The following is a 63,717-nucleotide window of genomic DNA, read 5'->3' as shown; positions in this document are numbered from 1 at the left end:
AAATGTTATGTTGCACATTTTAATTGTCAAATTTGTAATTGGTCATTGATATATGTAAGAGAGATAGAGTGGGTGAAGGAATGAGATAGATAGAGAAAGGGAGAGGGAAGAGAGGAGAATTTTTAAATTTTGAAAGTAAAGATTTGATTTCAATTGCAATTTTGAAGTGACATGTGGCACATTTTGGTTGTAAAATTAGTAATAGATAATAGAAATGGATATCTTCCCTTTGCTATGTGCTTAATTGTTGCTTGTTTTAGTGCACCTCGGCATGTGACACAACAAATTGCAGTGTAAAACCCAAAGACTAGATAGCCTGAGACATTGGGGGAGAAACAAAATGGTTGAGATCTTGCCCATATTTAGCAGCCGTATATAGGCTATGGATCAAACAACCATGGTGGCTTATCATAGTTAATATCTGTTTGTAGCTCATATACATTAATGTTTTTCCCCCCTGAACGTGCTTATTTGATTTTACAGGGCTGCTTCAACCAGGTGATGATGACAAAGTCTAGGTCACCTAACTTCTAAGCGGGCTTTCTTTCACTGCTTGGGTGTAATCGAGCAGCAACTTAAGCTCACTCGCTGATATATACTCCCTCTGAATCTACATAATATTGATACTAGATTAAGTTTTATATTCAAACTAGCGGATGAAGTAATATATTGTAAATAAAGTTTTCTCTTGAAGCTCATGTATTGGTGCAGCCAAGAGCCTATCGTATTCCAGATGTATGTAATTCGTGTCTTAACATAGTATGTTTTACGTAGGTTGTCATTATGGGTCGCTTTCTTCTAATGTATGAGCTGGATGATCACCATCTTACTATGAAATATCTGGAAATGAATTTTTGCAATTCAATAGGCAATTTTTGCAAACGCTTTAAAAGAAAACGTAACATAAAACGTTTTACAAAATTATTTTTTGTAAACATCGTTGTTTTGTCATGCAAAAAGGAGGCAAAAAAAAAAAAAAGAAAAGAAGATTTTACTGTCTTTCTATTTTCATTCTTATATTCAGTATTTTATTTTTTTAAGATTGTGACTAAACGAGAGTAAATAGAAAAAAAATATCTTTCTATATATTTTCTCATTAAATTCTGGAAATAAAAATTTCAAAATAAAAACAATACATAAAATTGAAAATTAAACATTTTAAAATAAAATTAGTTAGGTGAAATTTTATACAAGTGTTGATAAAATTAAAATTGTTTTTTTATATATTTTTGGTAATATTTTTTATTTTTTAAATTAAAAAATGTTGCTAAATAGTAAGAGACGTTACTTTAATTTTAATACTTTTTAAGACAATATAGTTAGAGATGGACAGATGGTAATATTATTCGAACTTGTGGATATCTATCTCGCTTCTACTTGTTTGGGGCGGGTTTTTAGTGGGACAGAATCCTGGGCGGAGTGGGACGAAGTCGGGTTTAGGACTTTAGGTTATACCTACTCTGGTATATATATAATTTTAATGTATAATATATATGATATATGTAAAATAATTAGTAAAAATAATTAATATTATATTATATTTTAGTTTTTACTTTAATTTATGGTATGTATGTGATGATGATTATATAAAATTTGAAAATTAATTTTAGAAAAAAGGACAAATAGGTCCTTAAACTTTTAATTTGTGGACATTTTACTCCCTTGGAACTGTAAAATACAAAACGATCCCTGACCACTTAAAACGCCGTACAAATGGGTCCCTCCGTTCAATTTGCTTCGTCACATGTTACGGATTCATATTACGTGGCGCTTATGTGGCATAGGAGTGGGTACGTGTCTCCAAGATGCTGTGAACGGGGCTGACGTGGTTCGTTGTAGAAAGTTATGGGACATATTGGTCCTTGTGCACTAAGACGACGTTGTTTCGAAAAACGTTGTGCAACGGTTCTTATGAGATATGCCAATGAGCCCATATCAGTCACAGACAATTATAGGAAGCCCTAGCACTTACGTTTTTCCTCCAAAAAATACAACGTTTCGTCTCCATGTTGTCATCATTATTGTTCCATGAAGCAGTTCCATTGAAACTTCATTGTTCTACCTGCGTCCGCCATGGAGATTAGTAAGTACATTGTTGTTGAAACTTGTTTTGCTTATGTCCTTTATTTGTGATACATGTTGTAGGATGAGATTTATGGGGACTATAAATGAGGGTAGTAGCTAATTAGTTGTGGGGTTAGTCATTTTTCGGGTATTGTTTAGTGAGGTTTCGGATATTTTGTTAATAATGTTTGGTTTTGTGTTGTGTTGTGTATTGAAAAATATTACAGATGTATGATGTATTATGTGTTCTTGTGTTCCATCATGGGGCTACTTTTCAAAGGCACCTACCGGTGAGTTAGTCTATCTGCATGGTTAAGTTGAGAGGTTTTCACCAATGGACTTGGATTCTGTCAATTTCGGAGATCTGGTCACGCTGTTCAAAGGACTGGGGTATCAATTGTATAAGGAGGCTTACTAGTATGATCCGAAAAGCAAAGATATAGAATCAGAGTTGCATGTACTGAGGGGGGATGCAGGGATCAACTAAATGCGACAGACTAAGTTGAGGAACAAAGACACGAATGAGTTTTACATTTTTTTTATCATCCCGTTGATCAACCTCAGATGGCAGATGGTGCTTGTGAGAAAAATGATGAGATTGAGGAAGAAGTCGATCCAAATGAGTTGGAGAAGTTGGATGACTCATTTGCTAATGATGATAGTGATGACAGTGAGAAAGATGAGCTGTATAAACTACCACCTCCTGGTTATGAAAGTGGGAGTGAGAGTGGTGAAGATGATGATGAGGGCAGAAGGGTTAGAGCTGCCAAAGGGAAGAGGAAACAAGTGTCTCCATCAACCCAAGGAAAAGCCAAAAAAAAAAGCCACAAATATGTCTAAAACATAGAGATTTAAAGCAAGAAGGGTGACTCAGTTGGAGAAGGTTCTTCAAAGTTCATTGGGCCTGCTAAACAGCCCAACACAAGTGGGCCAACAAGACAGCCCAATAGAGTTAGGCCTGCTAAGGAACCCAATATGAGGCCAGCCATTGCAGAGTATGTCAATGATATAGACACAAAGGATGAGGACATTGTGTATGAGTATGAATCTGAGGAGCTGCATACCTCTGTCTCATCGGAGGATGAAGGGAACAAACCACATTGGCTTGAGTTTGATGAACAGTATGGCTTCGGAGAAAGCAGATTTGAGCTTGGCACAAGATGAAGAAAGTTAATCAGGATACCTGGTCATACCTGATGAAATTTGATCCTATAACATGGGTAAGAGCCTACTTCATCCATGGTTCGAAAGTTGACAACCTGACTAACAACATATGCGAGTCTTTCAATTCTAAGATTGTCAAGTACAGGTGCAAGCCTATACTCACAATGTGCGAGGAATTGCGATGCTATCTCATGAGGCGTATAGTTCAACACAAGAAACTAATAGAGTGCCATCACGGAAAGCTTGTACTAGTTAAAGAGAAAAGGTTGAAGCGGCTTGTCAAGCCAAGTAACAAAAAGACTGCAGAATGGATTGGTGATAACGAGCGCAAGCATTTTGAGGTCACCTACAAGGAATCTAAATTAGATGTGGATCTGATAAAGCATACATGCACATATAATAGGTGGCAACTAACCGGTCAGTGTGAATTTCTATTTTCTTTAGTGGAAATTGTATTTCTATCCTTGTTTTTGCTGTCTTTGCCTTACTGCTGGTATTATTATTGCTTGAATTTATTTTTGCTGTCTTTGCCTTGCTGCTCGTATTATCATTGCATGAGTTTGTATTTTTCTGTTATTGTTACTTGCATTGCTGTTACCTTGTTGTTGGGTTTTCTAGAAAAGGAATGCCATGCACTCATGCCGTAGCTGCAATTAGGAAAAGATATGATAACATGGAAGATTATGTGCATCCATGGTTATACATGGAATCTCTAAAGAAGACTTACGAACACTTCATCCAGCGTGTAACTAGTGAAGAGTTCTGGATACGGACGGATCAAACTAGGCCTGATGCACCTATCATTAAAAGGCTAATCGGTTGTCCAAAGGTTCATAATAGGTAGAAAGACCCAGCAGAAACTGTAATTGAAGGTGAAAAATTGAAGAGGAGTTTCTATGTGACATGTAGCAAGTTTGGTCAGACATGGCACAACTATAAGACCTGCAAGAGTGTGCCATCAAACCCAAATTGAAAACTTAAGACTAAGAAATCAAAGAAGGCCACTAACAACCTTTCACTTGTGGTTCTACCACTGTCACAATCAGTCCTCAGGTAGAGGTACTTAACAAGGTGAAGGATCTTTATGTCCCCCTAATAAAAAATTGAAGGATTTAGTTGTCCATTTTAAAAGTTCTAAGAGACCTACTTGTATCTTTTAAATTTGCTTGATGACTTTAGTGTCTCTCTTCATTTATGATATGAACATAACATGGTGTTTCAGGGTGAAAAGGAAAATTTAGCTGAGGCAACCAACCAGAACTATTCTAATCCGAACTCCACTGTCCAATCTTCTATTGGGATAAGACGTGAAAAATGCCTATCGATTTGAAGAAATTGTCTTGAACTTATCTCGAACTTATCTTGAAGTTACAGCCTAGCACAACTCCAAATATGATTCAACAATAAGCTGCTCCAGAAGCTCCATCTGTGCCTGTTTCTATCCCTGCAAGGCAAGGCCAAGTACCATTCAAACATCCAACCAAAGTTTCAGCAAGGTCATCTAATAGAACTTTGAGACCAAAATAACCAATTAGAAGAAAGGCTGTTGGCAAACAACATGTTCAACCACCACAGCAACCAACTACAGAAGTAAGTAGAGGACCATCTGATGAGACTTTGGCTGCAGCAAGCACTGGAACTAAAAGAATGTTTAGGTTCATCCCTACCCCAGGAGTCAACAATTCCAAGAAATGATATTATTTTAGAAAGTTAGTCGTAGTTATATGAAACTTGACATTAAGCTTTTTTTTGGCGTGTTATGCATTCTAGTATCATTTTGGCAAACTTATGGTGCTCAGGTGGTAACCTGTTATGAGACTGCTTATGATATTCTGTTAGGATTTTAATCCTTCAAACTTATCTTATAGTTCAATGTTTAATGAACCAAATTATTTAATGAATTTTACATACTTAGACCATCAACATGATATTATATATAGCCATTTAAACACATGATATTACAGTAACAAAATATTATCACTCATCAAAGGATAAACATAACTACATTTTATCAACTCTAGCCATTGTTCCTCAAAACAACAATGCACAACATCTAATAACACCTAATAACAACAACAGCAGCACAAATTACTACCAAACATACAACAATAACTAACAAATTAGATTTTTTTCTTCCTCTCTAGATAAGTAAGCTTTTTCTCCAAGTTAACCAGTCTCTGTTCTACTTTATTCTTGCACATGTACTACTCCAGGTTGTCAACCTCGTTGTCACAAATTGACTTATCTGTACCCTCAATTTTTGCAACATGATCATCAAGCCAGACAAAGAACTTGTAGTAGGATGGATTTTTCAACTACAACATCAAAAATAAAATCAAAATTCAATTAAACACATGAACCTGCTTCAAACTTCATAGAACCATGTTACCTTAAAGAAGGAGCACCCAAGAAACAACCAGTTGGAGTTAGTTGGCATCCTGGACTTGTACAGTATAGCATACACGCCACACTTGCACATCGGAGCAATGTCGTCCTTCTCGCCTCCAAACTCCACGCAACGAATGTGAGACGGCAATCGGACTCGTTGGGTGCTCGAGGAACCTCCTTCACTTGCCATAGAATGGAGCCCTAGACACAACAATCCTCTAACTATACAACTCCGATGGTGTCTGGAATCAATTTGGAGAGTTAGGGCACCTCCTAAAACATCATCGTTTTGGACGCAGAAGGACCTTCTTGTCCTCCAAATGAATGTCAACATCTCATTCTAAACCGTAGCAAACACATCACTCTGTTATCGCCACATGGACGCCACATCAGCCTTGTCTGTTTGACATTAGAGAGCAGATTGAATGGAAGGACCCATTCGTATGGTGTTTTGAGTGGTCAGGGATCATTTTGTATTTTCCAGTCCTGAGGGAGTAAATTGTCCATGAATTAAAAGCTCAGGGACCTATTGCTCTTTTTCTCTTAATTTTATTTGTTGAATTTTAATAATTATATGAGCAGGTAGAAGCAGAGTGGGGTACCTACAGGAGCAGGTTAGGATTCAACATTTAACTACATGCAAATAGGAGTGAGATGGGTTTTAAGCGGGTTATTGTAGAGCGAAACGGAATTGGGTAACACGAAAATCTGTCCCTACCCGCCTTATTACCACCCCCTAATTATAGTTACTATAACCACCATAACATAAATATCATAGCATGCATCACTTAGTTATTATGAAGTTGTGATTTCAAAAGCTTTTGTAACATGGAACTTTGATTAAAAATATCTAAAATTATAGTATTTATTGAAGTTGAGATAAAATGGTAAATGCTAATGTGCTTCTTATACTGTAAAGTATAAATATTAAATTCGAAACCTTAAATCTTAAACTCTAAAATCTAAGCTTTAAAATTATGAACTTTAAATACTAAAACCTAAACTCTAAAATTAGTTAGGTGAAGTCTTATACAAGTATTGATAAAATTAAAATTATATATTTTTTATATATTTTTGGTAATATTTTTTATTTTGTGAATTAAAAAATATTGGTAAATAGTAAGAGACATTACTTTAATTTTAACAACACTTTTTAAGATATATAGTTAGAGATGGCAACATTATCCGAATTCGCGGGTATCCATCTCGCCCTTACCTGTTCGGAGCGGGTTTTTAGCAGGACGTGAGCAGCCGCCAGGAGAGGGGGTGGATGGGTGACGACCTAGGTAATACTTGCCTGAGTATATATATGATGTATATAAATATATAATATACGTAAAATAATTAGTAAAATAATTAATGATATTATATTATATTTAAGTTTCTACTTTATACTATGTATATGATGATGGTTGTATAAAATTTGAAATTTAATTTTATTTGTTAGATTTTAACAACTATAAGAACGGATAAGAGCAGAGCGGAGTATCCATAGGAGCGGGTTATGGTTCAATCATTAACTATCTACAGATAGGAATATGGCAGTTTAGGGTTATTGTAGAATAAAGTAAAATCGAATAAGACAAAATTTTTTTCCTATTTGCCCATTGCCACCCCTAATTATAGTTACTATAACTACCATAATATAGATATCATAGCATAGCATGCATCACTTAGTTATTTTGAAGTTCTGTTTTCAAAAACTTTTGTAACATGAAATTTTGATTAAAAATGTCTAAAATTATAGTATTTATTAAAGTTGAGATAAAGTGGTGAATGCTAATGTGCTCCTTATACAGTAAGGTATATATTTTAAATTCTAAACATGGTTCCCAGAAAGGGCAATGATATATTTTAAAATAATAATAAAATTAAAAATAATTAAAAATGTTTAATATAAGATTAAAGAAATATTTTTTTATTTATTAGAATTATGCATAAAGATAAAAAAATATTTTAAAAATAAATTTTTAAATTTGTTTTAAATTAAATAAGATTGAGAAAATAAATAAATTTAATATATGAATAACTAATTTGTAAACAATGTTAGTAAATTTTTATCTTAATTTTATTATAGATAATAATAATAGTATAATTTTTTTTTACTTTTCTCAATTTAAATTTAATTATTTTATATTTTTTACATATATTAAATAATTTAAAATATTTTATTTTTAATTATCGATATTAAATTTATAATTTTAAAAATAAAAATATAGAAATATTTTTTTAACTCAATAAAAAAGTGGCTGAAAAAATTAAATTAAAAATATTATAAATTAATAGATGACATTCAAAATTTTTAAAGAAATACAATAGAAGCATTATCATTTTGAAAATACTCTTTCTATATTTAAGTATAATTGAGAATACAAATCTACTCTATCAAATATTTCACCTCATATATTATCTAGGATTTTAAACTATAACAATTTTATATTACCTCTTTATTGTGTGCTTTTATAATTTAATATTTTAAAGATTTTTTATAGTAATTTTAATTTTAACAAAATATGATATAAATAAGATCACGTTAATATTAAAATAAAAAAATACTTATCAAATAAATTTAAAAAATATATAATATATTAACAAAAAAATAAAATTAATTTCTTAAAAATAATAAAAAAGCGGCTGAATCGTGCTTGTTGAGTTGCTAGTTATGCATAATTCTAATAGATAAAAAAATTATTTCTTTAATCTTATATTAAACATCTTTAACTATTTTTAATTTTTTTATTATTTTAAAACTATTAATTTTTATTTTTATTATATCCATTTTTTCTTATCATTCTTTTTACATGTATAATAACTATTATTGTCTCATCGTCACTATTATGTTGCCTTGTTTTATTTTCTTTTCTTGTTTTCTTCTTTCATTAACCCCAACCGCAATCAATTACCACTATATCATTATGATATCTCTCATTTTTGTTCATCACTTTGATCCATAACTATCTATTGTGTTAACTTTTGAATTGTTAAAAATTTGGTAAAAAAATTATTTTCTTGTTTAATTTAGATATCTAGATGTATAACTATTATATAAATATTTATTTTTCATACTTTATTATTTTAAGAAAATATTTAAGATATCAAGCATTAAAAATTTTTGTATAGAATAAATAAATAAAAAAATAAAAAAATCTATAAGTTATTTAATTTTTTAATATATAGAATAATTAAATTTAAATTAATTTAGGCATAATACTAAAATCATTAAGTTGTTATTATGTGTAACAATGTAAATAAAAATTTATAAATATTTATAAATTTATTTATTTCTCAATTTTATTTAATCTAAAGTAGATATAAAAATTTATATTTAAATCACTATTTTCTTTCGCATAATTTTAATGGTTAAAAATTTTTTATTTCTAATAATTTTATATTCAACATTTTAAATTATCTTTAATTTTATTATTCTTTTAGAATTTTTAATTTTTGTTTTCATTATTCTTTTTTCTTACCATTATCTATCTACATATTTATCGTTGGCTCACAGCCACTATTATATTAGCTCGTTCTCCCTTCTTCTCCTTCTACCTTCTCTTCAATCGCAATTAGTTATGACCGTATATCAATTGGTAATTATTACACTCAAAAGTGAATACTACTTTAAAAATAAAATAAAAAAAAGTCTTGTAACATTTGTGTGAATCATTTACACTCCTATAAATACAACCAAGGAGTAAACTTAACTTTGACTGTTATGAATATTTTTTTAATTATTTAATACACACAAAGTCATAATTTTGAACATAATTTTGAACCCCTATACTCACAAGCCCCTCATCACCAAACACTCTCATATGACCCTAATTCTTAGCCACCATACCAACAACCATATGAGCCATATGAACCACATATAGAACCACCACCATTCCAACCTCAACACCTACAAGAACCACCCCCTCCATACTATTACCAAGATGGACCACCTCCAATGTATGCAAATTTTCAACCACAAGATGAGTGCTACTTTTCACCACAACCCTCCATGGAAGAATATTCATGTTCATTGATCCAAGAGCAAGATGATCTTACTTATACTTGCAACGCGCTCAAGGAAACAATGGACCGGCTTCAAGCAACCATCTGTCAATGGGATTCATGCCCCAAGCAAAACATGTTCAAGGATGAACGTGGAGGAGCAACCGTGGAGTGTGTTGTGTATCAAGTGGAAACATTGGAGAGTGTTGAACCGCCACAACTCTACCAAGAAGAACCACCTTTCTATTATGACCCCTTCCTCAAAAGGTGCTGGGTTGGAATCCCATTTTAACTAAGGATTCTTGTGGTTCCGGAGGATCCAGCTACAGGAGAATCGGGAACGGAGAGCCCCCCTTTCCGCCCGACTCTTTGGTCTTAAGAATGCTGGTTTTAAGAATGAGTGATTGCCCTTCTCCGACTCTTACTACCCAACCTGAGAGCGGATAACTAATGCGTTCCACTTTTTGAACAGGGTTCTATGGTCGGTCCGCGACCCCTGGATGCCGAAACAGCTTAAACTTTAAGGCATACCAACATAGGAAGATCAAAAGGAAAAAAGACGAAATAGCAAAAGATATCAATAAAGAAGAGAATGGAATGAGACATTTAGACACAGATTGTTTAAACTTTACAGTTTTGACTATTATGAGGGGCAAAATCTTAAATGACTCAAAAGGGAAGTACACTATCCTATGAAATACTTGAAATGGAGATTGAATTCTGTTTTGTTTTTCTTTTTCTTTTTCACAATATAATAATGTAATCTCTGTACTATTCACAAGCCAGTTTTGTATCAAAGCTAGTCAAGCATATGGCAAATGCCTGAAATGCTGATAGAGGGTACCGGTAGTCCATTGTGAACATATCCTTGCCGACCTTGCCAAACTGAAGAATGATCTTGTCAGGGTCAGACTGCGACGGCTGAGATGTTGGTGGTCCTGTTCCTGCAGGAGGAGGAGGAGCAGCAGGTTGTGAATTTGCAGCAATCAGCTGGAAATTCTTGACCGAGGCGACGGTCACCCTTCCCCTGAAGTTGAGGCACCAACACTGCAGCTGTTCATGCCACCGTGGAGGCTTGTTCTTAAGGACTAGTGGTCTCTCCTTTCCCTCCACGTCCTCATTGCCCGCGCCCAGTATGTCAGAGAACCTGGAGCTGCTAAATTCAGTTGAATGGCCTATCGACTTTGAGAAGGAGATACTCCGGAAAGAATCCTCAAGGGAGGGGGGAAGGAGCTCTGGCTGACCTGGAACCGAGCCGCCGGGCTCAAGGCATGATGTGGGGATTGAATACATGGTGCAATGCATCCTTCTTGGGCCCCTAGTACCAAGCACATTCAACTCGTAGTTGACCTGGGCGATATTGTAGCTGCCACTAGGGAGCTTCGGAGAGACCTTTTTCGAATAAAACCTGCGGCTCTGGCCCGGTGGAGACAGCTGAGCGTTGTTATAGGGAGGCTGTGTATCATAAATTATAAATTTGGTGCCAAGAAAATTTGACCTGAAACAAGTGGCAATTAATACAAGTACATATATATTCTCCAACACTTAACTAGCACTTTGCAAAATGAGGCTAAAGCTACTATTTCCTTTCCGCAGATTTCTACACTTATTCTTAGATAATTTCAAAAACCATGACTAGTAAGTAGTACTAAGTGAATGTCATACAAAAAAAAAACTAGTGTACCAGGGAGGAAATATCAGCACCTCAGTTTTCCAATGTAAGTGCTACTAGATCTTGATACGTTATCTGCATCCATTGATATAATATATTCTGTGCAAGTTGTCCTTCTGGTTCTTTTTGCAGCAAGAAGAAACTTCCCATTTTCAACAAGCAAAGCTGCAAGAGAACAGCTATGAATTCAGAACAAGTTCCGGAAACAACAGCATCCAGGGCGAGAATTGCTATTTGCTAATTGCATATTATAAAATTCCAATTAAGGAAACAATTGAAACAAAACTCTCTAATCAATAACAATTGTTAAAGCAGAAACAAGTAGTGTACCAGGACTAAGGCAAAGGAAGAGATGGTATGTCAGCTTAGACTTGTCTCTCTTGATGAAACACTGGATGGGTCCATCCCTATGCCCAGGCTGTAAAACATAAACATTGGGGATCTTATATTCAAACAATCATATCTTTTCTCTTACATCATGCGAATTATTCAAAAATAGTTTTAAGAACTAAGATACAAGAACAATAATATCATACCTGCTTCAGGGAAACAGGGAAAGTAATCTTCCCACAGTATTCAGGACTGCTCACAATTTCTTTGCACATTTCTCTCCAGGTTTTGCACACAGCTGCGCATGCAACCACATGCTTACGACCGGGCCAGGTACTCTCACTAGCCTCCAACCTCTTAATAACATCGCGAAGAAGCTCAGGTGGAAGACTAGCCCACCGGCTGTTCTGTATAACCGGAGGCTGATCATGCAACTCGTGGACAGAGCTACGAGACTTGCCCCTGTGATGGCCAGAAAGCCTCAAGTCAAAACTCCGCCTCGATAAGCTTCCAAATCCATCCCTTACATCGCGAACTATACTACGGAAGGACATCTGTTCAAACAGAGTGACAGCCCCAAGAATCTAATGTGTCATAAAATCCACTTTGAAATTCCACTCTAGTTACTTGGCAGATGTCACAAGTCTTAGCAGTGTTTGAAGAGGAGCTGCAAATTAAACCAAACTTTAATTTAAATTCCATCTTCAATACTTAATGATCAAGAAATAAAAGAGAAGGAAGACATATAGGGTAAAGCACAAAGTGGAAAAGAAGTAGATTCTCATATATATAAAAAGAAAGCCCCACATGAACCTAAAAGCTAAAGCAGCCTGAAATTCCAGACTTTTGTCAGAAACAATTTAAGGGTTTTTGAATAAAACCTTCAACCTCCTAAATCTAACTTCTCATAAGAGCAACCAAATCCAAATAAAAGTTCTATCAAAGCATTAGAATTAGCATCACAATCACACCCTTTCCACCACAAGGACAAACAGAAAAAGTGGCAAACACCTCTATTTTTGTATATGTGAATGTAGAAGCGAATCTAATTGCTCAAATTTCAGTTAATCATCTCTCTCTCTCTCTTAGCTTTTGAAGTTACAAGGTGAGGAATCAAATGAAATGTCTATCACACGAGCACACAAGCAGAGAATAATCGAAGACATAAAGGTGCAATTGATATATACAAAACAACACTTAAACACCAAACTTCAACTATAAATTAGATGCTGAAATCATAAAAACACATTAGATCCACAAAGCTCAAAACAGGTCATACCTCATCACTACAAACCATAAAACATAAATTTTCTCTTTTTTTTATTTCATTTTATTCTAAAATCTTCTTTTAAATGATACATATGATTAAAAGAAAATGAAAATACACAATAATTTACCCAGCATGAGAATGATATAACCAAAGGTCAAGCAGGAATGGAAACTTCCGGAAGTTAAAAGAGAACCCAGAAGAGAAAACCTCAATAACAATAAAAAACAGTGTCCGGAAGTTTCCCAAATCACAATCACATGATAAACAGATAGAGAGAAAAAAACAATCAAATAGTTGAAGGGAGATTCAGTCAGATTAAGAAGGGTGAAGAAGTAGAAGCTAACCATCAAATTTGCATAAAAAGTCTTCTTCTAATCTCAGATAACACGCTTTAGATCCTATTCAACAAATCACAATTTACACACACACTCTCTCTCTCTCTCAATCTCTCTCTAAAATGTGACAAACGAAGAGGCTGACTCTGGAGGAGACACGGACTATGCTTTCATTAAATCCAACCCAGAAACTGACACACTATGTTACTTAATTTAATTAATATTATTTTATTTATTTATACTAATGGAAAACGGATACACACTATGATATTGATGATGATTGCATAGAATATTCGTAGTAATATTAGGTAGCTGTACATATCTTACATTTGTTGCGAAGAAACAAGATTAGGGTAACTAATTTTTGTAGGTAAGTAGGTAACTAAATCTCATTGCTCAGAAAGAGATTTTCCTTGTAAGGTAGTACTATTATTTTCAATTATCATTCTTTAAGTTTAGTAAACGCCTAAATGACATTTGTTTAATATGATGATAACGATGAGTGTAATAATAATGTAATATATGATGGTGATATGATACTAGGCAACCACTTTAGGAGTTAAACTAAAATAAAATGCAATTTCTTGTCATATTCCCGGGGGTGGTGAAATGACGGTTATGTCCTTGGCGGTTGACCTGTTCGAAAGGGTGGGACTTGGAGCGTGAGTGAGTGCGTGGGTGTGTTCACACAGAACACGTAATGGGTTGGGTGGGGATCGCGTGCGGAGTGGTGCAGGGTGCATTTACAGAATGCGGGTTAACCGTTACCGGTCGTGAGAGGACGACACCACGCTCAAACTTGGTGGGATGTATTTGACGGTTGCAATTCACGTGATTTCTACTTTTATCATTCCTTCTTTTTCAGTAATTTTCAGAGTAGTATATTGGAAAAGAGTTTTCTATATGTATTTATTGCGTATCGCTATATTAGATAAATTAATAATTTTTTACAAGTGAATGATTATCCAAATATTAGATAATTGCGTAAAATAATTTAATACATTAAAACCAACTTTTTTTTGTCAGTAATAACATAAGTTTCATATAGTTTATAAGAATATAAAGTTAAAATTTTAATTTAAGCTCGTCTAATAAAATTATAGGAAGATTTTAAATTGTTTCAATAATATTGGTATTTTTAATGATTTTAATTATTAATATTAATTATATATATTATATAGTAAAAATCAAAGTTTAATATCACTAGGTGTTGAAGTTAGTATAAATCTAAGAGCTAGAACTATTTAAATTCACTAAAAGAATTTTTTTATGAGTTTTCAAATTTTTTTAAATGATATTGAAAACAGGTTTTCTAAAGAAGATCTGGTGGCTAAAAGTACTAAGAAAATGAAAATAGACGGAATAAAAGACCAAGAACAGATAGAGAAAATAATGGAGATGTCATTAATAACACTATAGGGATAGAAACCAATCATCTCTCCAGTCCAATGGAGGCTTAATAAGAGAATATTAGTGGAGGAAACATGAACCAAAATATATCTTACAGAGATATGGTGGTTGGCAATGATTTTAAAAATCTCGGTCCAAAAGACATAGTTGAAATAGTTGTAAAGGAGTACATGTCGAATCAAGACTTTTTGGAGGCTAGGAAAGATTTGGAGACTCCCTTCAATTCCAAACCAAGCATTGAAGTCACTTTGGAGGAGTATGAAGATTGGTGCAGGCTATGGAAGCTATCACTGATAGTGAAATTCCTTAGTAAAAGCCTCTATATATCTCCAAGTTATGGAGAGATGAGTTCTCATAAATGGGCTAGAAAAAGATGTGGTCCGAGTCATGGATCTTGAGGAGAACTTCTTCTTGATTCGTTTCTCTAACCAAGAAGACTACTTGTATGCCATCTTCGAGGGACCTTGGATGATAGCGGATCACTACCTCTTAGTATAGCGTTGGAAACCCCTCTTCATGCCACAAGATATAGATATACACAAGTAACTGTCTGGGTCAAAATTCTAAACCTTTCAGCGGAACTCTACAATAAATACTTTCTCTGGAAGGTAGAAAAAGCCTTAGAAACAATGTTAAAGATTGATGAGCTTACATCGATACATTCTAGAGAAAAATTTGCTCGCATATGTGTGGAAATTGATCTAAGGAAGCAGATTGTACCCTTTTTCACGGCTCTAGTGAAAGCATTCAAACTCGAATACGAAGGGCTCCATCAAGTATGTTTTAGGTGTGGCCAATATGGACATATGATGGAAAACTGCCCAAAATTTGTGGGAGAAATGCTCAAACAAGTGTTTCAAACATCCATGGACGGTGGCTGGATGTCAAAACACGAAGGAAAAGACAAAAATAATGGTAACCTGATAGGATCACTAGAAAAGGAAACCCCCTAATGAGAGTGAGGTTATTATTGTGCAAAATCAGGGATTACAAGTTGAGGCACAAGAGTCAGCAGTAGAGGAAGGGAATAATCCTACTATTAATGTGGAAGAAAAAAATAATAAACTCACAATTAATGAGAATTCTTTTGAACCGTGAATACAAATTAAATGCAATCCTAGAAGGAGTAAAATTAGAATGGAAGAATATGCGAGAGTAAAAAAGAAAAATTTTTTATGGTTACAAATTCCAAGTCTTATCAAAGAAAATTCTTGATGGCAATAATGAGAGCATGCAAGAAAATATCGCAAATAGAAATGGGCACAATTAGAATCCAATCAAGGCAAAAGTACAAGATCAAGAAAAATATGGCAACAATACTTACAAATATAACCATAAATTGCAAGTCCAAAAGAGTCATCCAAAAAGTAAGGCATCCACTTTAAACTTGAGGGAGAAAGTCCTGGACATAGAAAAGAAAAAAAAGTCCCAACCAAAATCAATACCAGAACAAACCAAGTATCACTCAAAATCATAAAAAGCCAAATAATCAAAACCAATTAAAGATATCATGGAGCATACACATAATAAAGAGAAACAAAAAAACAGCCACCAAAATTACTAGAGAAGCTTTAGTTTACTCCAAAGGGAATTAGCCAAAAAACACAACAATGGAAGACACATCTCTGGTATCATGGACCACACCACCATATCAATCATATCGAGAGTCATGGGAGGACAGGTACAAAACACGGAGGCAGCAGTGCAGCCAATAACCCAATTAATTCTGGAGACAAACAACAAACCTCTGGGTCGGAAGATATGCTCATCAAAGATCGGTATGAGGATAGGGATGAATCTCCCTCAAGCCCAAATCCTATGGAGGCTTGATTACGTGCTCCATCAAGAAAACTCTGAACTTTTTTTTAATGAATTTTATTATTTAAAATTATAGAGGAACTGCCTCTAGAGGGTTCTCCATTATTATTAAAGATATGACTTATAGATACAATGCTAATTTCTATGTGCTTTTGAAAACTCATGTATCAAGAAACAAGGCTGAAAATATTAATTAAAGACAAGGCTTTGACTATTGGTGCATCAGTGAAGCTGTCGAATTTGTTCGTGATATTTGGTGTCTTTGGAATAAAGCTTTTGGGAATGTTGAACTCATCTCTATTCAAGATCAGCTTATACACATGAGGATTATAAATTCTGATAATAATGCTTAGTGGTTTACAGCTGTATATGAAAGTCCGCACCTAACTAATAGAAGAAGGTTTTGGAACTACTTGAAAGAATTGGCTAATAGCATTTGAGAGCTGTGGTGTATTAGGGGAGATTTTAATTCAATCCTTTCCTAAAATGACACTAGAGGGAGCTCTAACTTATCACAAGACCATAAAAAATTCCAATCCTGCATCAATAACTACGGTGTAAATAATTTGGGCTTTACCGGATCCCTTTTTACTTGGCTAAGAGGGAATACAAAGAGGAGACTTGATAAATTTTTATGCAATCTTGATTTCACCAATGCGTTCACTAATGCTAGCGTAAGAAATTTATCTAAACTCAAGTCGGATCATCTACCTATCTTGTTGAATTTTTACTTGACCAGTTCGAGTAGGAAAGAAATACTCTTCAAGCTCCTTACACCGTGGTTATTGCACAAGGACTACAATAATCTTGTGAAAAATAGCTGGGATAAGAATGAAGACCTCCTTATTAACATATTTTCTTTTGTAGTAAAGTTAAGGTGTAGAATAGAGAGGCCTTTAGACATTTTCTAAGGAAAAAGAACCGTACCATGCTGTGTATGGAGGGGATAAACCGTAAGAGCTCCTTCGGCTACAACCCCTTTTTTGGAGAAACTACAAAGAGACCTCTGAAAGGGATATGAAGAAGTGGTTATCCAAGAAGAAGCTTATTGGCAGCAAATGTCAAGATGTCATGTGATCAACTTTTGAGACTAGAACACAAAGTATTTTCACCAGAAAGCTAATGACAGAAGAAGAAGAAACAAGATCACATATCTTAAGGATATTAATGGGAATTGGATCGATAACCCTACTATCCTAAAAGAAATGAGAGTGTCTTACTTTAAAATTTTATACACTGCTGATTCTAACTATGTTTTCTTTTCGATTACAGGTTTTTTTTCAGAGATTTCAGAACAGAGAGTGACTATCATTGGTAACAATGTCACCCTCGAAGAGATTAAGAATGTTGTTTTTAATATGGAAGATTGGAAAGCACTGAAAAAAGATGGCATCCCAGCTAAGTTCTGCCAATTTTCTTGGGATACTATTAAAGATTCTCCTTTTTCTTGGGTTCAAAAAATTTTCAGAGATCCTTAACATATTAGGGACGTTAACCAAATGCTTATTTCTATTATCCCTAAAGTCCAGGTTCCAGTAAATTTTATGCAGTTTAGACCTATAAATCTTTGCAATGTGTGCTACAAAATTATCATTAAGATTATTGCCGAGAGATTTAAACCATACATGTCTTCTCTTATTACTGATAATCAAGCTAATTTTTTTTCCAAGAAGAGTGAGTGCGGATAACATTCTTGTTGCTCAAGAAGTTATCCACACTATTAGAACTAGAAACCCAGGGACAGAATTGATGGCAATAAAAATTGATGTTGAGAAAGCTTATGCTAGATTGAGCTGGGATTTTATCATGGAAACGCTTAAGGATTGTAACATCCTAGAGAACCTGATTAAAGTGATCCTTCACTCTATTTTCATACCAGCTATGAATATCTTCTGGAATGGCTCACGTTCAAAAGATTTCTATCCTACCAGAGGCATTAGACAGGGAGATCCCTCACTCTTTACCTTTTTGTTCTATGTATTGAAAGATTATCCCACCTTATTACTTCTCTTGTGAATAATAAGAAGTGAAAGTCTATTATTCTCTCTAGGGGGCCTAAGATTTCTCAACTTTGCTTTGCAGATGATTTGTTCTTTTTGCTCCAGCTAATAATGAGCAGGTCTATGTCATCAAAGAAGCACTCAAAATTTTTTGTAAAAGTTTGAGACAAAAAGTTAATCTTTAGAAGTCTTGCGTTTTCTTCTCCAAGAACTTCAATCACACTGTCAGACAGGACCTAATCTTGCACCTAAATATTAACCTAACCAACAACTTAGAAAAATATTTAGGTGTGTCTCTCATTCATGAAAGATGCAACAAGCAATATTTTCAATTTATTCTAGACAAGATGCACCAAAAGCTAAGCTCCTAAAATAGGAAAACTCTTTTTCTTGCCGAAAGATGTACCCTTATTCAATCTGTCTTCTCCACCATTCCAACTTGTGTTATACAAACTATGAAGATTTTCAGAGAAATGTACAATCAGATTGACAAAGCTTGCAGGAACTTTCTTTGAGGATCAAGTGAGTGCAAACCCAAGCATCGAGGAGGGCTTGGTCTTCGAAAAGCTCAAGAATCCAACAACTTGTTCCTCATTAAGCTAGCTTGGAACTTAGCTATTAAAACTAATTTTCTATGGGTTAAGGTGATGAAATCAAAATATGAGTGCGGTGGTGATGCCCTTCCTAAAGCACACCAAAAGCCTAATTGCTCCAATACTTGAAAGGGTATAGTCAATGTGTGGAACCCGTTAGAGACCAGCATCGTCTAGAGGTTAGGTGTGGAGAAACAGTTCACTTTTGGGGAGACCATTGGGTTCCAGAAATTGAATCAATAAACTCTGTTGCTTTGGAGAATCTTGCGATAGGTGATCTTGAAGATAAAGTTAATAGGTTTGCCGACCAGAATGGTAATTGGAGGTGGAAAAAGCTGCACCAAGTTCTTCCTGAGGATATTTTGAATATCATTCATCTCATGAAAGCCCCTAGATAAACTTTGACCCAGATAGTATAGCCTGGCTTCCAGAACCAGATGGAGAATTCTCTATTAAATTAGCCTATAAAGAGTTCTATGAGAGTGATGAGGATATGGGTAACTATACTAAACATACTTGGAAGCAAAAAATTCTTCAGAGGCTTAAAACCTTTGTTTGGCTCATTATGCATAAAGCTCCACTCACTAATTCTAAAAGACAGAAAAGGAAACTTACCAATGACGCAAGCTGTCCCAGATGTCTTAGTCAAGATCAAATGCTACTCCATGTGTTAAAGGATTGCCCTTACATTCAGAATGCCTGGGTAGGCAGCATTGATAGCACCTTGCAAAGAAACTTCTTCAATCAAGATCTTCACAGCTGGATGGAGGAGAAATTAAGCTTGGTGAATCGTAAATATAATGGAACCTCTTGAGCCATATACTGTATCACTGTGTGTAATGTAGCACGGAGAAATAGAAATGAGTTGATTTTAATCAAGAAAACATCCCTGATAATAGTATTACTTATTTAGCGCAGAATCTTGCTAAAAGATATGAAGAGATAATTTCATTAACTGAGACCAATAAGAAAATGCACACCTACATTAGAATGCAGCACATCGGTTGGAAACCGCCGGAGGAAGGAGGCTATAAGCTCAACATGGATGGCTCCTTCTTATCAACTTTCAAGACTAATACTTGTGGAGGATTAATTCGAGATTGCCACAGGCGTTTTGTAGTTAGATTTTGGATGAACATTGGAAAGATTTCCACAACTAAAGCGGAACTTTGGAGCATTTACATTGGTCTGAAACTTGCAACCAAGCTTAACATCCAGAGCTTGATTATTGAAACCGACTCCATTATCCGTGTAATTACAGTCGGCCTTTACTAGTTAGACCTGAGTATTTTCAAATGAGACATATTTTTAAGAAAGCAAATTTTTTTGCGGACACTCTGACTAATCATGCACATGAAACCCCATTACCTTCATTTTTGTGAGCAAGTTCCGAATTTTATTATCTTGCAACTCGACGCAGATAGAAAAGGAATAACCTTTTTAAGACTTTATTTTATTTAGTATTTGTTTTGCTTGGGTTTGTGACCTCGTTTTCACATAAAAAATTGTAAGAGGTAGAAGAATTAGAATTATTTATTATATTTTTAAGTATAAATTAGATTTTATTTATAGTATTTAGTAGATAAAACTAAAAAGGATTTGTGAGATATTCACAAAATTCTATGCGAATATAATCTAAATTCTATCATTTATAGATTGGTATGTTCTTAAAAAATATTTTTAGATCAACCATAACTTTAGGCTCAGCTTAAGAGTTAGATTGTAATAATCATCACTTAAATATTAATAAAATTTAAAAATTTTATTAAATAACAAGATAAAAGGTGCCATGTTGTTAGCAATGAATCACAATTAAACTTTGGTCCAATTAACCTTTCTTAGATCCATAAAAGAGAGAGAGACTAGGATTTTTACTTGATGAAAAGAAGTTGGGAATTTCGGATATCTTAATCATAATTAACTCCTTTTTACGAGTATGAAGGATTCTTCAGTGACCAGTTTGTAAATTCCTTTTAGAAGATAACACTTTTTTTTCATTTACAGAGAAGTTTCAATAGTGTTCAAATTTCAATGTTACCGGTGGCACTAATATTAATAAGTTATACCTAGACACACGATCTGTATCGCAATCTAATCTTACAAAATTTTTAATGAGAAATGCATCAGTACACACACTATATAGCATATACAACGTGTCAAGTAATATTATTTACAATATCCCACTTGTAATAGTGGGTTCATAATCTATATTAGATTTCCAAGATCCTACTCAAACACACACAACCTACCAAAAGGATCCGACATGAAAATAAAACTACTTAGTAAGTAATTTTGAGTAAAGAGTATATATATAAAAGTACAAATAAACAATATCATTCTATATATTTATATAGTAATTTATACATAGTTCTATGATTTTTTTTTCATCTTTGAGCAGATTTTTCAGTGGTAGTGTGGGGATTCCTTATCAAAGATTTTCTTTTCTCTTTTATTCGCACTTTAGTTAATTTGCTACTTTGGCCTATGAGACCAACAAAGGGCCATTTTCGTTACTATGTATACAACTTCGCATAGGATATAACACCTTAGCTTCCCTCCTTGTGTAATTTAGTTTCGGTTTAATTATTCTATCAGTTTTTATAATTTTATCAAACTTTTAATTAAGCTTTTATATTTTTTTTATTTTAATTCAATTCCTATATTATATCAAATTTTATAATTAAGTCTTATAGTGACAAAAACGTTAAAATTAATGAAATATTTTGTTAAATTATATAAAATATTCAATCAAGTGTTAGACATACTCATTTTATTTAATGAAATTAATTCTAATATTATTTTTGTGACGACAATAACTTAATTATAAAATTTAATATGATATAAAAACTCAAATAAAAAAATAAAAATTTAATTAAAAATTTAATAAAATTATAAAAACCAACAAAATAATTAAACCTTTATTCACTCCAGTATCGTGAGTGGTCTCTAGTAATTTCATAACGGTTCACATAATATGGAAGAAGATATTTGGAAAGAATAAACTGCAACTTGCACATGTAATGGACTATATAAGATGATCCCACTAATTCCACTTTAATTTGTTACATGGAAGTCAACTCCATCCAAACTGATCATATTAAAAAAACGTTTTAAATAAATTTTAAAGGGAATCATTATTAAAGCCAAGTGGTGATTTAATCCAATTAAAAAGAACAATTAAAAAATGGGCTACGGCAATGTACTGGTTACTTTAGATATATTTGACTTTTTTATTTTAATTAAATAATAATCTCTATGATAAAACCATGTAGTTATTACTTCTGGCGTAGTCACTGATGCATGCATATATCAAATTATATATGATGAAGAATCATACGGCATTAAGATAAGCATTAATTGAATCCGTTATAAAGAAAGATGTATCAAACTTGGCTTGGGGTCTTAAATTTCAACTTATTATTACTAGAAAGACAGGTGGTGCACGTAATATAAAGCGGCATTTTCCATGTCCATAGAGAACTTTCTGTGGGAGCAGCTCGTTAATGAAAAAGGGCCCATTATTGTTTTCTTTTTCTTTCTTCATCAACTTAAAAGAATGCAACTTGACACCAAAATTCTAGAATATAACAATTTGTTTCCGCATGGAAATCATTTACACATAAATAGACTGAAAAAAGTAATCTGAATTTTACGAGCACTCACCATATGTTATCTCTTATCTTAGAAGGTCACCAATCCTTCGTTAAATGTCCGCAAAATAATGAGTTGAGAATTTTCAGTTAAAATATGTGAGAATTATTATTTAATTAATTATTATAGATTGGGTGTACAAAACTACAAAAGTTATATATACCTATCTTTCTTTTTGTCTTTTTTTGGTTTTCAAGTTACTAGACAAAATATAACTTCTATCAAATTATTACCTTTTTTTTTGGTCTTGATCAAATTATTACCTTAAAAACACCACATATGGGAAACACCGAGATTTTTTCTGTGTTAGACGTCCTAAGTCCATTATTGAAAAAACCAATTTTTGGGGCCTAAAACTGAGCCCAAAAACATTTTTAGGGCATTTCATATGCTGTTTTAAATTATTAAATATATTTTGAAAAAACATACGAGAGAATTAATTGGAACTACATAAAAGACAAACAAAAAAATTTCAAAATATCGAATAGGTTGATCTTTGATAAACATTATTATGAAAGGAGTCAATTCAATTAACTACAGTGTTTTATGAAATGGGAATAAAATAAAAAATTTTAAACTTAAGAAGGGAATAACACAGAGAGATTCTTTATCTCCTTATCTCTTTGTTATATGTATGGATAAATTATCACAATTTATTAAAATGTAGGTCAATGAAGAGCATTGAAAACCCTTTAAAAATGGGAGAAATGGACTCGCAATCTCACACCTCCTCTTTGCGGATGATCTTCTCCTATTTGCGGAAACTACTCAAGTGCAAATGGAAATGACTAAAGACTGCTTAGATAGCTTTTATAAAGCCTCAGGTCTTAATTTAATGCAGTCAAAACTTCTATAGTGTTCTCTAATATAAGGATATTGGTGCGACTGTCAAAGCAGATATTTTGACCAAAACAGATTTTAAAGGGAGGAAGAAGATTGGAAGATACTTAGGTGTCATGCTAAACAATAATAGACAGGGTAAGGAGAATTATAAAACGATTATGGAGAGAGTCCAAAAAAAACTCAGGAGGTGAAAAAACAAGTGCTTATCACAGGCGAAAAGGACTATTCTAACACAATTTATTATTAGCCCAAATCTAAATTTTGAAATGCAGCAGGAGAGAATTTTCAAGTCCATAAGCATGAAAATAGAAAAAGGTTCAAAGAAGCTTTATTTGGAGAGATGATAAAAGGAAAAAAAATTACCATGCAGTAAATTGAAAAACTCTATACCGCCCCAAACATGAAAGGGGCTTTGAGTTTTGAAACTTAAACTTAATGAATGAAGTTTTCCTTTATAAGCTCATTTGGCAGCTAAACCAGGAACCAAAACCTCTATAGATAAAAGTCTTTCAACACAAATATAGATACAAAGATAACCAAAATGATCTACCAAGCGCTAAAAGTTCAGATTCATACCTGTGGAGAGAGCTAGTCAAGTTATGGCCTAGATTCAACAAAATGTCTTTCTCCTTTATTGGGGATGGACTTTTCACTAAATTTTGGACGGGATATTGGGTAGAAGAGGTGGGACCCCTATTGCCATTTGTAATACAAAATAATTTAGGCATGGAGAGCACAGTTTGAAAATGGAGTAATGCAAGCAATGAATGAAACTTAACAGAACTACAGAGATACCTACCTGAAAAAATCATCAAAAAGATCTTAGCGCACCCTCACCAAGAATTGCGAATAGAAAAGCCATATTAGGTTGGATTCATTTAGAGAATAATGAATTCTCCACTGATGCGACCTTCAAGGCGTTGGAAGGGTGGTCAAAACCACACCAATCAAGATGGGTGATTATATGGGAATGGAGGGGGCCACAAAAGGCAAAGGTGTTTGTCTGGAAGATGTGTCACAACAAATTACTCACCAACGCCAGAAAAGTCAGAATATATGGAGGACAAGGAGATTTTACCTTTTGTTCCAAAAAACAAGAAGTCGCACTCCATGCTTTAAGGAATTACACCAGTTACACAGATTTGGGTGAATTTGTTAAACTCAAAAGAAGTACCTAAATTTTTTGCCCTCAATTTTGAAAATTCGACCAAATTTAACTTATTCAACCAATTGAATATAAACCCTAACCTCAAGGGGAAAGAGATCTTCATTATCACCGTCTAGAAGATCTGGAGTTGGAGAAACTGGGAGGTCCACGATTCTGAAGATTCTATAGGAAGTAGAAGAGATTAGGAAAGCATACAACAATGAACAAAGATGAATTTACAGAAGACTCAGAGAAGAACAACTTATTAGATGGCACCCCCTTCTTACTGATGGGATTTGAGAAAAGTTAAAGTGGAGTGTGATTCAAAGGCTGTCATAGAGATCATCAACAATCCCAAAAATAGAAAAATCACTCAAATGTCTTGATCAGAAACATTTACAATTGGAAGAAATGGGAATGAAACATTCTCTTTATAAATATTTATAGAGAAGACAATAAATGTGCTGATTCTCTGGCGCATAAAAGTTTATAATTAGATACTGAATTTTATTTTTGGAATACTCTTTTAAGAGAGATAGTAAATTTTTTGTCTGAAGATGAACAAAGAGTAACTTTGTCTTTTTTTTTGGATGGATTGGACAACCCCAATTTTAAGTTACACACTACACCCACTCACACACACTACTACTATTAACATGGGTTCTATATTTCTCACTGAAAATTCGAATCTGGATGCAACTCTTAGTGAGGCACCTGATGCTGCTATGATCCAAGGCCTCGGCTGCATTTTGTCCCGTTTGGTTTGTAACTAGAACTCTTTTTTTATGAATTTCTTTACCCAGTTTCTAAATAAAAAAAAAAAACTCGTGACAAATATTTGTATATTAATACAAAGATACGTTTTTTTTTGGTCGAAAAAGATACGTTTTGTATTTGTTTTACTATTTTCTATTTTGGGTTATCTGCGTTTTTGTTGTATCCTTCAAATAAACTCATAGGACCTAAAATCTGAAGTGGATGTCCAATAGTTGTGGGCTCCGAATAAGAAAGAACATAATCCCGCTCCCACTCTTTAGCATGTTTGGGCAATATATCTTTTCTTTGGGCTCATCATTAATACATTTGATTGATCAAAACAGAAATCTGTTGCCTGACCAAAAAATAAGATAAAAATATATTGAAGAATTTAATTTTTATGCATTTGCAATGCAAGCCATTCCCTCCGAAGACATTACTCAATTCTCTAAAGCAGGAATGGATTGATTGAATAAATAATTAAATATACATACAATATAGGCAAAAAAAAACTAATTCTATAATGCAATTTTATATTTACTATTAGAGATATTATTATTTACGTAGATTTTTTTATTAGTTTAAATTTTTTAAAAATAGTTTCATAATATGATAACAAAATTTTTATGATTTAAAAGTTTATTAGAGTTGAATTTGAAAAGAATAACTTCATAACACTTACTTAAAAAATATGAGAAAATATGATGAGTTCTACTGTATTTTTTTTTTTTCCCGAGCAATGTGTTAATACTTAATACCCTACTAAATAATAGTACGAGTACAACGAAATAGAATAATTAATAAAATAAGTATAAAGAACTCATTTTTAATTTGTTAAGATTAGTCAATTTTTTTAATTGTAAAATTTTTATTTTTTAAAAGATTTAGAATTTAATATTTAAAATTGAGAGTTTAAAATTTAAAATTTAAGATAAAAAAGGATCATTTTAAAAAGATTGAATGATATTGGCTAAAATGAAAAGATAATTCTCTAATTTATATCGTATATGTTTATGTAGAAGCTAAGGCACTACTAATAAGCCATTTTGGATAAGTAAAACCTTGATGTAAGTGGGTAGTTTACTTTAATTGTTCCTGTTACATAGTTGTATGTTCTCTGAATCAAACTAACAAACTAATTTCATACATGCATGCATTAACTACATATATCTAAAGTGTACGGACATATAAGCCAAGATAGAAAGTGTCATTTTCTCTTGTTTTTCCGTACCAGTATATATGAAGCTGCATATATGTAGTAATAATAATAATAATAATAATAATAATAATAATAATAATAATAATAAGATAGCCATTTAGATAAAGACGGCTAAAACGTTTTTTTAAAATATTTTTTAGTAATTAAAATTTAATATATATAATTGATTAAATCATATTATTTTTGTCAAAATTAGATTAGACAAATTGATTTAACCGAAAAAATAACGAATCAAATATTGAATTGGTCTAAATTAATATTATTTTTTTATAAAAAATTGACTACAATACCTTTATTATAAAAAATGAGTAAAATACTTTTATTATATATATATATATATATATATATATATATATATATTGATTTTGAAAATTCTAAATCCTAATCCTACGATAGAAAAATAAAGGACTAAAATTTACAATTCTCAAAATTAATATATATAATAGAAATATTTTAGTTATTTTCTATAATAGGGTATTGTAGTAATTTTTTATAAAAAATATTAATTTAGACCAGTTCAAGATTTGATTCACCATTTTTTCGATCAAATTAATTTGTCTAGCTTAATTTTGATAAAAAATAACACGATTTAATCGATTATATATGCTAAATTTTAATTATTGAAAAACATCTTTAAAAATGACGTTTTAGTCGTCTCTAATTGAGTGATTCCCTAATAATAAAGCATTAAATTCCGTATATCTCTGAGTGAAAGAAAATATCAGATAGAGGCCCTGCATGTTAACTAGGGAAGCTGATGAAAACTACATTCTCAACTTATAGCATATGAAAAATTCTACCATGCACATACAAATACTATTAGTGACTGCACAAGAGGTACATTATTATTATCATCATCATCATAATAATAATGCTCATACTATATATAGGATCATGATCATCATGTGGGATGGGTCCTATCCATGACCTACCCCTGGTTTGGCTTCAAATAGCAACCATGCATAGTAACATATATGGTCCCTTCCAAAGCCTCTACTTGTTCGACACATTAGTCCTTCTTCTAAATATATCCAGCACAAACATCCAATTCCATTAGCGGGTTATATAATGCAATATATATATATATATATATATATATATATATATATATATATATATATATATAGCAATAAACGTTTTGAGGTACTTGAATAATAATTATGTAAGCACTAGATGGAAAAGTAAATTCTTTTTTTAATTACTATATATATAATATATAATAATAGTAATATCTCTCACAACCATTTGTGTGCATAATTAATTTGCATATCTACATAAGCGTGCTATTGATGGTACAAAAATAAATGTGATAGCTGCATTATATATGTTGGGAATTTTCTGTTATACATAACAACGTCTACATCTACTGCGCATGTGCACCATATATATGAATATAATTTTACGCTTTGTATAACAATATATGAAAACTTTGCTTTTCTTTACCGAACTGGCGTCACTAAATAGAACTGAAAGTTAGCGCATAAATTAAAAGATGTTTTATATTTATAAAATATAAAAATTTTAGAATAAAATACTATTTTAATTCTCAATGTTTGGGCTGAATTTTAATTTGGTCTCTAATATTTTAAATGTCTTATTTCAGTTTCAAAAATTTTTAAACGTCCTATTTTAATCTCAAAAAAATTTTAAACATATTTAATATTATCCCACCATTAAATTTGACATAAATAATTCGTATATTAAAGAGTCAATAGCATGTGATTTCATCATGTAAGTGAAATCGATCTACTAATGATCACTAGTATAAAAAAAATTTTTGATTTTGAAGTATTATTGATGATTGATTGTTAGGATTTGGTGTTTTGTAAAAAAAAATTTGAGAAGAAGAATTGTCACAAGAAAATTTTGGTTATACTTTTTTTAACACAGAAAAAAAATATGACTTAACTAGTAACGTTATTAATGTTCACATCACTCATTCATTCTATTAACTATTAATATCAAATTTAACAATAAAATTATGGTGAATGCTATCCTACCATCTCTAAAGTAACATGTAAGTTACCCTCTCTGATGTGTCACATTTTAATTGGGTGTTTATTTTAACTTGAGTTACTTTCTCCGTTGCTCCTCCAAAGTATCACCGTCTCATTGGTGTTTCGTTTTTTCTTCCCAAATCATTCTTCTAGAAAAGGTACTCCAACTCTCTCTAATTGCGTTTACTCCTCCCCACTCCTTGGTCGTCCTCATTACGCCTCTCAAGCATCACAGTCTCGTTGTGTATCTTATTTTATCTTCCCAAATCATTCTTCCAAAAAAGGTACTCAAACTCTCTCTAATTGCGTTTACTCCTTCCTATTATACTCCTTCATTGTCGTCGTTATGCCTCCCAAGCATCACTGTATCAAATTATTCTTTCAGAAAAGGTATTCCATCTCTCTAATTGCGTTTACTCCTTCCCACTTCTTTGTCGTCGTCGTTGTATCTCCTAAATATCACTGTTTTATTGGGTGTTTTATTTTCTTCTTCTGTCAGGTCCTCACCGTCTTCCAAGATATTATTAACTCTCGTAAGATTAAAGTAACTCAGGTTAAAATAAAAACTCAATTAAAATATAATATATTAAAGAGAGTAATTTACATGTTACTTTAGAGAAGGTAGAATAGCATTCACCTAAAATTATATTAAATCTGTTAAAAAAATTTTAAAATAAAAATAAGACTTTTAAAATACTAAAAATTAAATTAAAATTTAACCTAAACACTAAAAACCAAAATAATATTTTATCCAAAAAATTTTCTTTGAACAATGCAGGGCTGGTAATATAAGGTTCTACTCCCTCATATTTTATATTAACCAAGGTTGTGTCAATTTCGAGACTAGCGATTCCACGTGCATGAGTGTATCTATATATGCTTATAATTAGGCTATAATTTTTTTCATATATATAATAATAACAAAATAATAAACTCTGGCTTGCTTTTATTTTCACGACAAATTATCAAAATATAGATGCACTTCAAGCATTTCTCTTTAATTATTTAACGTATGTTTGTTGGAACATAAAGTCATAAACTAAGAAAAATACCTTTTAGAAAAATAGATCACGTACATAAAAAAAAAAAAATTAAAGTGACAGCTTTGGCATAACTAATAAATTATTAATAAATCGCTAATCAACCGCTAGTAAATATCTTTCAGTGATTATAGCGATTGAGAAATTTATTGTAAATAGCTATGTGTCCCCCCTAAGCTATATATATAGTCTTAAAGTCTAAGCCATATATGAAATTGAATGATTAGAGAAATAATATTATGGTTTTTTTATCAGTTTAAAATTAAAAAAATAAAATTATAATATAATATTAAAATTTTATATTTAAAAATTTAAAATTTAATCCTTATTAAATTCTAAAAAAATAAATAGCATAAGATAAAATTAAAAATAAAAAAAATTCATACAAAAAATTAAATAAATTAATAAAAATTGTTTGATGAGATATATTATTAGAAATATAATTATTCGGACAATCCACTTTAAAAAACCAAATACAAATCAAAATTGTTTGGATTCTCTAAATTTTAAAAGGCTACGTTAAAGTTTCAATTTATATTTTTATATAAATTGAATTAATTAAATTCGATTTATATAAACACGTATTAAATTGAATTTATATGATTCAAATTACATGCATGCTGAATTTTCTAGTAAATCGAACGAATAAGCTTCAATTTACACTATCATAATAAATCAAATGCATAAAATTCGATTTAGTCACGTGAAGAAGCTCATGGTAAATCGAAGTCAATAGTTTCGATTTGATAGTCTTGCTAAATCAAAACTCATAGATTCGATTTACATGCAACAAGATTCTTTACTAAATCTATTCATGGCTTCGATTTAGGGTGAATGTGACTATATATATAAATCGAATTCATTTTATTGAATTACAAAACACACAAACTCCACACCTAACCCCACCACCCAGATCCAAAAATCTTCGAAAGCAACTCGAGAAAAATCAAATCTATACACATGAAGGACGATCCGAATCGTCTATATCGGCTAGAAGGAGTCGTGCATATTGCTGACGCCGTCCACTTCAAAATTAATAAAGAAATTTTTTTGAACATAAATTAGTCATTATAGTAATGCTAACATAGTTCGTGTGGTAGTTGCTTAGAGTCGTTAATTAGGGATTAGGAATTATTTTTTAATATAAGTGCATATTAGAAGTAATAAGCTACTAGGTAGTTAGATTTTGATAACTTGAAATGGTACCTAAGAAGATTATTTATAATTATAGGATATGTTAAATTTTTTAAGTTATTAGTCTTATATTCAACGAAACTTGGTTTATGATTAGGATTAACTATAAATTTTTTGAGTTTTTTAAAATAATAAATATAAATATTTTTTGGATTTGTAATGCACTTAAGCCAGTGTCGTTTTAGCATTTTGTATTCTTTGTGTGTAAACATGTGGAACTATATGCTTGGGTAAATTTTTTTTGTTGTTTTTTTTTTAGAATTAGGTCATGAATTATTTATTGTTTTGTGTTGGGTTCTATGAAGTATTCGTTGGGCGTTATTGTAAATAATTTTTTAAATGTTAGAGCATGCAATGTTTATTGTTTTCAAAATTTTATGCATTGAACACTGTTTTGTGACGATTGCGATAAAGAATTTTCTATCGTTGTCCAACTTCATCAATGCATCACCATCATGAGACGGCAATATGGTATGCCATTAGATGATTGGATGATAGGAGAACCGGGCGTTGCGATTGCAACTTTTTCCATCGGTCTTAGTTTCACTAACTCTTGGATCACCACTGCGGTTCAAATTAAGTGCAAAGGAAAGAGAAGCAACTAAAACTGTCTCAGGTGCAATCACCAGTACAACTGACGAGACACCAACAGACATGGAACTAGAGCAGGCTAGATGTCCTGAGAATTGAGAATTTTAATTTGAACTTTCAGAACTAGATACCATATCCACAAGTTTCACCAACAGCTTTAGATTTCTCACTTTGAAAAACTGACAACAACAACAGAATAGAAGCTAATGGCTTCGATTTACCATAATCTACGTATCATTATAAATCGGCTTTAATGGATTCGATTTACCTAGTAGGTGTAAATCAATTTTCATAGATTCGATTTAGTAGGTTAACATAATTTGAAGCCATTAGTTTTGATTTACACGTGAACCATAATTTGCATATAATTTGAATCCTATAAATTGGATTTAATATGTATTTACATAAATCAAATTTAATTAATTCGATTTATATAAAAATGTAAATTAAAATTTTGACGTTGTTTTTTAGGATTTGGAGAATCTACCTAATTTTGATTTACATTTAGTTTATTAACGTATTTTTGTCCTAATTATTCATATTGTTTTTTTTTATCATTTTAAATTTTTAAGAAAAATGATATAGTAACAAAGACTTATATCTATGATCCATGTTTTATTTGTCTCATCAATTTACAAGTAAATTCTGTGTTTAATTTACACCAGTGATGATGATAATCACAAGGAGTCATGTATACATTATTGGTTTTATAGAAAATGATAACGAAATCCCCATTAATTATTAGACGATTGTGAACTCACCTTTAATTTCCTGAAAATTTTATTTCATACCTAAAACACATGTTATTAGAGGTACTTACCTTTCAAACAAAGTATTATCATAGGGATGGTTCTAGTTAGATAATAATTGCAGGATTATGATTCTCTAATTAAGCCTAGAAAGAAACATTGTGTTGTTTACTTTTGATATTGCGTATATCTTTGAAACAATAATTAATTTGGTTTTCTTTCTAAGAGTAATTAGTATTTTAAAACACGTGTATATTAACTTGAGAGTTGCATGGACCACTTATCATAAATTCACAATATCTTGAGTGTTTGGTAGTATATCAGTTTAAATTTTTAAAATAAATAATTTCATAATGAAAAAGTATAGAAAATTAATGAATTTAGTGTATAATATGTATAATAAGAGTAAAAAAAATTTAAGATTATATAATAATTAATTTAATTAATTTTTAATAATGACTCTTTTTGAATTGAAACAAAAATTAGGATTTGCATTTAAATTTATTCACACTACGGTTATTTTTAATTTTACCAAAATTTTCAATATATTTCTAAAATTTGTCGTCATCTTTTTCAGTCTTTATCTCGTGCCACTGCACTCTCCGCACACTATACCGACGCGCTACAGCCTCTCGCTGACATTGTCTTCATCTCTGCTAGTCAACCCGATTCGCCTCGTCCTCCAACGCTTTGTCCAATGCTGCTGCCATTGTTTTCACGCTACTCTTCCCTTATCACATTGCTGCGGTATTGTGCATCCCTCTCGTGGAATTGCTGCTATATGGTGGAGCTGATGGTGATCATACAAGCCACTCTTGATGACTTTAAAGACCAAATTGATTAAGAGATTTTATAGCAACAGAAATCCCCGCCCATTTTAGGTTTCATTGGAATCATAGTATCATTTCTACTACACTATCCTTTGAAGACACTTCCATATCCTCCCTTGCCAAGAAAATGCTATCTCTTGAAATTTTTTGTTGCCAATTTAAGGTGTTTGTATGTAAAGCTTTTTGGATTAATCACCCTTTATTCATCAATTACTACTATTGGAGTAGTGACGGTGGATCCACGTGCACCAGGCCCATGAAAAATTGGTGAATTACTTGGAGTTGATGATATAGAGCTAATAATTTTCTGCTTTACTTTTGGATTACTCATGGATTATATTAATTTAATAGTCAGTTTAGGATGGTCATTTTAATAGGTATGCAGATGGTTATTTTAATTGTTATGTGAATAATTATTTTGATTGAATTGAATTTGGTTATATATAATTAAAATATGATGGATGTTTAATTTATTAGGTATGCAAATGATTATTTTTATCTTTAAATAATGATTTTTTACTATGGGTGAGTGATGCCGGTAGCGACATGTGGCAAATCAAATAGCGACGATAAAGTAAAATGATTATTGATAAAAGTAGAGTGACAGCCGATTGAAAAAGAAGAGGAGATTAAAATGAAATGTTTCGATAAATTAGAGTTTGGGATGATTAATTTTTTAGAATAAATGAATGAGTTTTTTTATTTAGATAATTTATAGAATATTTTTTATTTTTTATATGTATTTAGACTAAATTACCAACCTATTGTTTACATTATCAAAAATTCTGTATTGTTTTCCTAACAGAGTTCTTTCATAATATAATATTAGCCTTTCTGTAAACCTCTCGGATGAAGATCAAATAAAGAGGTCGACAATTCTGTTTATGGTTGATCGTCGTATAGTATAGTACTATGTATATGATTTTCTAGGGAGTCTGTATTTGTAGTCCTTTTGTTTTTGTGGTTTCTTGTCACCGGACTTTTTATATTCATATGAGAATGTTATTTTTGTTTTTGAACTCTCCTTTAATTTAACTACCAAAAGGACAAGTAAGATTAAACATAAATTAAAAGACAAGATTTTTTTTGGTGTTTTTTTATTATTTTACTTGCCTTTCATATTTTATTTTGAAACAATGATATAAAGAATCTTTTAATTTTTATGTCTATCATAAAATTATTTATCTCAAAAATATAATTTAATAATAAAAATATATAAAAAATTATTATTGCAGCATCAAGCTAGGACAAAAATCACGATATAGAGATTTCGTAAATCAAGTAAATATATATCTATTTTACATGTATATGTATTATGACTTGCTCAATCTTCCCGAGAGTAGTTTCTACGCGCAGTACTTCGTAGTATACACTCAACCTCAAATAAAGTGCTCATAATCTTCAACATATTCTGTTTACAATAATTTTCAAATGTACATGAATATTGTTGCACCAATAAAGGAAACAAACGCTTGCCATCACTTTATATCAATTTCTTCCATAAAAGAATAAACTACATTTTGAAAGTATATTGATGAGGATTCTCAAGTTGATCGATCTATAAGTTCTCATGTGGTAATGAGTACAATAATTATAGATTTATAGGCAAAGATTAAATAAATCACCCTCTGTTCTTCTTTCTCTTTGAATCAAATGAGTAAATTATTAAAGTAAACCGTTTAGGTAAAGTCTAAAGCAATATATATATATATATATATATATATATATATATGGTATATAGCATATGCAAAGTCTAATACAATTGTTTATTACTGTAGTGTTCGGCAAGCATATATAGAAATTAAAATAATAATAATAATGATTAATTTTATATTTTTCAAATGCTCACTTGGTAGCTCAGACGACACCTTGAGTCCTAAGGTAGTGATGAGGTATATAGGAAGGTTAAATTATGGGAGTTATTGGATTGCTTTGCTGGATTATATTGTGCTACTTCATATTTATTATTTAATTACTTCAAACGTGAACCAACCTCAACCAAATTATTAACCACAAGGGCTGAGTTTAGTTATATATATAGCTAGCTAGTAACATCTATCTCAATTCTCATCGCTAAAAATGTAAATTATTAAAGTTTAATTTTTCGCTTAATAAAACAGCCAACTCATCACTATAGGACTGTGTTCAATTTTAAAAATATAATAAGATAAGACATTAAAAATAAAATACAAAATTTAATATTTTTTTATTTTATTTAATTTACTGATAAATTAAAATAAATTATAAAAGTTTTTCTCTAGTCTTACAACCGTACTAATTTATTTTAGAATGTGTTTGTAAAAATTTAATTTCCTTCTAACAAACTATTATAAATTTATTTATTCAAAATATATATTTTTAAAAATTTCTATAGAGTAAAAATTTGTCAAAAATTAAAATATCTAATTTGAAATTCTTTAACATTAATTTGAGTTTACTCTTTTTTAATTTATTATTTTTTTATTCTTCTAAAGTTGAAATAATATTATTAATATAATATTTTTTATGATATTTTTTAGTCCAATTTATTCTATTTTTTATACCAAAAAAATTTAAGAAAGAAAATACAATGATAAAAAATATAATTATAAAAAATAAAGAGAATAATAAAAAATGTAAAATAATTTTTTAGAAATATTTTTTGTGTCTTTTTTATTAAAAAAGATAGAAAATACATTAATTTAATATTTATGGATATAATATTTCTGCTTTTATTTCCTTTGATAAATATAATTTTATATTTCTATATTTTTATTTTAGGTAAAGTATACTTTTTGTTTTTGAAATTTGTCAAAAATTTCAAACATACTCCTAAGTTTTATTTTGTTTTAATTTTGTCCCAAAAGTTTTCGATTTGCATCAAATATATCCTCGACAGCTAAATTTTCAAAAAATTTAAGAACAATTTAACAATAATGCATGAAAATTATGCTAGATTTGCTTGTCTTGAGAGTTATTTTTATAAATTTATTGTTAAATAATTGGTCTTAAATATTTTGAAAAATTAGCCATCAGAAATATATTTGATGTAAATAAAAATTTTTTGTAATAAAATTAAAATAAAATAAAATTTAAAAATATTTTTAAAATTTTTATTAAATTTTACCAATAAAACATATACTTTACTCTTTTATTTTATTTTAGTGTCATATGCATGGAAATAAAGAGTCTATGTTTTGCAAAAAGAATGCGCAAGCTGTTAATTGTTAAATTATATTGTTTCAATACATTCAATGATTTTGCACAAACAAGTGTAATTCCTTTGTAATGATCTTATTAGGTGTGTGGATATTCATAATTTAATTGGCAGTGGAAATCTGTGTGCTCTATTATATTCATGATGAGTTCCTCTCGTGTTTGTATGTATGTATCTGACAATAATTTATATTTTATTTGTCTCTTCAAATTGGTTTGAAAAACATAAGAACACTTTAATTAAGATAATAAAATATATAGTAAAAACTAGGAAATAGTTTTTTATTATATATTTTTTCATATGAAGATAATCATAAAGCTTTTAGCCAATTCCAAATTCATAATAATTTCGTTAATACTACAAATAATAGTCTTCTAGATTTTTTGGTGGATCATTTCCTATTTCCCTCCTTGTAGATCTTCACGCTACGTTTGTTTATAAATATGAGATATTAAAATAAAAATATAAAGATATAAAATTATATTTAATAAATAAAATAAAAATAAAAATATTATATTAAAAAATATTAAATTAATAAATTTTATGTTTATTTTAAGTAAAAAATATGAAAACTAATAAAAAATAATTTATTTTTTATTTTTTGTTATTTTTATAATTATATTTTTTTATTATTATATTTTTTTATTTTTAAATAAAAAATAAAAATAAATTAAATTTTAATAATTTATTTTAATTCATTATTAAATAAAATATAAAAATTTTAATTTTTATATTTTTATTTTTTATGTCTTATTGTCAGTATATTATCTTATTTTCGGAATCAAACATGTCTAGTGGATCATTCTATTTGCAATACAATAATAAGAACTTTTGATAAAAATAAAAAGGGTTAAATACAATTTTGGTTCTTAAGGTAGGAGTTGAAAATTTTTTTGGTTTTTAATATTTTTCTTACAAAATCGTCTTTAAAATTTAATTTGATTTTAAAATCATTTTTTACCAAAATACCCTTCCTCTTTCTTTTTCTATTCTTCTTTTTCTTTTTCTCCATCACAGAAGTAAAACCAGAAGTAGATAAACAAGACAATAAACAGAAATAGAAGCAATACACATGAATAATGGAAGCAGATAAACAAAGCAACCAGAAAATAAACAAGACAATACACATTAAGGACCAAAAGAAACAGAAAGCAATAAAGTAGAGTCTTACCTTCTTCTCCAACAGAATAATAATATAATAAAAAGGAATAAACAAAAGCAACCAGAAGCATCAAGGGCTGCGGCGGTGTTAGCAGAGGAGCGACTGCGGTGGTGAGCAGTGAATCGTGAGGGGAGGAAAGCTGCGGTAGTGGTGCAGATCGCGTGGAAAGGATTGTGGCAATGGTGGCGACGTTCCAAATTGCGACGAGAACAGTGATGCGGTGGTGGCAGACTGCAAATCGCGATGAAGAGGACACTGTGGTGGTCGATGGCGCTGTGAATCGCGACGAGAACGGCTTTGCGGTAGTCGGCGACGCTATGAATCACGAGAGAGGCACTACAGCGGTGCAAATCGCAAGGGATGACGGCAGTTTTGAGGGCTGGCGACGGATTTCCGTTTCCACCTTTCTTTTCCCCTCTTCTTTCCTGAACATCTCTCCAAAGCGTGATCCCCTTCCGCCTTTCTTTTTAACCCTTTTTTTTATATTTTTTTTAGTTCGAGATAATTTGATAATAAAAATTAAAATTTTAGTAAAAATGACGATTTTAAAATTAAGTTAAATCTTAAGAATGATTTTATAAAAAAAAAAGGTTAAAAATAAAAAAAAAATTTCAACCTCTACTTTAAAAGATCAAAATTATAATGAATCCAAACAAAAAAGTGTAACTTAAATTTAAGTTAGGGAATTTTATTATTAAATAAGGCTTTGAGTTCATCTTGTGAGTAGATAGAGCGCCATATTAATAAGCCACCCGGATTTCCAAAACGAGCGCGTGGCAGGGGAAAGAAACATATTTCTTAAAGATCAAATCAAACTACATCATTTATTTATTCTCTCTAGATGTTCTCAAGTCTTATTGAATTATCATAGGAAAAGAAAAGATAATCTATTAAATTGTTTCAGTGTTTTAATAAATTTTATTTGCCTTTTCTCTACGACACCAAAGAGCAGTCGGATATTACATGGAATTGATTATTCCATCGTTTAATAATGATACTACTACTGGAACAATGTTATCTGTAATATATTAATAGATATCAATTTTTTAAATTATTAAATAAATTTAATTTAATATATTATCAGTGTAAAATTATTTTTATTCTAAATAATTTTTATGTTTTTAATTACACAACATCATATTAGATAACAAAAATAACGAACCTTTTATATTTATTACATAATAATTATTCAAGACAATAGATACGATTAATATAAAATATATCAAAACTTTTTTTTTTAAATAAGAAAAAATATTTTTTATAAAAATGATAAATAATATTTTAATAATAAAAGGTTATGTACCAAACTTTTTCATAACAACAATAATAATTTTGCCTAATTATTTTACGGACATAATAATCAGTAAAATGATAATTATGAATATAATTATATTATATACATATTAAAATTAATTATTAATAAAAAATATTTTAATAATTAATTTTAGTACGTAAAACTTCTGTAATGAATGTAATGCAGCATAGTAGTCGAATATGTAATCCATCGTCACCGGGTCTGCGGGTCACGATCAAAGGATTTCCTTCACGAAAAGATAACCTATTTGCGACTATATAATAATAATAATAATAACAATAATAATAATAATAACTTATGCTACCATATACGCGTGGCCGCTTGTTTCAGTATATCTATTAATATAATTACTTTTTGTTACCCAAATCGACGGTTAGATCCAATTAAATTTAAAAGACCCAATCTAAAGAGTTGATTTTCGTTGATCCATCCAACCTATTTAAAGATATTGCACTCGACATGAGTAGGGATGTTAATGGGACGGAGCGGGGGCGGGAGATACCTTTCTGCTCCCCGTTCCCACCCTTAGAATTAATTTTCATCCCCACTCTAATTTTCGCTGTAGGAGGATAATTGTCTCCATTCCCATTCTCCGCGTTTCTTGTATTTTTCGCGAGGTCCCATTCCCCATCTCCTTATTTTTAACATTCATATAAAAATTATAGTAAAAAATATAAAAAAAAAATAAAATAGAAAATACTATTACAAACACACAAACATATCTTATCCAAGATTATAAGTCCACAAATACAACATAGTAAATTATAGTCCATAAAATAAAATCTTAAAATACAATTTTCATTCTAAAAAAAAAACAATAAGATATAGTCTTTGACATCAAGTGGAAACTAGAGAGAGTTGGGGCTGTGGGAGAGAACAACGTATGGTGCTGTGGGAATTTTGGAGTTTGAACAAAGTGGAGATGGAAGAGAGTTGGGATTGGGAATAGAGAGTAGATGGCGCAGCAAACAACACAGTGAGTAGGGAAGACTGAATAATAGGGTTAGGGTTTTTTTAATTGGTGAAATTACTAAAAAACCCCTATGTTAGAAATAAAGTAAGGTTATTTAAGAAATTTCAAATATTCGGAAAATTATCAGGGATGGGGCGGGGATCCCCGCTCGGGTCCCATGCCTGTCTCGGGAGAATTTTGCTCCCATCCCCATCCCACGGAGAAAATTTCCTACTATTGGGGCCCCATTCGGGGCGGTCCCCGCGGGAATTCCCGCCTCCTGGAGATTTTTGACACCCCTAGACATGAGCTGACAAGTGACACTTATTCAAATAAGTAACTGCCTTCTTAAATCTCTCACCAACTTCTAGAAGAGAGATCCCAACAACCTTAAGATAAAAGAACGGTTATCCACTATCAGAAGTAGAACTAATTCAACGGTGGTTATTGGTCCATCGCCTATAAATAAACTGAAGCACTCAGGTACCACCCTTACTAACTTAGGCATCGGAGTGTCTTTACAGGTACCACCCTCAATTCTTTCACATACACAATTCGGACGGCGGCTCCCAGACGCAAACAAAGTCGGAGACCACCCTTCTCTAGCGCTTGGGCCTCACAAACAAGCCCAACCACCATCCGGTTCTAGGTAAGCTACGGAATATTGGCTCCGTTGCTGGGGACTTGGAAGATTAATGCACAATGGCGGATGACCAGCATGAAGACGGACACACCGCATCGGAGTCTGAGCAAGAGCACCAGGACGCGGTCAACAACGATAGAGCAATAATATCCTTACAAGGAATGGAATGACAGCATGACGTAGGTCCCTCCAATACCCAGGGATAAAAAATGATCTCCTCTGAAGTTCATCAGCCTGGAAAAGATGGATAACCTCACTCTACTGACCTAATGGGATTATTACAAGGTCACCAAGGTTGATTCGAGCAACTAGAATAGGAGTTGGAATGACAACGTGAAGCAGAACGAAGCCTAAGGAGAGAGATCGAGCGACAAAGAGAGCTCGAGCTCTCAAGGCTAGACTCCAATCTCCGAAATAAGGATTCCTGCAGAGATCGAGAAGACACCAAATTGGGAGAAGAAGACCCATTCATTGAGGATATCATGAGGGCTAAAGTTCTTAGAAACTTTAAAATCTCCGACATGGACCAGTATAACGGGACGATAGACCCAAAGCATCACCTCAACAATTTCAAAAGTCAGATGTACTTAGTCGGCGTGTCGGACGCCATCTGTTGTAAGGCTTTTCCGACAACTCTAACAAAGGCGGCCATGAAGTGGTTTGACGGACTCCCCCCAGGTCGGTGACCAGCTTCGACGACCTCTCGCACAAGTTTCTTGCGCGATTTTCAATTCAGAAAGACAAGGTCAAACACGCTCCAAGCCTCCTAGGAGTCAAACAGAAGGTCGGCGAACTCCTGAGAGACTACATGGAAAGGTTCAACAAAGCATGCTTAGAAATTTAGGACTTACCCACTGAAGCAGTGATAATGGGCCTTGTCAACAGACTCCGAGAATGGCCTTTCTCCTAGTCCATCTCAAAGAGACATCCGACTTCTTTAAGTAATGTACAAGAATGAGCTAAGAAGTACATCAATATGGAGAAAAACGTCAGGTTGAGAGAACCGAGTTGACGGATAGGGCATCCCCACCAATCAAAAGAAAAAGAGAAAGAGCCCAAGAAAAAGGAAGAAGTCGGATCTGAAAGGTCTAGAAGATATCACTCTTACACTCCTCTATGAGTTTCCCTTGTAGACGTATAAATGAAAATTTGCCATACTAAAAAGCTTCCTCCCCCACGACCCATCAAGAACAAAAAGGGGGGAAGTCATAATGAATACTGTGAGTATCACAAGTTATATGGGCATTCTACTAACGATTGTTACGACCTAAAAAACGTGATAGAAAAGCTGGACAGAAAAGGTTGGCTAGATAGATATCTCATGGAAAGGTCGAACAATCACGGGAAAAGAAAAAGAGATGACGAAGATCACAGACAAAGAAGTCCGCCCCCCACATACTTCCGAGCGACACATTCATATGATATCGGGAGGGTTTGCTAGAGGAGGGCTGACCAAATCATCTCGAAAAAGGCATCTAAAGAAAGTCTACCAAGTCGGGAGTAAAGGGCCCGACCTCCCAACTATCTCATTCACCAAGGAGGATGGACAAGGCATTGTGCCTAGACACGACGACCCAGTAGTAATTACCGTGATTCTTGCCAACGCTCATCTATATAGAACTCTGGTGGATCAAGGAAGTTCGGCTGACCTCTTGTTTAAACCAGCATTTGACAAGTTGGGATTGGACGAGAAGGAGCTAAGAGCCTACCCCAACGCCCTCTTCAGACTAAGGGACAATTCCCAATAAGCCGCTGGATTTCATTTCTCTATACACAACTTTTGGAAAGGGGATAAAATACAAAACCTTAAGCATCGACTTTATTGTTGCAATGTAGCTTCTGTTTACAATGCTCTAATAAGCAGAACAACCCTAAATCGGCTGGGAACAGTGGTTTCTACACCCCACCTTTGTATGAAGTTTCCAACACCGGAAGGGATTGCCACCATCAGAGAAGACCAGAAGCTGGCGAGAAAGTGTTACAATGAAAGCCTGAACCTAAGAGGTAAAGGCAATGAAGTCAATACCATTGAGCGCGGAGGTGTCTGAGTTAAGGAAGAGTTACGACCACAACCTGGAGAAAAAATCGAAGAGGTACAGATCAGGCAAGAGGTCAGAAAGAATACCAACAAAGAGGCCAATTTAACGGAAGAACTGAAGCAGAAGCTGACACAGCTCCTATAAGAAAATTCCGATCTCTTCACCTGGAAAGCTTCTGATATGCCTGGGATAGATCTCGAACTCATGTCACATATATTGGTTGTTCATCCGGGATCCCGACCTGTCCAACAAAAAAGACGGAAGCTAGGATCCGAACGTGCTCAAGTGGTTAAAGAGCAAGTGCAAGCCTTGCTAGAGTCATGCTTTATCAGAGAAGTCAAGTATCCAGCCTGGCTGGCAAACGTGGTGTTGGTCAAAAAACAAAATGGCAAATGGAGGATGTGCGTCGACTACACTGACATCAACAAGGCATGCCCTAAAGACCCATATCCTCTGCCAAATATTGATACTGTAGTGGATTCCAGCTCAAGGTATCGATACTTGTCATTCATGGATGCTTACTCGAGATATAATCAAATCTCGATGTATAAGCCAGACCAAGAAAAGACATCGTTCATCACGCCTAGAGCAAATTATTGCTACGTGGTCATGCCATTTGGATTAAAGAATGCATGGGCCACATATCAAAGGCTGATGTATAAGGTGTTCTCATCTCACTTGGGAGAGTTGATGGAGGTGTATGTCGAAGACATGCTGGTGAAAACCAAGGATGATGCCAACCTCCTGAATGATCTCTCACAAATCTTCCACACCATAAGATTGCACGGGATGAGACTAAATTATGACAAGTGCACCTTTGCAGTAGAGGCTGAAATTTTTTTTGGATACGTGCTAACACAAAGGGAGATTGAAACTAACCCCGAAAAGTGTAAAGCGGTCCTGGAAATGAAGAGCCCGACCTGCTTAAAAGAAGTCCAGCGTGTGAACGGCCCACTTGCAACTTTATCCAGATTCTTGGCAGGATCAGCATTAACATCCTTACCACGTTTTTCTCTACTAAGAAAAGAATGCTAGTTCGAATGGACTCCTGAATGTGAAGAGGCATTCCAAGAATTCAAAAGGTACCTGAACCAACCTCCCACTCTTTTCCGGCCAAAAGTAGGGGAATAACTTGTATTATACTTAGCTGTCGCCAAAAAGTTTATGGCGTCAGCTTTAATACGGGAAGATGAGGTCAGGCAGCATCCTATCTACTTTACAAGCAAGGTGTTACAAGGCCTTGAACTAAAATATCAAAAACTTGAAAAGTTCACATATGCCTTAATAGTATCATCTAAAAGGCTTCGACCTTATTTTCAATCCTACACCATAAGAATTTGGACGAACCAACCCATGAAGCAAATCCTTCAGAAAACAGATATTGCGAGCAGAATGGTTTAATGGGCTATAAATTTATCCGAGTTCAACTTGAAGTATAAAACTCGGACAGTAATAAAAGCCCAATGCCTTACCGACTTCATAGCCGAATACGCAGGAGATCAAGAGGAGGTCCCCACAACCTGGGAATTGTACATTGATGGCCCCTCCAACAAAGTTAAAAGCGGTGCAAACATAATACTACTCAATGAAAAAGAAACTCAAATAGAAGTCTCCTTGAAGTTTGAATTTAAGGCCTCTAACAATCAGACAGAATATGAAGCCCTGATTGCCGGGCTAAAGCTAGCCCATGAAGTCGGAGTAGTCAAAGTGATAGTCTTCAGTGACTCCTAAGTGGTGACTTCCCAAATCAACGGAGAGTATCAGGCCAAAGACCCAAATATGAAAAGGTACTTAGAAAAAACTATGGAGTATCTTGGGCAGATCCCCGAAACCAAGGTCAGACACATAACTCGAGAGCTTAGAGTAGACGCCCTCTCCAAGTTAGCAAGTACCAAACCAGGGATAAACAATAGAAGGTTGATTCAAGAAACTCTCCAAGAACCCTCAGTCACGAAGGTAGAAACCAATCTAGATGTCTTAGAAGTTTCCAGATTAGATCTCGGATGGATGACTCCTCTGGTCGAATACTTAAAATTTGATATCTTACCAGAGGATCAAAAAGAGGCCAAGAAGATTCAAAGGGAGGCACAAAACTACACTTTGGTGAGGAATGTCCTTTACAGAAGGGGGATATCTACACCATTGTTGAAGTGAGTCCCGACTCCTAAGACAGAAGAAGTCCTGGATGAAGTGCATAGTGTATCTGTGGAAACCATCTTGGAGTAAGATCTTTAGCCAAAAAGGTTATCCGACCTGGATTCTTCTGGCCGACCTTGTGAAAAGACACTGCCGACTTCGTACGGAAGTGTCGACCATGCCAAATGTATGCAAACTTCCACGTCGCTTCCCTTGAAGAACTAATCAGTATAACTTCTCCATGGCCCTTCACAAAGTGGGGACTGAACCTACTCAAACCTTTTCCTCAAGCGCCTGGACAAGTAAAATACCTTATAGTATGGATATATTACTTCACAAAATGGATTGAAGCAGAATCCTTAGCCACCATTACAGCACAGAGAAGTTAGAAGTTTCTTTAAAGGAATATCATTACTAGGTTTGGAGTCCCCTACTCCATCACCACACATTCAGGAACCTGGTGGCCAGTATGAGAACATCCCCAAGCAAATGGGCAGGCCGAGGCAGCCAACAAAGTTATACTGGTAGGGCTTAAGAAAAGACTTCAAGAAGCAAAGGAAACTTGGGCTGAAAAGCTTGCTCAAGTATGGCCTACCGAACTACACCTCATTCTACTACCGGAGAGACACCCTTTCGACTTGCTCATCGCATAGAAGCCATGATTCCTGTCGAAGTCAACGAGCAAAGTCCTAGGGTAAGATTTTACAACGAGGTCAGTAATGTTCAAGCTCACAAAGAAGAACTTGAAATGCTCCCAAAAGTCTGAGAACAAGCCCAGATAAGGGAAGCAGCACTGAAGCAAAGGATGACGAATAGATACAATAAAATGGTCATTTGAAAAAGCTTCGCTCCATACGACTTGGTCCTGATCCGAAATGACATCGGTGTAAACAAGTCAGTGGAAGGAAAACTTGCTGCTAACTGGAAAGGACCCTACAAGATAGTTGAGGTCTTGGAAAAAGGCTACTACAAAGTGTTCGACCTAGGATAATCCGAGCTCCCAAGGTCATGGCACGCTTGCAATATGAAGAGATATTACAGCTAGAAGTGAACATCTCTCCCTGATGTACTCTTTTTCCCGACTTCATGCTTTTTTTCTAAAAGGGTTTTCCCGAAGAGGGTTTTAATGAGGCTTCAAAGCGAGTGCCAAGGGACAGAAATTTAAACCCTTTTGTAGCAAAAACACCCTTGTAAGGACATATTGCATTCAAGTAATAATATTTCTCTTTAGAATTCCCATTTTTTTATTAGTACGATACGCACTGACTTAAGCTCGGTAAAGCGCAAAAATCCATTGACCGACCTATGTGGTCGGCAAGATAAAGCGACGAGGTACAAGTCGGTGTAAAGAGGTTATGAAAGACGATCCTAATTAGCTTGGAAATACGATAGCACACAACTTTCAAGTCAAAAATCCCGAGCAGAACGAAATGTATTGCAAAAATAACCTAAGTTATGAAAATGGTTAGCGAGAAATACAAAAAGCCCCGTAAAAGATCAAAGGCAGAAGTATTCCTATAGGAATCTAACCAAAATTGAGACTACTTAAAGTTTCTCAAAAGCCACAACCAAAGTATCTTATAAAACTTTTTCAAAGCTTTACGAAACTTAGTCAAAAAAGGTTTTTTCTACAAAAAGCCTTAAACCATTCAACAAAGTTTCAAGAAAACAGTAAACGAAATAATAAAACAACTACTTTATTAAAGGTCCTATCCAAAAAGGACCAAAAACAAAACTTTTTTGTTTAAAGACCCTATTAAGGATCAAAAGTCAGTAGCTATCCACAAAAGCAGCATCAGACGAAGTAGAAGAACTCGGCAGTAACTCCTCAAAAGCAGCAGCTCCAAAAGGAGGAGACTCAACCATACGTTGCCCCGCCATCTTCAACTCGGAGTCTGTTTCTGCACGAGGAGGGAAAACTATCTCTCCGTTGATAACGACCTTGTCAAGGTGAAGGGGAGACAAGTTTAAGTCGGGAGCAATAACTCCGACCTGTTCCTCCAGAACCCTGAACACCTCCTCAGTCCCTTCAATAATGGAGTCCTCCAAATCCTTAAAGCCCTTCCGAAGCTACTCCACCTCCCTTTTTAAGTCAAGAATGGCCGAAAAGAGGCGTACATAATTCTATTCAGCCTTCTCCTTCAAGCCCTCAGCCATGGCACAAGAACCCATTAACTGTTTCTCCCTTTCTCGGGCTTGGGAAAGTTCTTCCTTCAGCTTGTGATTCTCCTCCTATAGTCTCTTCTTCTCTTCTTGATACAAAGTAATTTACCCTTGAAGGTGCTCCAAAGAAGATTGGGTAGCACTTAAAGGGGTCTTTTCCAATATATCAAGAAGAGTGGTGCAAACCCCAGCAGTCTGAATTCCTCTTCGGATTAAAATCTGAAGATGATTACAGATAGCAGCATCATCCATAGCAATTTGGCTATGTGAAAAGATATGCTTCCTAGAAAATTTCACTCTATCAAAACTGGTGTCCCCAACGTTGGAGGCACCGGCTTTAGAGATCTTACGTTTCTTTTTAGAAGGATCCGAGGAAGGAAGGGCTGGGGGGACAGGAGCAGCAGGATGAGGAGGAATAGGAATAGGATTTACTGAAATCGGCTGAGAAAGAGTCCCCAAACCTGAGCCTTGAAGCTGAGGAGGAGTGGTAGAGGTTTCGACTTCCTGCGCAGCAGCTCAGGCACGCACATTCCTTTTAGCTTCTTGCACCTTCTGGTAAGCTGCCTTTGACTCACTTTTCATTTTTTTTGAAAAAGAAAATTAAAGTGATTAACATACAAGTCGAAGTAAGCAAGAGTACCTACAAAACCAAAAACAAAGACTACCTAGCTCGATTTTGACATAGCTCGGAGATCCAAGAAAAAATTTCTTGGTGTCCAGGTTTGGAGCCTGCGCCTAAGGCTTTCGAAAAAACTCGACCATGGCCTCCTCCTCAACTTCCTCCACTATCAGGTTGTACTTCTCTACAGGGTTTGTCTCTACCCAGTTTAAAGAAAATCGGGGCTCATTGTTCTCGGATAAGAAAAAAGGGTGATGGCCTTCAACAGCCTGGACCTTGAAGAAGAAATTTTTGAAATTGTGGAAAGACTCATCGAAGATGGAAAAAACTTTCCGACCTTGAATAGCTCGGAAGAAAATCCACTGCTATTTATTCTTAGCACTAAAAGGCTTTGTCAAATGGAAAAGATAGAAGAAGATCTTTAAGAAAATCGGGAAGTCAAGCCCTTGGCTGACAAGTTGATAAATTTTGAGAAAATTCCAAGAATTAGGATGGAGTTGGATAGGAGCTACTTTACAATGAGACAACACTTCCATCTCAAAGTCGGAAAAGGTAGGGTAACCCCTAAACGGGTAAAAAGGCACTCATACATGAGAATAAAGTGGGGGTCAGAATCATTTATCCTCCCACAACAAACAAGGTCCTCAAGATCTGGGGCCACCAACTCATATTTGGGTTCATCAGCATCAAGACTACAGATTCTATGGTGTTTTATGAGTTTGGTTATGAAAATAGTGTCTACTATTGGTTGTTCAAAAAGTACAGTGGAATCTACCCACCTCAACAAAGCCTCAGAAACTCGGGAAGACATTTTCAGAATAAGGAAATATAAAAGTGATAATACCTACACCCGCATAAAGAAAAGAAACCATAAAAAAGGTTTCGAAATAAGGCGGTTCTTTCTAAAACAGAAAAGAAGAACAGTTAACAAACAAAAAAGAAACGATTTTTGTAAAGGAAAAACAAAAATCTCAAAGTCTCTTACTACAGGTAATAAAGGTACAGGGAAGACATATTCAAAATCCCCCACAGGCATACTTTATACTAAGCAAAAATAAAGGAGATACTGGAAAAACAATGCAAGTCAAAAAGGACTAACCTTTTTTAGTGACAAAAAGAGGGAATCCTGCGGCAGAAGGAGAAGATTGCAAAGCACCAACGAGCAAAAGACCAAAGGACTCGAGTAAGAAAACAAAAGAACAGAGAAAGGAAATTTCAAAAAGAAGACGAAAGAAAAGAAAGATAGAAGGAGGGAAAGGTATTTATAAGAACTAGGGGCATAACTGTAAAACGATGCAATCATTAAAAGAACGTGTCGTTACCAATGTAACTCCCCCCCCCCCCCACGTGTAAATGCAAAAGCCAAACGGACACGACATTTGATTAGACACGACGGTTGAAAAATTCAAAAATCACGTCGGTTTCAAAATCACGTTGGTTTCCCGGCTTAAAAAGAAATACCGACCTAAACATCCCCGAATTCAACTAATACTCGAATCCAACTCATAACTAAAGTGATCAGACTCAAGTAAGGGACTCGAGTAGGGGCACTGTTCATACCCTGACCCAAAGCGACGATCAGGCCCAATTAAGTTCAAAAGGCCTAATCCAAAGGGTTGGCCTTCGCTGATCCATCCGACCTCTTCAAAGAGGTCAGACTCGACATGAGCTGGCAAGTGACACTTATTCAAATAATTAACTGCCTCCTTAAATCTCTCACCCACTTCTAGAAGAGAGATCCCAACAATCTTATGATAAAGGGACGGTCATCCACCATCAGAAGTGGAACTACTTCAACGGTGGTTATTAGTTCATCACCTATAAATACACTGAAACACTTAGGTAAAACTAAATTCCAATATTCTAAACCTGTTTACCCACTTTCTAACTTAGGCATCAGAGTGTCGTTACAGGTACCACCCCCCATTCTTTCACATACACAACTTAGACGGCGGCTCCCAAACACAAACAAAATTAGAGGCCACCATCCGATTCTAGGTAAGTCACGGAACACTTCTTAATTATTAATTAGTCATAGTAAAATTAAGGATATTTAATCCGATGATAAGTAGTATTTAGAGATTTATTATTTTTTTCTATCTTAGAATTTAAAAAATAATATTTTTTTTACAATTTAAATGTGCAAACGAATTGAAAAGGGAGTTAGTATTACTTTAGAATTACATTTAAAGTCTATGAATTACGTACTAATTATTTGTAGTTGTGTAAACAATTTTTTAATCGGAAAGAGCAAGAGAATTGATTTTAATTTTAGTACCAATTTATTCTAAAAAAATACACAATTTTTTGCTTAATTTGTGTTTTAAAAAGGCTCTTTCTACTGTAAATTTTTGTTTTATAAGAGAGATGTTGTCATCGAATAGGTGTCTAATATATCTTTTTAATAAAAAATTAGTTTTATTTTATATTCGGGATTGTTTAAAAGCTTAGCTTATATAATACATGTTGGATATTTCTTGTCATCTTTTGGATTTGAAGAATTGATTCTTGTATCATAGCAAAGAGCATCCATTCAGGTTTTTTCTGCAACTTTGGTGGATATGATAAATAATAAAGAATAATGACATCTTTAATCTTCATGAGATGTGGTCTTCAAAAAAAATAATTTGTCTAACTTTAACTTCAGAAAATGAGTTTAGGAATATTTTTGAATTATAACGCATGTCCCTCCCCTCTATTCTAAGTGGTTTTGGAATCCTCTATCTATAGGTACTTTTAAGATTAATTGTAATACTAATTATTCTGATTATGGTGATAGTGTTGATTTTGCTTGTGTTATCAAATATTGTAACGAGTGTTGGTAAAGGGGGTATTTCGAAATAATTGAGAGTAACAGTATTTTTCAAGAGGAATTGTTCACTATTTGGAGAGGTTATCTATTAGCCTGGGATGTGAGTCAACGAAATGTTATTTGTGAGACAGATTGTGTGGAGACGCTTAATCTTATTACTAATCATTAAAATGGTTTTGGGTTCATTGACCCGTTAGTGTTCAAAATAAAAGATATCATGCATTGAAATTGACGTGTTGACTTTCATTTAATTTGATTACAAGAGATGCAATATTTAATGGCAAATACCATGACAAAGATGATAATGAGATTACAATTTTATTAATTAGAACTTCTATCTCCTTAAAAGAAGTTTGAGAGTAATCTTAAGCGATATTATCCTTTTGTTTAAGTAATTGTTGATATTTGTTCTCTTTCTTATTTTTTGTTTAATTTATTTAAGTTACCCAAAAAAAAATTAGTTACAGTAAAATTAGATATTAAATTTTTCTTCAACGATTACTTTATTAATATCTAAATTTTAATGTGATATCAATTCTAATAATATATTTTAAAAAAAATTAATTGAGTTTTGATATCAATAAATGTTTACCTGCAAAAAAAAGATAATATCTATATAAATAAACAACATTATAATAATGTTAACGTAATTTATTATTTTTAATTAATAATTAATTATTAATATTTAAAAATATTAACTAAAAATATAATAAATTATTGAACTAAAGGTGTTAGATTATTAGCTAAAAATATTAACTAATACAAATTAAAATGGTTGGTTTTTAAGCTTTTCTCATACATAAATATACATATTCACAGCAAAATATATGTCCAGCAATAAAAAACTTTAGATCATTTGACAAAAGAATAATAATTGACAAGTTAAGAAAAAGAAGCATATGGTATATATTTTAGGATATGGTGGGGGATATTGAGTAACAAGGGAACCATATGCAAAATGTTAGGGTTAAACCACATGGAAGACATAATTTGCAGGGTGCACACATTCACATGCTATCCAAAAAAAAAAGCAGCCCCCTTTATTTATTTAATTTTTGTGTATGAAAAATACATATGTAACTGTAAGAAAGCCAGCAAGGCACATATATATAGCATGCATCGCAGGTGCCTCTAGCTGTGCCATGCAATTGGCCAGGCTAGCTAGAGATACATTACATGTTCATGCCTACTACTTAAACTTCAAAGGAAAGTTAGTTAGTTCTTCATCTAGATAGTAAATTTTATTATAAAACTAATTATATTTTCAATCAAGAATAACTAAATTACAAGATGATACATGTAAATATTAAGGTTCTTGTGAGAAGAGGATGAATAAATCATCGTTAGAGTAGAGAATCCAGAGTTAAAGAAAATAGAGTTGTATGTGTAACCGATGAGAAATATTAATATTTACTTTATCTATCCACTCACCATATAGTGCAAGCTAAGAGAGTTATATATATATATATATATATATATGTGCATGCAGCAACCCATTGGCCAGCGGCAAACCCTTAAATGGAGCTCAGTACCGCGACGGATTAGTCCTTGACCTGCCGGGTTGGGGGATACCGTGGGAAACAAAAAAAAAAATATATATATATATATATATATATATATATATATATATATATATATATATATATATATATCTATCTGCTCTACAAGTTAGCATACTAACAAAAATATGTTGCTTCTACAATGAAAGAGCTAAGTAAACAGTCAATCTTAATTGAAAAGTATAGGAAAATAATTCTTCTACAAGTCAATATAAATCAAGTTTATTATAATTTAAACTTTATAAATAAACAAAAATTTAAAAATTAAATTTTTTAAAAAATTCTTTCTATATTTATTCTAATCACATTTATAATACACAATAAAAATAATCCATGAAAAAATTAATCATTTTTCATTCGTTTGGAAACAGTTAAATCTCTTTCTCCACAAACTCATTGTCTCCACACAATTTTCGACGCTGCTACCCAGTAACCACCATCGCATCTTTCGTCGTGTTGCGCGGCCTCTTCCTCGCGTCTTGTTGACCTCTTTCTTTCGTCGACCCCACTGCCCACCGTCCTGACACATCTGCACTGCTGCAGCTCCAATCCGTTCCGACGCAACTACTGCCAGGCCCACATTCGCAATGCGCAATCAACTACTCTGATTTATGGCGACTCCTCCACTCACGATGTGTGGTTTCTGTGGCTTCCTCATTGCAACGCGCCATTGTGAGTCCTTCACAGTGTATATGCAATGCCGTCCAAGATGTCGTCGTTGGTCACCTTACTGGTCTTCTTCTTCTCTTCCTCTTATTTGGTTTTGAATGACTCTTTTAACTAATTTTTTATGTTTTTTTTCCTAAATTTTGGATGATTCTTTTTATTAATTTTGGATGATTCTTCTTCCTATGTTTTGTATATTTTTTTCTTAGAATTTGGATGATTCTTTATCTTATGTTTTGGTATTTTGAAATTTGGACTTTTTTTTAAAAGAGAAATTGGATTTGCGTAACAAATAATAAAAAAGGTGAATTAGAGTAAAAAAAAGTAATTAATGATCATTAATTTTGTATTTGTTAAAAAATAAAATTTAAATAATCAATAATTAATGACAATTAATTAATATAAAGTACAATTTAAATATGTTTATTGGCTTGTTGTTAATTATACCCGCGTTAGTTTCCTACTGAGATTGATCCTAATTACTAATCTATCTCGGTTAGAGTTATAATAGAATTAGGTGTATTACTCTTTTTTTAATAATTATTCTAAAATTATTCTTTCTAAAATTATCCGTTATACAACGAAAGGTGGAGCTATGAAAGCTATTACGGAGATGAATAGAATGAGACTACGAGAAAAGATTGTTTCAATAGGAGAAGCCAAGTATCGACGTACAAATGAAGTGAAGAATGTAAAGAGAAATAAGGAGGAGGACGTTATCCGAAATATTGTTAAGCATCAACCTTAACACGAGGAGAGATTGAGGTTTTTGGGAAAGAATGTCGAAGAGCGGAGGAAACAGGAAGATACAGGAAAAAAAGAAGATCCACATGGCAATGAGTGGACGAAGAAGATGGAAGTTCCTGTGACAAAAGAGAATCTTGAATGGTTACAGAAGAGTCTAATAGGCGGCACGATAAAAGCTATTGACTATAGTTTCTTGAAGTTCATGATTGGAAAGAATTTCCTTTAGATTGCACAAGTACGAGAACTAGGAGCTTACAAAACACTCATGACCTTTCACAGTGTTTTGAGTGCAGAAAAAGCCTACACGTTCAAAATGAACAACTTGTTGCAACTTTTCCATAGAATTGGAAAATGGGATAAAGAGGAACGTAACGAAACTCGAAGGGTATGGTTGGAGTGCTTTGGTGTTCCTTTGCATACGTGGTCAGCAGAGATATTCAAGATAATAGGAAGCCATTGGGGGGAAGTTATTGGGTGTGACAAAGCCATGAAATCATGCCTCTCATTCAGTGTAGGACGGGTACAAATTGATACTTGTATTATGGACATAATCAACTAGTGGGTTCACATCACAATTGGAACTAACGGATTCGACGTCCTAGTTAAAGAGGTTGGTCATGAGAGTTACGAACAGAAGTGCAAGCTTGAGAAGGTAGGGACTCTTTGTGACCCAAAAATATGCGAGAATTTGGTTGCAAGCAGCTGGAGCGCTATAGTGCCAGTGACAAGCAGAGATCCAGTGGTTGAGTTGATGATAGCACTGCCAAAGAAGGAAGAAGCGGATAAGAGTAAATTAGTAATTTCTGAGAATATTTTGAATGAATGGAGTTATTGCAATTCAATTCAAATTCAAAAATTAAGGGCAACAAATGATGCTAATTTAGAGGGAAGTACTGATTTAAAGGGATATAATGATTTGCTATTTAATGATGCTGAATCCAAAAATACTGTTAGTTGGGATTACAATAATGATGGGCTGAATAAAGGTGACTTTTGAAAAAAGAAAAAGAAAAAAAAAAGCAAAATGGACTCCTTGGCCGGCCCAATAAGGAGCTTTGTGCCGTTTGTTTCAATGGAGGAAGATTGGGTCCAACCCCCCAACAAAAGAAGCCCAGTGCATGCTGAAGAGGTGATGAGAAGCGGTGGGCTGGTGCTGGTGGATCCGGGTTGGGTTTGTCTCGGTCGAGTTATGTCTTCTCCCACTCCTGGGTTAAGCGCTGCTGCTCAAGAACAGTTTGAAGCAGACAATCGCGATATCGGCGCTGGAAACCAGGAAAACAAGGATACAAAAGATTTGGAACGAGAGGAGCAGATGCTTGAAAATAGGAGCATGTGGGAGTTGGCTGTTGAATCAGGAGCAGTGCAGTACAATGAAGAAGACGACATCATGACAATTCTTCAAGAACATAATATAGCACAAACTCAAAAGAGGAGATTGGCGAAACAAAAAGAAAAGGCACGAAGGTGCAAACTCAAAAAACTTAATAAGGTGTGTAATAATGTTTTAAAATAATTTTTAGCTCTTAGAATGTTAGGAGGTTGCAGGGTGTTGGAAAGTCGAGTATGGTGAAAGAACTAAAAAAAAAAGCAAAAACTGAATATGTTAGGTTTGGTTGAAACTAAGATGCAAGTAGTGACTAAGTTTGGTATAGTGCGTATTTTGGGGAGTTTGTAGGTTTGGAAGACACGTCTGAGGTCTGTTGTTAATGTAGACTGACATGCTATTTAAGATGAATAACTATTACAAAGGGGAGAGATGATTATGTGTTGAAGGAGTCCTCCTAAAATATGAGTTCAATTGTGCTTTTTGTTTAGTATACGGTGCTCATACTAGAGTGGATAAAATAGTTGTATGGGAGGAACTGAGTTTTATAGCTGGGTTATGTCATGTTTCGATATGTTACATGGGAGACTTTGATGAGGCTATACAGATTGAAGAAAGGAAAGGTCAAAACAGATTAACAGTGTCTGCAGAAGATTTTAAGACTTGGGTCCAAGATATGCAGTTAGTGAACTTACTGTTGAATGATAAAAAATTTACACGGTTCAGAGGTCGCTCTTGCAGTCATATCGATAGAGCTCTATTAAGTGTAGAATGGATTGAGGAGTTTTTGGAGATTCGATTAAAAGATGGACCGAGAGGTTTGTCAGATCACTGTCCAATTATAGTTGAGGATTCCAAATTCAGAGGGACCACGACCTTTTTGAAGTTTAGATTTTTGGTTTACACATGGGATTTTTCAATAATGGTCAAGGAGGAATGGAGGGATCTAGGCGAGCTGCAGTTCACAGAAAAGCTGAAAGCTTTAACGTTGTCTTTGGGGAGATGACATAAGGGCAATTTGGTGATATAGACAAAAAAATTCAGCGCTTTGAAGAGGAGATCAAAATGATAGATGATATGACTGGTACTAAAGTTTATGATAGTACAGTGGAGGCTAAAAGAAAGGCGCAACAAGTGGCTCATATGTTTTTTTTGCAGTTATATAGAGCGTTTGGCTTGAGAGGAACAGGCAATTGTTTAATAACAAGGAAGTTGGTATGTACAAGAGGTGTTTCACAAATTTATGACTAATTATAGAGAGTGGAATAGTGCAGATCTCTTTTGTTGTTGATGACAATATCAAAGATAACATTAAGAATTGTGTTCAGGCTACTTTTATTGTTTTTTGATATCTGAATCCTTTTGTTTCGTTCCGTCTTATTGTATTGAGCTCGTTTGTTCAAAAAAAAAAAATATCGTCCAGTTCTTGTTTCTTTGCCAAAATAAAATATACACAAATAAAAAAATGTATAGATACTTAGTATAAAATACTTGACGTTCAAAGCATATACAAATATATATTTAGTAATTTATACTCATAATTCAAAAATATACCTCGCTCAATCTACATACTATTTGTTTTTTCTTTTAATAATTTTATTTAATTTTTTAAAAATATAATTATTTATATATTTTTGCATTAATTTAAATTTTTTAAAAAATAATTTAATAATATGATATCAAATATTTTATAACTAAAAAAATTTAGAATTTAGTATTTGTTATCTTCCAAAAAAAATACAAGATAAATAACAAAAAAATTCTAAATAAAAATTTAAACAAATCTGAAAGATCTGAAATTTTTGCTTAAAAAATGTGTTAAAAATATAATAATTTACATGCTTCTTTATATCAATTTCAACTTTTAAAAAAGGTAATTTTATGACACAATTAACAACTCTTTATTACAGAATTTTTAATGACCAATCTTAAAGTAAATAGCCATGATAATGCACTACTAAATGGTTATTGACTTATGACCGTTATTTTAAATTCTAAACATTTTAATTATAAAAACATTAATATTATAAAATTATTTTGTAACAGCTTTGAACAGAAATACAAAAATGATTTCATATCTATCATAAATGTTGATGCTTCAAGTCAAATTAATAGGATGTGTTTCCTAACAATAGTGCGGGGTGAGTGACATATAGGTTGGAAAAAAAGCTGAAATTAAATCCCATCATATTTCTAAGAGAAAGTATAGGGAGCCAATGATCTAAGCGTATAATGTGTACAATGAAGGTTTAGAAAGTATTAGAGATATAATTATTAGTGTTACATTGTTCTATCAGGTTATGTTTTTGGGATGAGTGATTTCAGGACATGGTATTAGAGTTCCAGGTCCGGAAGGTCAAGAATTCAAACCTTGGTGAACCTAAAATTAACTTTTTATAACATGAGATATTTATTATCCCTAGTATCCGGATGGTTATTCTGGATAGTATAGGTGATGTTCGTTTTATTCATAAACCAAAAATTTAACCCATTGTACACATTGTACGTTTAGACTATTGGCTCCCTAACATTACTCTATTTCTAAATACTATTTGAACTTTTAATAAGAAATTAAAGAGGGGTTTCTTTCACTGCAAGGAATAGAAAATACGCCACAGAATATATAAACTTATAAATTATAATCACCCCCTTCTACTATGTTCTAGTTAGTTATAAGACAAAGGCAGATCGAACGTTTAGGAATTTAGTTCTTTCTTGGTTGGCGAATATAAGGACATTCATGGGCAGGCAATTATTGAAGTTATTTATGAGCTGTATGATGAAAATTAAATTTTGTAGTAGAGTCCCACACACACAAATAAAACAAAATTGTTAAAAGTGCTCCAAATTGAAGATGATAAAATGTAATAGTATATGGTAGTTTTCTTCCAATTAACTAAATTTTTTTTACCTATGGTAGCTGAGTTGTCGTTCATCGCCGTATAAGGTTAAAGAATAACATGCAAAAGTAATGTATCCTAATCTAATTAATGCATCAATTAGTGAAACACATCATAAACTTTTAAAGTTGGCTCATTTTATTGTGGGGCCTTTTAATTAATAAGAAAGTATAAGAAGGTAATGGAGTGTATATAATGCGTACAATAAAAGTATAGGAATGTTTGATTTAGTAGAATATCAGATATTTATTATCTTGATATTCGGATAGTTATTCTGCATAGTATAAATGTATTGTATTTGAGAAATTAACAATATTTTATTTTGAATATTAATTTTTTAATTTATATTGAGCCAAATAAATAACCTATTGTATACATTATACAAATATTCTATTAGTTCTCTAGCAGAATTCTTAATTAATTTGTATGTATCATGTTCAATATAATTTTTTATGGCTAATAAATCATATATAATAAATCTTCCTCTAAGTAATAATTTACTTTTAGTCAAGTCTAAAAGCACACAATAAAGATCGGTATAAGTTAATTTTAATACAATAATTATGTAAATTATTTTAATAAAGTTATCTAATTAGATTTTGTATATTTAAATAATTTTTAAATAAAAAAATTTAAAAATTAATTATTTTTATCTATATGACAATACACGATTGTATATGACTATATGTTATTCTTCAACTATTTCTTTTCAAAAACTTATAGAAAAAACATATGAACAATTATATATTTAACATGACTTTATAAGTAAGAGTCTAATTTAAATTTAGTTTAATTTTTGTATAATTTTGTATTTATTTTATGCTAAATTTAAAAAAAAAAACAAAAACAAAAACAAAAACAAAAATCAAACTCTAAATTTTTCGTATCTAAAAAAACACAAAATCACATTTAGTTCTCAATAACATTTCAATTAACATCCAAATATCTACTCAAGCAAGGATGTATATTAGAAGTTACCAGATGAGAGTGTCAAAATGGAAAACCAAACCCATTATGATGGAGTAATTAATGAGAATATATAGTGGACTGTTTGATTTATGTGGTTGTGCATATTGTTCCTTCTCCCATGCATCCCAATTATATTGTGTGAAGTAGTGCATGAAAATGAGAATGTGGAAGGTGAAGTATTCATTTAACAAGGGTATAATTGACAACTAGAAATAAATTACAAAAAATTTGTTCAACATTTTGTGGCATTTTTAATCAAACTAACACCCCCAAAACATTAAGTGAAACACACTAACAAACACCCAGTAAAATATAAAATGCAAGTTTTGGATGATCTTGCTAGCCAAGGCATTGCTCATTAATTGCAATTGGTTTAGAGGTGCTTAAGCTCTTAGTTGTAGACCTAATTCAAGTGTTTATATGTGTGTATAAAATGACACATGCCTAAAATTAAATGTTATATTGTTTTTTCTCTATCTCGATGAGTTCATTATTCATATTCTTAATCATGATTAATTTCTTCTTTTTGGCTGCAACAAAACTTTAGTAGATTCCCTGTCATCAATTAATGTTACCGACTTTCCTTTCTGTATGTGCCATATGCATGCACATTGTACAATAAGCATATGATAGATAACAAGTACACTTTAATTAGATTAAAAATATAAAAGAAAGAAAGATGAGAAAAACATGATAACTTTAATTTGGGCTAGATGCAAATCATAACCATAATAATATGTATAGTGGTATTTAAGAGAGAATGAAGTGCAGGAAGCTACAGGGAAGAGACAAACAACTATTCAGTTTTTACTTTTCAGTTTTTACAGCAAACAGGACAATATTGAATAGAAAAATATTTAAGTGTATCATAAATTAGTGTTTCAGTAATTTTTAATTGTTGATCTTAATTATAAAAAAATATATAATATATATAAAATTAAAATCAACAGTTAAAAATTATTAAAACACCAATATATCAGTATATTTAAAAACTTTCTTATGAAATAAAATAAGATAACGATAGACATCAATCAAAGAAATTATTATTATTATTATTATTATTATTATTATTATTATAATATTACATTCCCATGCAATATTTAGTAAAAAATATCTAAGTATTTTAAAAAATATTATTAAAATTAAAATAATATCAATTTATTATTAAATAATGTTTTTTAAAAAATATTATTTAAAAAAATATTGTTAAAATATTAAAAAATATAATTTTAATTTTAACAACATTTACATTATCACCGTAATATAATTATATTAAAATCTTTCGTATAAAATTAAATGACTATAAATAAGACATATATATGGATAAAATGCAAAAATAATAATGTTACATATCTCTATCTCACTCAATTATATAGCTATTTTTATTCATTTTTATGTGTAGCAATAATTTTAACACGGTGTCACCTTGCGTATCATTCGATAGATGTTTACCTAACTGACTTCTCTACCAACACTTCCCACTCTTCAAATGATGAAGTACTAATATACCCTTTTAATTTCTACTTCATCCCTTTACTTATTACTCTCTTTATATCTGCTATAAAGAAAATAAACTAATAAGGGTGATAAATGACTAAATGCAGGTATAATAATAAGTGAATAACTGATCAATTTTCGGGTCCCACTCCCATGCATTTATATCTTACTTGATCCATTTTGTCATCCCATTCAATAATTGAGTTCTAATGATTTTATTTTATTTTTTGTTTGTTTGTGTGAATACATACTCAAGCTTTAATTTTCTTGAAATCAAATTCGAAAAAATAAACAAATAAACAAAACGTCAAATTATCATATTTATATATATATGGTTGTATGTTAAAGCTATCAGTGACAATTAAAGTTAAAGGTTACAGCTAATTATCAAAATTAAATAAGAATCATGCTATATATATATGATCAATAATTTTATGTCCAATATAAGGGAAAGAAAAATTAACTAATTAAAATTCTATCTTTTCTACTTTTTACAAAATAAGAAAAATAAAAATGATTATTAATTACATATCGACTAAAACACTATTAATTACCTATTTTTTTTAATTACATAACAAATTTTTCCAGTTAAAGAGAATGCTTAACCTGATTTTTTGCCAGTTAAAAGCCAGATAAAATAATACTGGCTCATAAAGTTCACCACGTTGAAGCACGTTGTGAGGCATTGCATCCAATACAAAATAAGAAAACTGAAGCCCACTTTATCACTTTGTTACTCTTCAATTATAAGGTTTAATTTTAATATATTGTTATAGTGTAAACGTCTTTTAATTAATTAATTATGAACCCTTAATTATACTCTTCTATTTGGATTGCTATTAAAAATTAAAAATAAATAACAGGAGTAAATTTAATTATTGTACTTATTGATGTGACTTAGCAATATATAATTGAATAATTACAGAAAAAATTTATATACCACATGAATATCAAAATAAATTAAGTTTTTAATTAGAATTAAACATCAAAATAAGTTTAATATGCTGACAATCAATACAAATATAAAATAGCAAAATAATAGTGAGCAGTTGAAGTAGTAGGCTATTATTTAAAATAATTGGATTCTTTTTTAAAAAAGACAAAATATTTAAATTAAGAATATAAAATAAGAGTAAATAACTTTTTTTACTACTAAAAATTTATATACCGATAAAATTAACCAAAAAAAATTGTTATAATCATAAATTAATTTCCTTCGACAATATAATAACCAATTGTTAAATCTAAAATTCGCTCTATTAAAATACTTTTAAATTTTTTAAATTATCATTTATATTATCTTTTTCATTCAAACCGTTAATCTGATCTCTTCAAGAATTAAAATTAAAATCAACCATAAACCATAAGAATCCTTTTAGAATAATCAAGACCAAAATCAATCTTAAAATATGAAAATTCTTCTAAAATTATAACCAGAATCAATTTTAAAAAATTTATAAAATCAGAACCAAAATCAACCCTAAACTATGAAAACTCTTCTAAATGCAAAATCAAAATGAACCTCAAATCATAAAACCCTTCCTAAATTAGGATCAAAATAAAATAAACTTTTTTTTTTATATCAAATTTATGTTCTTGTGCGAACAACGTTGTCGTGGTTAATTAGGGTTACAATGAGGTTCGGAAGATAGATTCAAATAGAGAAAAGTGAAGGGATTGATATTGAATAAACAATTTAGTCGTCCGCTTAAGCAAATGTTTGTAGTTTGAATTTTGTCTCTTATGTGTAACAATTCCTTGAACAATTTGCAGACTCTTAAATAGAACTTAAATTCATGACGGATTAATCTTTAATTTGTTGGGTATTGTGAAAAGTCAAAGAAAAAAAATATATCTATACCTAAATTTTATTATATTGTTGCTTCTACTGTAAAAAATGTGTAGGTCCGTTACTGGTTGAAGATGTAAAATAGTTATGGAACAGATAAAAGAGTTGTAATAGAGATGATATAAAAGATAATTTAAGAATTTTAAAAGAAATTTTATGTAATAATTTGAAATTTAACAATTGGATAATATTGTTGAAGGAAATTAATCTTTTAGAATTAGAATGTTAGTTTTATTTTTTATAATTAATTTTAATTTATCATTACTTAAATATTTAAAGGTAAAAAATAATTATTTATTCCGTAAAATAATTTACAACTATCATTACATAGAAGTTAAATCCTCAAAGTACTCTCAAAAAGTGAAGATTTGAGTAAACTATTACCAGTGATATTCATTGGCAAGTCACCTCCTCATATATATGGTCCCTAATACAAAATTTAAACATTGGTGAAACAAGTAGGAGTTAGAAGATTTTTAGCTATCAAAAAACTCATTCTATTTATTGTGTTAGGTTGAAGCTAACTGCATTTGTCATCCGTTATTACTTCCACTCATAAATGGTGTTTGCCTTCACTAAATGGCCTACATCTATTTAACCATAAACCATTTAGTCGCACGTGTGAAAACCATTTTTTAGGGGAAAGAAAAAAAAAAGAAACTTGGCTCATAATTATTATTATAGCTTCAACCTTGAATGCGGATTATATTAACATACGAAAGCCTGATGACGTGGCTTTAGAATTGGTTTGGGTTAGTTTTTCCTATTTCTCAAAAAAAAAAAAATAAAAGCGAATGAAGAGCCTTAATAACTATGATTAAGTCTGAACAAAATAAAAATAAAAATATTATTTTTATATTAAAATTAACTACTAAAATTAATTATTAAAATATTTATATATAAATATAAGTGTAATTTAATTCAACTATTAATATATTTATATATAAATATATGTGTAATTTAATTTATTTTTAATATATATTTATATTTAAATATATATTTTATATTAATAACTGATTTTAATGACTAATTTTAGTATACATGTAATATAATCGAATTAAAATATAGACCCTTAATATATAATAATATAGTTCGGGTACTGATGGTGGAAACAAAAATTAGTATCAAGTTCATCTACGAAAGAAAATTAATAAGATTTAAAAATCAATTATTTAATTTCGAACTTTTAATTTGTTGAGGAATTATATATGAGAGATGTTATTGTGTATATAAATTATTATATTATTTATGAGATATTTCCTATACCAAAAGGAGTTATGAGATATTTTCGTTTTCCAATCCCTGTTTAGCAGTTTTTTAATATAAATTCTAGGGTTTGCAATATTTAATTCAATTTTATATATAGCCATTGTGGAGTATATTGGAAAAACACCTAATGATAATAAGTATCCCATAAAGACTAATTAATCTCATCAAACACAAGTGTGTTAAAGGCACTTTGAATAGAGAGTTTCACTATTTATTAAGACTATTACAAATCATACATTTTTTAATGATGAAAGTTTATATAATTTATAATATGAGACGTCTTTTACTTTATAAATTTAAGTTTTAAAATTAAATTAAATCTATTTAATTTTAATTTTTATATAATATTAAAATTTAGAATAAATTATCATTTATACTCATAAAAATTTAGAACACTGACAAATGTGCTAAAAAATGAAAAATAATTTTGTATCTATAAAAAATAAATTTTTACAAACAAATATATCTAAATCCTAAAAAATTATTTAAATTCTCAAATTGTCCTCTATTCCTTCACATCATCCCCCACATCAAGCTTAATCCTGAATTCGTTGGCCTGTTGATTCAATTCACCGTTCTCCTTTCTCGACGTTTTTGCCTCTTTTTCATACTCTTCTCGTCATCGTCAACAATAACAACCCTATTCTTATTAGGAATTTTTAAATCTTCTAAATTTTTCAAATTTTTCACTTCTCACCGGTGCCACTCACAAAGAGCGTAACCTTCCTCCGGTCCCAGCCCTGCGGGCGCTGAAAGCACTGGTCCATCTGAGACAAAAACGCCATCATCGTTGTACTCGTTGTCGTTGCCGTTACCATTTTCTGCTACATGCACCGGTTCAAAAGG

General features: G+C 32.1%; 2 protein-coding genes across 10 annotated transcripts in view; one reads left to right on the top strand and one right to left on the bottom strand.

Moving 5' to 3' along the window:
• LOC112712438 (uncharacterized) overlaps positions 1-865 on the top strand; it is a 9,880-nt gene extending 9,015 nt beyond the window's left edge. For both annotated transcript variants that reach the window (XM_025765332.3, XM_072203961.1), the window contains exon 14: positions 484-865. In XM_025765332.3, the coding sequence (XP_025621117.1) occupies positions 484-502 (19 nt within the window). In that variant the 3' untranslated portion in view covers positions 503-865. The remainder of the gene's footprint in view (positions 1-483) is intronic.
• A 9,309-nt stretch (positions 866-10,174) lies between these two features.
• LOC112712437 (tubby-like F-box protein 8) lies at positions 10,175-25,118 on the bottom strand. Of its 8 annotated transcripts, none has more exons than XM_025765328.3 (10): positions 24,966-25,118; positions 24,331-24,861; positions 24,108-24,224; positions 20,022-20,318; positions 19,653-19,867; positions 15,951-16,028; positions 11,818-12,278; positions 11,612-11,699; positions 11,314-11,446; positions 10,175-11,107 (listed from the first exon to the last, which is right to left on the bottom strand). In XM_025765328.3, the coding sequence occupies exons 7-10, from the start codon at positions 12,163-12,165 to the stop codon at positions 10,381-10,383; spliced, it is 1,296 nt and encodes a 431-aa protein (XP_025621113.1). In that variant the 5' UTR covers positions 12,166-12,278; positions 15,951-16,028; positions 19,653-19,867; positions 20,022-20,318; positions 24,108-24,224; positions 24,331-24,861; positions 24,966-25,118; the 3' UTR covers positions 10,175-10,380. The 8 variants fall into 8 exon arrangements, with proteins under 8 accessions (XP_025621113.1, XP_072060060.1, XP_029145110.1 ...); XM_072203959.1 differs by having other exon boundaries at positions 24,331-24,534; positions 24,610-25,106; XM_029289277.2 differs by having other exon boundaries at positions 19,653-19,796; positions 24,331-25,106.
• Positions 25,119-63,717: the final 38,599 nt, after the last annotated feature.

This window comes from Arachis hypogaea, chromosome 9 (assembly GCF_003086295.3).
Source record: "Arachis hypogaea cultivar Tifrunner chromosome 9, arahy.Tifrunner.gnm2.J5K5, whole genome shotgun sequence".
Lineage (NCBI taxonomy): Eukaryota > Viridiplantae > Streptophyta > Magnoliopsida > Fabales > Fabaceae > Arachis > Arachis hypogaea.
Note: the sequence above shows the minus strand (reverse complement) of the source record. Positions and strands in the feature narration are given on the sequence as shown.

Excerpts from the sequence above, each read along its gene's own strand:
- LOC112712437 (XM_025765328.3), bottom strand. The coding sequence starts at position 12,165 with ATGTCCTTCCGTAGTATAGTTCGCGATGTAAGGGATGGATTTGGAAGC. Across the intron at positions 11,447-11,611 it reads CTTCCTTTGCCTTAGTCCTG|CTTTGCTTGTTGAAAATGGG; the intron begins GTACACTACTTG and ends GTTCTCTTGCAG. Across the intron at positions 11,108-11,313 it reads ACTTACATTGGAAAACTGAG|GTCAAATTTTCTTGGCACCA; the intron begins GTGCTGATATTT and ends CACTTGTTTCAG.